At 37.3% G+C, this 72,089-nt stretch overlaps 2 protein-coding genes across 3 annotated transcripts; one reads left to right on the forward strand and one right to left on the reverse strand.

Annotated features, from left to right (window-relative positions):
- Positions 1-27,435: 27,435 nt before the first annotated feature.
- Positions 27,436-33,863, reverse strand: LOC139193165 (uncharacterized). Its single transcript, XM_070816146.1, has 8 exons — positions 33,859-33,863; positions 33,211-33,777; positions 33,048-33,111; positions 31,581-32,421; positions 29,112-29,321; positions 28,550-28,925; positions 28,000-28,427; positions 27,436-27,896 (listed from the first exon to the last, which is right to left on the reverse strand). Exons 1-8 carry the CDS (start codon positions 33,861-33,863, stop codon positions 27,436-27,438), a joined length of 2,952 nt encoding a protein of 983 aa, XP_070672247.1.
- Positions 33,864-59,941: 26,078 nt separating this feature from the next.
- On the forward strand, positions 59,942-62,638 carry LOC103444501 (protein RGF1 INDUCIBLE TRANSCRIPTION FACTOR 1). Of its 2 annotated transcripts, none has more exons than XM_008383429.3 (5): positions 59,942-60,481; positions 60,679-60,817; positions 60,971-61,189; positions 61,343-61,558; positions 61,812-62,638. In XM_008383429.3, exons 2-5 carry the CDS (start codon positions 60,815-60,817, stop codon positions 62,130-62,132), a joined length of 759 nt encoding a protein of 252 aa, XP_008381651.1. In that variant the 5' UTR covers positions 59,942-60,481; positions 60,679-60,814; the 3' UTR covers positions 62,133-62,638. The 2 variants fall into 2 exon arrangements, with proteins under 2 accessions (XP_008381651.1, XP_008381650.1); XM_008383428.3 differs by having other exon boundaries at positions 59,978-60,481; positions 60,654-60,817.
- The last annotated feature ends 9,451 nt before the right edge of the window (positions 62,639-72,089 follow it).

Raw genomic sequence — 72,089 nt, forward strand, 5'->3', positions numbered from 1 at the left:
TTCATCCATCCCTTATAGTGATGGAATTAAGTTCCTTAAAATTGGAATGTAAAGACAATCTTTGGTTTTTCCAATTTCTTTGGTAGTTCATATGGGGAAGTAAGTACCATCTGCTTTCGCAGAGATCTACATTTGATTCACGTTCCGAATGTGAAGTACTTTCTCTTCTCTCATTAATCTTCTACTTTTTATTAGCCACACTTTTACAACGATTGTAAAACATAGTTACTAATACGGAATCAAGCATTCAAGTAGAAGAACCAACTGTTTTGAACTTTTCAAGAACAATTTACAACACCTTCGAAAGGTGTGTTCTTGACACTTGCAAGACATTTCTTGCAAATACCCTTTCCAATGTCCATCCTTTCATAAAGAAAGTTTGTTCCCTTGGAGTTTATTTTGCTTTCTTCATTTGACTTCTCCTTTTGACTACAATAGTCATGGTCCCTAAACTCCCACTATCTCTCTTGAAACTTATTTCAATTGTGTTATACACATCAAACGATTTGGAGAGTGTGTGGTTATTGTTCACTATATAGTTTACAATAAACTTAGTGAACCATTTGGATAGGGACACAAAAGTGAAGTCCTTGCCTAGTTTCCGTTTCTAGAAGTGGTTTAACCCTTCAACACTCAATGATTCAAAATCATCATAAGTCCATGTTGATGGACTATTTTTGTCAACCAACCATTATGTTCTAAACATAATTACAAACTTTCAAGAGTTGTTCAAGGCAACTCTCATTTCTTCATACAACAATTTGTAAGTGAAGAATCATGGCACATAAAGTGTCCATGCCCTTGTGCTTTCTTCTCAAGTTCTTTGTTCATTTAACAAAGAAACAAGCACTAGTGTTTGCATTAGCTAAGGGTTGTTCAAAGCAACTCTTATTTCTTCATACAACGATTTGTAAGTGAAGAACTATGACATTAAAAGTGTTGTCCTCTTTATGATAGACTTATCTAACATGTTCTTCCAATGATACATTATCAATAGGAAGATTGTGAGGATTAGACTACTTAGGTACATATACAATCCATTTAAGACAATCTTTGGGATTGTGGTACCAAGTCCGGAAACTAAAGCATTTGGCTTTTCTTTGTCACGTTTTGGATAGCGTTTGCAAATATATTGGTAAACAAATACATAACGAATATAAATTGATTGATTTTAAGCCATTTGATTCGGGTCTTTAAATCAAATAGCACCACCCACTATTTTTGGCAAATTCCATATCCCTCATCGGAATTCGAGAGTTTTGGAGGAAACTCTTAGTAGGGTATGGTAGGCTCACTATTACCAAGCCCACCTCACAATGATATGATGTTGGCTAGCATTAATAATAATGAGAGAGTACAATTACTCATTTGCATCTCTTGCAAGTACCCATCTTATTTGGCCTCTCGAGAATGAAGCCTCACAATGATATGATGTTGGCTCCATTGCACTTAGTTAAGTCATTCCCACCATGCATGTTCGGGTAGGGGTTCAAGAACAACCTCACAATGATATGATGTTGATCATTCTCGTTGCCTACCTTCACAACATCATGTATGCGTATAGGATTCATCCTGAGTGTAAGCACGCACTTTGTACTCCCCCATGATAGGGTGAAGTCGGTGTACGAGTCACAAACGATCGGAGCCTACCACGGTGGAAGGCCACGAAAGAGTGTTCAAAGCACTCTCACGCTTATCAACTTAAAAATGGTTTGGTTGAGGGTTTTAGGTCTCATCACATATAAATATACATTTTAATCTTATTAAAACAATTTTGGTCCTATTACAACTATTGGTCCATTTGATTGTTTTTAGTTGTATATAATACTCCCACTATGCTTATAAAACGGTTTTTAAAGCAAGAGTATATGATACTACTAACATAAGGTTTGCATTCATTGATGGACTATATAGTTGCCTTAGGGCCTTAGGATGACTATGAACCTTTGATTAGATCCAACACGAGCCTAGTGTTGAATCTTGGTCTAGGGATGGTGATTGATTTTAGTTACGCGTTTAATCACATTAAGGCGTGTTGTCTTATTGGGCGTTGGACCCGCTACTCCATTTTCATGCATATCAAATAAAACAAGAAAGGAGTACTTCAAAGTAAAGATGAGCTTATGCTCTTTACAACATTTGAATAGTACAAATTACTTTAAAGTAAAGAAGAGCTTATGCTCTTTTACAACATTTGATCAAATCAAATTACAACCAAAATCTAATCTACACATTCCCATGGTTCAAACAAATTTGAAACGGCCTTTCACATAGCTCAATTATCGTAGGGAACTTTAACGAAAAGCACCCGGTACTGTTCATTTTAACGAAAAACCACATTTTTACACTAAAAAGTCAATCCTGGTACTATTCACTTTACCCTTTATTTTGTCCTTATCATTAAAACTCAAAGTTTTCAAGCCCTTTTCATTAGTTTTCCTATTATCGTAGGCTTAGGTTCATAATCACCCTTTAATTAATTAACGCTTTAACTAATTAAACTTTGAATGCAACATTGTCATTTGGTTTTTGTATCCATATAATTGATTTAAATGGAGCTAAATGAAATGAAAATCCAATTCTCATTTAAAGAGACAAAACCATTTTGTTCTCAATCTAATTTGGGCCAAAATGCAATAACCTTAACTTTTTGGGCTATGTTGCAAAACTTAAACTTTTGAGCTCATTTTGTAAAAACACAAAAGTCCACTACTTCATGTAATTACAACTAGAACCCAAAAATTTCAACAAATTTAAAAACTTCATTAAAGGAACAAAACAATTTGTCCATTAATGATTTTGGGCCTTTACGTAAATACATAAACTTTTGGGTCAAACTACAAAATACACAAAAGTATCAAAACTTTATGTAATTGCATAAAAGCCCCAAAAACACCCCACTTGTAGGGTGGCCGGTTTTGGAGAGTGAAACCATCAAAATTTTTGAAAATATTTCAACAAAGTCATAAAGCCATGCAAGTGGAAATAGGTTGGTGTGAATAAAGCCATGCAAGTGGTGTGTGTGTAAGAGAAGTACTTCTTACACACCCATCACCATTTCTATCACCTTTCAAAATTTCAATAAATGTTTTTGTTGATAGATAAGTCACACCAACCAACACAAAACAAAGACTTTATGAAATTAACCAACACTTTGAATCAAAACATCAAACTTTTTGTTCTTGGTAAGAACCTCAAGAACAATGAAGAATATCCATGAAAACCCATAAGAGTTCCATGAACATTTTCACTCAATAAAACTCAAATTTTCACTTCTCAAATGGGGTTAACATCCTAGGGTACTTAGGGGTTCCAAAAGTCACCTTAAAACACTTTTAACAAGTCAAACAGGAACCCAAAAATCCACCCTTCGGATTTGGCAGAAAATCCCCAAAAACATGGCACCAAATTTTAGCTCCAAAATTCATGCTCATATGAACTACATCTACAACATTTGAGATGGCAAATTTTCTAGCAAAATTTACATTCAAAGAAGCAAGAATAAAGTTTGTAACAATTACAACATTCAAATCATAAACTATGAAAATACAAAACCCAAAAGGATTCACCAACTACTAGACCTAGGCTCTGATACCACTTGAAGGAAATTTTGTGAAAAACATGTTCATTTGAGCAACATCCATAGCATGCAATTAACAATTAAAGACGGAATCATGCTTGCATGCACTCAAAACAAAACATTACCCATTAAATTCAAAGCCTAGTAGTTAGGTGAACCAATACTTAACTCAAAACAAAGTGAGTTGAGAAATTTATACCTTTGTTGATTCCTCTTTGCATAAGCAAAGGATAATCGCCCAAGAGATAGGGCCTTCATTCCATGCTTCTTAGATCCATGGATTTGGATGGAAGAATAGGTTTCTCCAAGTTCCCAAAATTGAGAACCTCTAAGTCTCCACACCAAGGTAAGATGTGAAGAAGAGATGAGTGACCTTGGAGGAGAAAGATTACTAGCTAATCCCTCCAAGGGTGGCCGGCCTCTTTAGAGAGAAAAGAGAGTTTGTGTTCTCTCCTATTTCCTCAAAAAACCCTAAAAGAATTTTGGCTATAAAGTCATATTTATACCTTTATTCATTGGAGTGGCAAACTTGTAATTAAAGCAAGTTCACTACCCTTCCTCTAAATGGCCGGCCTTAGGGTATTATTGGGCTATTTGGGCCTTTGTGAATCATGATTCATTAAGTTGTCATACAACTTAAGTCAATGGACTTGACGTTCAAAGCCCATTGGGCCTTAAGGTCCAATACTATCCCGAGGTCTTTAACGAACTTATTCGTTTGATTAATTAACATATTAATTAATCCTTGCCATAAATAATTTAAACATTTAATTATTCTTACTCATCTCCGTTGTTTCTTCAATCTCTACCTTACACGGTGTACGATCCATTAGGTTCCTTTTAGCGAGGCAGTGGGCGATTAAAACTCTTTCAAATCGATTGTGAATTGAAACTTACTTTCAATTCTCCCTTTAGTGTTTATACACATTTAGGGCTTCCACAAACCATGAGTGACACCTAGCAGCATATCATGGTTACCCAAGCTAATCAGAAGAGGTGGAGAACCTATTCAGTTTAGGATTACAATGCAATACGGTATTTCTCTAATACAATACTCTTGACCACATTGTTTGGTTTGATAGTTTATTCATGTCTACTATCCAATGTGATTCATTTACTTATATGATTATCTTGAATGTGATTTGGAACGACTTCCTAAATCTCATTCATACTCTGGCCAGAGATTCTTAATCATATCATAGAGTATTCTCCCTCAAACGGTTTGAAGGTTAGAGATCCCTTGTTGCGCATTGACTTGCCTCCATGGCTAAGTGGCTTAACCCCAACTATGCCGTGGACACCCGCGAATGGAGTGACTTTGACATAATCAAAGATCAAGGACCTAACCACATTACAACTATGATGCCTTAGGTCAAAGGACTACTTTGCATTATCCCAACCATGAGTTCTCATGTGACATGAGTATGAGAACTCTTCGTTGATCGTGTTCAGTGGACTCATTCGCTATTGAGCACCTACATGCTTGTCTTGGTGTCAATCACACCAATGACTCGAGACCAGTCACTCTCCATGAGAGAAGACACAGCACGTACTGATCTTAACGGACTGTCAATGCCCAATTGGCAATCCTATGATCAGGAACGTTTAGGATATGTATACGAAAGAGAATGGTCTCATAAATCTAACTTGTTTAAATTACATTCTTCTAATTACATATTCCTTGGACTTATCGTTTAAGCATATAACATTTATATGAGACGGCTTAAAACAATAATCTATGCCCTTGATATTAAACTAGATTAGTTTAACATATTAAATGTCCGTAAAGTATCATCATATGATTGGTTTTAGGGCACATTTCCAACAACTGTCTAGAAATAGTGTCATTGTCTACAAATGGTAACCATTGCTTCTAAAAATAGCGACACATTTTTTAGAAATAGGGGCAACATTTCCAGAAATAGTGGCCACTATTTCTAGAAGTTTATTATCTTTAAGAGACAATATTTCTTACTAATAAAATTTTATTACGTGTCTTTTGTTAAGCATTTGTTAATAATATTTTGTTGAATTTTGACATGTGATAAATAATTCATATTCTAATGTCTTGAAAAATGTGAATAATTTATAAATTTTATACATACTAAGAAAATAGAAAATAAAAAGAAGGGGAAGAAGGAGTGACATTAGAGAGAGAGCGAGAGAAGAAATAGATGATAGTGATGTGAAAGAGGAGAAAGAGATGAGAAAGATTATGGTAATGATTAAAGAGAGAGAAATGATGGTGATGGGTGAAGGGAGAGAGGCAAAGCGTAAAGCGTAAAGCGATAATTAATGTTTTTGCATACAAAACAATCCAAAGTTGTTTTAAACATTACTACCGCAAACATATTGTGAGGCAAAGCGTAAAGCGATAATTAATTTCGTTGCATATCTTGTCTCTAAACGTGGACAATTCTTCTTGCCCCTAGTGCGTCTCCAATATTGATTTCGCTTTTCATTTTTGTACTTATTTTTTACTCCCCTTTTCTTTTCCCTTGAATTGGATCTTTAAGCACCTCCGCTTGAGAATTTCTACCTCCCTCTTCACTCTTTTTTCTTTTTCGACCACAGTTACCATCATCCAAAGAGTTCAACTTCGTATCTAAGGTTGAGTATTGTTTCTTGTGGTTGATAGTTGTAATTTCACCCAGAATGAATATTACGTCTTAGGGGTTGCATGGTTTTTCAAAGGCTTTTCACAAAGCGTAATGAGTCATGCATGTTTATATTTGATCTGAATACTACAGATGGATTGCATGTTTGATATACGTCATAGGTCATAAAATCAACCTCTTCCAAATTTTGTTTTCAAATAACTAATTAAGATTTGATTTTAACATAAATTATTCATTCAATCCATGCGGAAAACAACATTTTTTGAGCCATTTATACTACTACAACTACCTTGTTCTCTTGCAAGTATTTTTAAGTGTTTTTATCCCTACTTTTGCAGGTGGTAAAAATACCTATCAAGAAATTGGCGCCGTCACCGGGGATTGTTTTAAATAATTTGTGTTTATCATATTCTTAGTTAATTATTTTTGTATATATCTTTTTATTTACTTGATTTTTTTTTTTTAGGTTACAATTTGTGCAACAATGGAATTTGTTCCTCCTCCTGGATTCAATATACATACGAGGACCGCCCTTATGGGCCAACTCTGCAGAATGAGGTTTTTATGGATTTAAACCTACAATTTGTGCACTTTGCTGTTTGAAGACCCATGATATTTTGCAATGTCTGATAGGACACAAATGTCCTATTGATTTTCCTTATTAACACTAAGATTTGTCAATTGTAGAATATGAAAATAGGGGTCATTCCCGCAGAAGATTATTTTATCTAACTACTTAAAATGTCATAAAAACTGGGTTGCTGTCCCAACTGACCAGCCACCGAAAAATAATTATTAGACCAACTTACACTTATCTGAAGTATACGAAATTTTATATAAAGACACTAGACACACAGAGCTACAATCAAAAAAGAATTTGGGATTTTTGGAGTTGATTTGCTATTTAAATTAAATCAAACAAAAACAGGACAGAACCAGATTTTAAGTAGTTCACAAATTAAGAAAAACGAGTTAGGGGAATTTGACACACCCCGACCGATGTCAAGGCATGCTGGCCATCACGTGAGAGTGACGTAGCCATGTGCACAGTGCAGAAGCGATAAAGATAGCAAATACACGAATGATTGAAAACCAAATTACTAGAGTGCACTACTAAACGAATGTGATAGGAGTTAGTTACAATAGTGAACACTCCTAATCAGAGCATAATAAGTCTAGGTGCAGTCCAGTAGGACAAGTACTAGTTACACAGTACCAGGAATGTCCTATTATTATTCAAATAAGTCAGAACTGCCGACGATCCCGAGCCACCAACAGAAACTTACTTAGAACCTGGAAGGGCGCAAAACAGAAAACGTGAGTGGGCAAAAACAAATGTTTTACAAAAAAAAACATTTCCTTTATCAATATACTAACTCCTCGCTGTAAAACATGTAAGATTTTCCCATAATTAAGATATAAGCACACACACACACCCACACACACACACACACACACACAGATATATATATATATATATATATCGAATCATATCAATTCAATTCATGCTTCACACAATCATATTCATATGTATGCTATGCCAAAATATAACAAAGTAAACAATCCAGGTAAGAATAATTTCATAGAAATGTGATACGCTAGCCAGAACTCTTGAGGTAGTTTGTACGGCTGAATTCATAGCTCAAACTCAATCTAGCCGGAGTCACTACTATGACCTATTCGGCAATATACTGCACATAAGTCGGAACCACTGAAAAGGGTTTGTATGACAAGATTGGGTGAAATATAATTATGCTCAACTCTATTCTCTCATAATAGTCGGGCGATAGTTCGCTAGTCACCTACGAGTCGGAACCATGAATAAGGTTTGTACGACAAGACTGTGCACTTAAGTTGGATCCAATATGAGCATATAGTGCGGGAGGTGACGTAAATAAAAAGGCATGTACTTCATATTTCAGGCTAATTCACAATCACTCTAGGTGCAGCTTTATGAGCTCAACATTACTTAATCACATATCACATATCACATATCACATCACCGATGATTCACACAACCAAACATAACTTACCTGAAATCACATGTGCCTCCACAGTACCACATTTATAAATGTATGCAATCATGCAAGGCATATTCAAAATATAGAAGCATTTGGCATATTATTTCAAAGCATACTTTCTTTAAAATGCATTTCTGGGAAATATATCAAGTATATAAATATATACTGAAAACAAAAGCCCACTTACTGATAAGTCGAAGGGTCATAGCCCCCGAGTCACCCATGGATATGCTCGTCCTCGGGATAAGTCTCACCTATATGCGAATTAACTATAAAAATGTTATTTTTAAGTACATATACAAAACTAGCCAATAACTTCTCATACATTGCTCAAAATGGGTATATGAATATACCACAGTGATCTACACAACCTCATGATCATCCCCATATTTTTAGAAAAAAATTTGGAAGCCTCACGCGCCGGCAATGGCACTGCCAGACGCGCCCCCCACGTGAGGCCATGTGCCAGGCACACTAACGGTGTCAATTGACGTCGTCAGGTATATTCCAAGAATATACTGTTAACTTCGAACTGATACCGTTAAATCTAACAAACTGTTTTGGAATATTCCATCAAACTTGATGGAATATTCCGTCACCTTCAACCTTGGGACTCCGGCAACCGTCGCCGTCGCCGGAAAACTGAGGATTTTTAAAACCTTGATTTCTCACTCGTTTCTCAACCATTTTTCGTGCAATTGGTACCAAAATGAAGCTAAGGACATCTACAATCACGTTATACCATTTTAAAGCTCTAAAAGTCACGGGATCTCACCGGAGAATTCCAAGAAAAATCGACCAAGCTTCGTCCACATGATCCCGACGTCCAAAACCTTCAAACGAAGCACTCTGAGCTTCCTTGAGACCTCACTAAGCTTCCTACAAGCTTGAAATTTCCAAAAACACGAGATTTAACGTTTGCATGAATTGTACCCCAAATCGGAGTTATGGTTTCGACATGAAAACGAAGCTATCCTTACCTGAAAATGGTCTAGATGTGTTCCTGAGCTTGCAAGGAACACAATGGTAACTTCAATGTCCTCGATCTGTCATGATTCAATGGGTTTTAGGTTTGAGTTCATACAGAAGAGAAGAGAGAGAGATAGAGAGAGTCCGAGGGACAGAGAGACCACGGGAGGGAAGAGAGAGAAAGGAGAAGTGATATGAGTGGTCCAAACTAGTCAACACCCAATCAAAACCAAAGTTTCTTAGTTCCTAAGTGGTTCCAAAAACTTAGGAAAATTCAAATAATTCCATTTCAAAACAAATAACACACCATACTTCTTAATGTCCAAGGGAAATCTAGTATTTTCACATTAGCAATAAATATTTCTCGGGACGGGCTGTGACATAATTGCTATCCACCACCAAATAATCATGCAAACATGTCATGTTTCATTCAAATTCCTTTTATTTCAAGATGAAGATGTTGAAGGAAATTTTGTGAAAAACATGTTCATTTAAGCAACATCTATAGCATGCAATTAACAATTAAAAGGCGGAATCATGCTTGTATGCACTTAAAAACAAAACATTAACCATGAAATTCAAAGCCTAGTAGATTGGTGAATCTTGACTCAACTTAAAACAACATTTGTTAGTTGAGAAATTATACCTTTGTAGATTCCTCTTTGCATAAGCAAAGGCTAATCACCAAAAGAGAGGGCCTTCATTCCTTGCATATTAGATCTATGGATTTGGATGGATGAAATGGTTCTCCAAGTTCCCAAAATTAAGAACCTCTAAGTCTCTTCACCAAGGTTAGATTGGAGAAGAAATGAGTGACCTTGGAGTAGTAGGATTGCTAGCTAAACCCTCCAAAGAGGCCGGCCACTTTAGAGAGAAAAGAGAGAGATATGTTCTCTCCAATTCTCTAAAAGAAACCCTAAATGAATTTTGGCTATAAAGTCATATTTATACCTTTATTCATTGGAGTGGCAAACTTGTAATTAAAGCAAGTTCACTACCCTTCCTCTAAATGGCCGGCCATAGGGTTTCATTGGGCTTTTAAGGCCTTTGTGAATTATTTGTCATTAAGTTGTCATACAACTTAAGTCAATGGGCTTGACGTTCGAAGCCCATTGGGCCTTGAGGCCCAAAACTAACCCGTGGTCTTTTAACGAACTTTATTCGTTTGATTAATTAGCATATTAATTAATCCTTGCCATAAATAATTAAACCATTTAATTATTTTTACTCATCTCCATTGTTTCTTCAATCTCTGCCTTACACGGTGTATGATCCATTAGGTTCCTTTTAGCGAGGCAGTGGGCGATTAGAACTCTTTCAAATCGATTGTGAATTGAAACTTACTTTCAATTCTCCCTTTAGTGTTTATACACGTTTAGGGCTTCCACAAACCATGAGTGACACCTAGCAGTATGTCATGGTTACCCAAACTAATCAGAAGAGGTGGAGAACCTATTCAGTTTAGGATTACAATGCAATACGGTCTTTCTCTAATACAATACTCTTGACCACATTGTTTGGTTTGATAGTTTAATCATGTCTGCTATCCAATGTGATTCATTTACTTATATGATTACCTTGAATGTGATTTGGAACGACTTCCTAAATCTCATTCATACCCTGGCCAGAGATTCTTAATCATATCATAGACTATTCTCGCCCAAACGGTTTGGAGGTTAGAGATCCCTTGTTGCGCATTCACCTGCCTCCATGGCTAAGTGGCTTAACCCCGACGATGCTGTGGACACCCGCGGATGGGGTGACTTTGACATAATCAAAGATCAAGGACCTAACCACAAGACAACTAGGATGCCTCAGGTCAAAGGACTACTTTGCATTATCCCAACCATGAGTTCTCATGTGACATGAGTATGAGAACTCTTCGTTGATCGTGTTCAGTGAACTCATTCTCTATTAAGCACCTACGTACTTGTCTTGATGTCACACACACCAATGACTTAAGACTAGTCACTCTTCCTGAGAGAAGACACAGCACGTACTGATCTTAACGGACTGTCAATGCCCAATTGGCAATCCTATGATCAGGAACGTTTAGGATGTGTCTACGAAAGAATGGTCTCATGAATCTAACTTCTTTAGATCGCATTCTCCCAATCACATATTCCTTGGACTTATCGTTTAAGCGTATAACATTTATATGAGACAGCTCGAACAATAATCTTTGCCCTTGATATTAAACTAGATTAGTTTAACATGTGAAATGTCCGTAAAGTATCATCATATGATTGGTTTTAGGGCACATTTCCAACAGATGTTCAAGTTGGCTCAATGTTAGAACTCAACCTATTACTCTTTCTTATGTAGTATGTTAAGAGAATGGTGTTTTCAACTTCACTTAGTCCCTAGCATGCAATCTAGAATGGCGTGTTGATAGATTTAAGAAGTAGAAATCATTAAGAACGAAAAGAGTTTGAGTCATCACAAGGCATCGTAAGTACTAGCGTTGTCTTACTTATCCTAGAAATTAGTTCACATGTTAATCGCAATTAACAAGTACTACTCTAGAACATATGTAGGTCCTTATTCAACAAGGGCAGGAACACACATATTCATAGCATTCGAATCCTAGATATGCTTACTAAGTATGCATCCTTAGAAAACACAAAAAGAATTCATCAATGAGACAAGTAGTGAACCAATTTTCATCCATTCATAAAAGTAATTCAAACGAAATGTCATAACAAACTTGCAATCATATTCAGGGCTTCAAAACAGCCCCTACTAAAATTTAGTTACACACAATCCTTAAATAAAATCAAAAGATAGACATGAGTTTGAGAAGATAGAACCGAAAGAAATCGACTGAGGCCTCATCTTCTTTCCTTCCTTCCCCAACGCTGCTTTTAAACCAATTCTTACTGCATCATTTTCTTCTCCTTAACTCACGCACTAATAGCCATTTAGTGATCACAATAAGTGAGAGGAAATGGTAAAATAATTGTAACTATTTGGGTAGCCTTTATGCCAATTACTCCCTCTTAATCCTCATATTTAATTCCATTCCCTTTTATATTTGAATAAGTGTCAACTGACTTGTTCTTGGCTGCATCAATTTTGGCTGCTAGATTTATTGGGTTGCTTTCATTGCAGTTACAAACTGCTCAGCCTCTTGGTAACCTTTTAGTGTTAAAACAGCCATAACTTGTTCTAGAAAAATGATATTAGCAATCCGCAAAATGCTCCATAAAATAGACATTCGTAGCTTTCCAAATATACAAGGCTCATTCTCTAATTCCTTCTGAGCTATTCAGAACTTGCTTCCAAAATGAGCTGATCTACACAGGCAGTTTTGACGAATTTGTTACTTATAATCCCACTTGTGCTATTTTTCTTTTCTTTGCTTGACAAATCCTACAAAACACAAAAAAAAGTGAATAGCTCAAAAATATAAGGAACTAACTAAGAAAGGACAAATGAATTTGATGTAAAATATATATAAATATGAGCTTATCAAATACCCCCACACTTAGCTTTTGCTAGTCCTCGAGCAAAACAAAGAAAACATGAAAAACATTAGCTTCCCCCTATGTGACTGTCACGCCCCGATCCCAACATACGTCTAGGATCAACACGTGACGACACCAATACCCATATATCTAACATACCCCGCCTCCAGGATATGTACAAAGCACAACTCGAGAATCGAATCGCATAGTAGTTTTTCGTATACTTTATGGCTGCATCTAACCTCCTCGTTAGACTGCCTACGTACCCTAATTAGGGATCAAGCCATTCGTAGTTCGTCATTTCACTACACTCGAATATTCATCAATGAAATCGCTATGTCTCAACAATATGTCACAATGCATAACATGCAACATTACAAGGGACAAACGACGAAGCATAATCATATTCACTAGTCATAAAGTTCAACGAGTCTAATCATAATTACCATAACCAACATCATTCCATAATCACATCTATCAATAATGCCAACCATCACATCATCAATAACACATACAACACATCAAAATGCGGGCTAGAGCGCCACAGCTCGGCCGAAGACTACATCTCTAAAAAAGGAAATTTTGGACCACTCAACGGAACCAAGGCACCAAAGGGAATTCCGGACCATCACTCAACGGAATCCAATCAAGATATGATTCCAGACCATCACTCAACGGAATTGTGGAGTATAAGGGATTTCGGACCATCACTCAACGGAATCCAATCAGGATACAATTCCGGACCATCACTCAACGGAATCACGAAGTATAAGGGATTTCGGACCATCACTCAACTTACCTCCTACCTCCACACTTATAATTTACAACATTAGCACATACACCATCCATTTCTGTATTTCCCATCTAGGTTCCAAAGCATTGTTTCGAATTATTACTACAAGCATCCATCACCTCGATCAACTCTTATTCTCAAGTATATGCAATTACTAAATGCATCACTTCCGACTTTAGTCTTAATTAGATTACTTGGAATTACTAATTCACACTATGAGATCCAAGTACTATTTTGGTTAACTTGAATTAACATGATCAAAATAAATGTAACATTTGAATGAAAACACTTAGAGAAAATAAGTGAAGATGCTACTTACAAATATAGATGTACCTGTATACAAAATCCTTGGCAGTTGGTGCATATATATATATATATCCAGGGATATAAGTAAGTTCCTTTGAATATGCATACATAGATATATGTATACGGTAAATAAGGAAACAAATTCATCCCTTCATTAATTTATACATACATATAAGGATTTGTTCAACTTTAGACATAAGCAGAAAGGTCTGATAATGCTAAACCAATGAGATGGAATCAATATGCTCATTAAAAATGGCTATTCACTGTCATCAAAAGGATAAAATCTGGACCACGTCCAACTAAATGTATAATAACAACTCTAGCAAAATTGTACCAAATATGAAGAGAAACAATTTCACATTATGAGACAAAATAATTGTCGATTCCCTATCATCAACATTACATTAATGCATTCACTAACTTTAAAGCAAAAAAATGCAACATGATAAATGGGTAATTTTCAAATAAGACTATACATACATAATGTTAACCATCAGCATTTCATAAATCGGATGTCACACACCGGGAAATTCGACTTTTTCCAAAAATTCTTAAATTTTACAGGAATAAAGATCTCAACAAGTAGAGTAAACTTTATACCTATGGCCAAGTCCAATTTGGCTGCGAAGGCCCTCAGATTGGCTCGCACCCGTCGAAACCCTAAGGTGGGTGTTCTTCAATTTGGCTTCCTTGGTGTTCCAATGCCCCTACAACTGATTGTTGGAAATGTGCCCTAAAACCAATCATATGATGATACTTTACGGACATTTCACATGTTAAACTAATCTAGTTTAATATCAAGGGCAAAGATTATTGTTTGAGCCGTCTCATATAAATGTTATACGCTTAAATGATAAGTCCAAGGAATATGTGATTGGGAGAATGCGATCTAAAGAAGTTAGATTCATGAGACCATTCTTTCGTAGGCACATCCTAAATGTTCCTAATCATAGGATTGCCAATTGGGCATTGACAGTCCGTTAAGATCAGTACGTGCTGTGTCTTCTCTCAGGGAGAGTGACTAGTCTCGAGTCATTGGTGTGTGTGACATCAAGACAAGTACATAGGTGCTCAATAGAGAATGAGTTCACTGAACACGAACAACAAAGAGTTCTGATATTTATGTCACACGAGAACTCATGGTTGGGATAACGCAAAGTAGTCATTTGACCTGAGGCATCATTGTTGTCTTGTGGTTAGGTACTTGATCGTTGATTATGTCAAAGTCATCCCATCCGCGGGTGTCCACGGCATCGTCGGGGTTAAGCCACTTAGCCATGGAGGCAAGTGAATGCGCAACAAGGGATCTCTAACCTTCAAACCGTTTGGGGGAGAATACTTTATGATATGATTAAGAATCTCTGGCCAGAGTATGAATGAGATTTAGGAAGTCGTTCCAAATCACATCAAGGTAATCATATAAGCACACGAATCACATTGGATAGTAGACATGAATAAACTATCAAACCAAACAATGTGGTCAAGAGTATTGTATTAGAGAAAGACCGTATTGCATTTGTAATCCTAAACTGAATAGGTTCTCCACCTCTTCTGATTAGCTTGGGTAACCATGATATGCTGCTAGGTGTCACTCACGGTTTGTGGAAGCCCTAAACGTGTATAATCACTAAAGGGAGAATTGAAAGTAAGTTTCAATTCACAATCGATTTGAAATGGTTTTAATCGCCCACTGCCTCGCTAAAAGGAACCTAATGGATCGTACACCGTGTAAGGTGGAGATTGAAGAAACAATGGAGATGAGTAAGAATAATTAAATGGTTTAATTATTTATGGCAAGGATTAATTAATATGTTAATTAATCAAACGAATAAGTTCGTTAAAGACCTCGGGATAGTTTTGGATCTTAAGGCCCAATGGGCTTCGAACGTCAAGCCCAGTGACTTAAGTTGTATGACAACTTAATGAATAATGATTCACAAAGGCCCAATTAGCCCAATAATACCCTAAGGCCGGCCATTTAGAGATGGAGTGAGTTTTGGACTTATTTACAAGTTTGCCACTCCAATGAATTAAGGTATAAATATGACTTTATAGCCAAAATTCATTAAGGGTTTTCTTTTGGGGAAAGGATGAGAACATAAGCTCTCCTTTCTCTCTAAAGTGGCCGGCCTCCTTGGAGTGTTTAGCTAGCAATCCTACTACTCCAAGGTCACTCATTTCTTCTCCAATCTAACCTTGGTGAAGAGACTTAGAGGTTCTCAATTTTGGGAACTTGGAGAACCATTTCATCCATCCAAATCCATAGATCTAAGATGCAAGGAATGAAGGCCCTCTCTTTGGGTGATTAGCCTTTGCTTATGCAAAGAGGAATCTACAAAGGTATAATTTCTCAACTAACAAATGTTGTTTTAAGTTGAGTCAAGGTTCACCAATCTACTAGGCTTTGAATTTAATGGGTAATGTTTTGTTTTTAAGTGCATACAAGCATGATTCCGCCTTTAAATTGTTAATTGCATGCTATAGATGTTGCTTAAATGAACATGTTTTTCACAAAATTTCCTTCAAGTGGTATCAGAGCCTAGGTCTAGTAGTTGGTGAATCCTTTTGGGTTTTGTAGTTCATAGTTTTGATTTAAATGTTGTAATATGTTACAAGCTTTATTCTTGTTTCTTTGAATGTAAATTTTGTTGGAAAATTTGCCATCTCAAATGTTGTAGATGTAGTTCATATGAGCATGAATATTGGAGCTAAAATTTGGTGCCATGTTTTTGGGAAAATTCGGCCAAATCCAAAGGGTGGTTTTTTGGGTTCATGTTTGACTTGTTAAAAGTGTTTTCAAGTGACTTTTGGAACCCCTATGTACCCTAGTTTGGTTATATGTTATTTCCCTTAAGTTTGAGTGGTTTTGGGATGTTTTTGGGTGAAAAATGTTCATGGAAATTTTTTGAGTTTTTCATGAGTGTTCTTCGTTGTTCTTGACATTTTTGCCAAGAACAAAAAGTTTGGTGTTTTGATTCAAAGTTTTGATTTATTTCTTAAAGTTTATGTTTTATGTTTTTCATATGTTTAAATGTGTTAGATATTTATTTAGAAAGGTGTAAGAAATATTGGTGGGTGTGTAAGGATTAATTCCCTTTCACACACACCACTTGCATGACATTTATGTCATGCACCACTTGCATGCTTTATGTCTAAAACTTCAAATCAACACACACATCACTCCCTTCTATCTAAAACCGGCCACCCTATTAAAATAGGGTACTTTTGGGGCTTTTATGCAATTACATAAAGTTTTGATACTTTTGTGTATTTGCACTTTGGCCCAAAAGTTTACGTTTTTACGTTTAGGTCCAAAAACGCTAAAGGACAAATTGTTTTGTTCCTTTAATGATGTTTTTCAATTTGTTGAAATTTTTGGGTTCTAGTTGTGATTACATGAAGTAGTGGACTTTTGTGTTTTTATAAAGTGACCCCAAAAGTTTATGTTTTTGCAATATAGCCCAAAAGTTGTGGTAATTGCATTTTGGCCCAAATTAGGTTGAGAACAAAATTGTTTTGTCTCTTTAAATGAGAATTGGATTTTCATTTCATTTAGCTCCATTTAAATCAATTTTATGGATACAAAAACCAAATGAAAATGTTGCATTCAATTTAATTAGTTAAAGTGTTAATTAATTAAAGGGTGATTATGAACCTAAGCCTACGATAATTGAGCTATGTGAAAGGCCGTTTCAAATTTGTTTGAACCATGGGAATGTGTAGATTAGATTTTGGTTGTAATTTGATTTGATCAAATGTTGTAAAAGAGCATAAGCTCTTCTTTACTTTAAAGTAATTTGTTTTATTCAAATGTTGTAAAGAGCATAAGCTCATCTTTACTTTGAAGTACTCCTTTCTTGTTTTATTTGATATGCATGAAAATGGAGTAGCGGGTCCAACGCCCCTAAGACAACACGCCTTAATGTGATTAAACGTGTAACTAAAATCAATCACCATCCCTAGACCGAGATTCAACACTAGGCTCGTGTTGAATCTAAACAAAGGTTCATAGTCATCCTAAGGCCCTAAGGCAACTATATAGTCCATCAAATGAATGCAAAGTTTATGTTAGTAGTATCATATACTCTTGCTTTAAAAACCGTTTTATAAGCATAGTGGGAGTATTATATACAACTAAATTCAATCAAATGGACCAATAGTTGTAATAGGACCAAAATTGTTTTAATAAAGATTAAATGAATATTTATATGTGATGAGACCTAAAAACCCTCAACCAAACCATTATTAAGTTGAGAAGCGTGAGAGTGCTTTGAACACTCTTTCATGGCCTTCCACCGTGGTAGGCTCCGATCGTTTGTGACTCGTACACCGACTTCACCCTATCATGGGGGAGTACAAAGTGCGTGCTTACACTCAGGAGGAGTCTATATGCATACTTGATGTTGTGAAAGGTAGGCAACGAGAATAGCCAACATCATATCATTGTGAGGTTGTTCTCGAACCCCTACCCGAACTTGCATGGTGGGAATGACTTAACTAAGTGCAATGGAGCCAACATCATATCATTGTGAGGCTACATTCTCTAGAGGCCAAATAAGATGGGTACTTGCAAGAGATGCAAATGAGTAAGCGTACTCTCTCATTATTATTAATCCTAGCCAACATCATATCATTGTGAGGTGGGCTTGGTAATAGTGAGTCTCCCATACCCTACTAAGAGTTACCTCCAAAACTCTCGAATTCCAATGAGGGATATGGAATTTGCCAAAAATAGTGGGTGGTGCTATTTGATTTAAAGACCCAAATCAAATGGCTTAAAATCAATCAATTTATATTCGTTATGTATTTGTTTACCAATATATTTGCAAACGCTATCCAAAACTTGACAAAGAAAAGACGAATGCTTTAGTTTCCGAACTTGGTACAACAATCCCAAAGATTGTCTTAAATGGATTGTATATGTACCTAAGTAGTCTCATCCTCACAATCTTCCTATTGATAATGTACCATTGGAAGAACATGTTAGATAAGTCTATCATAAAGAGGACAACACTTTTAAAGTCATAATTCTTCAATTACAAATCGTTGGATGAAGAAATAAGAGTTGCTTTGAACAACCCTTAACCAAAGCAAACATTAGTGCTTGTTTCTTTGTTACATGAACAAGGAACTTAAGAAGAAAGCACAAAGGCATGGACACTTTATGTGCCATAATTCTTCACTTACAAATTGTTGTATGAAGAAATGAGAGTTGCCTTGAACAACTCTTGAAAGTTTGTAATTATGTTTAGAACATAATGGTTGGTTGACAAAAATAGTCCATCAACATGGACTTATGATGATTTCGAATCATTGAGTGTTGAAGTGTTACACCACTTCTAGAGACGGAAACTAGGCTAGGACTTCACCTTTATGTCCCTATCCTAATGGTTCACTAAGTTTATTGTAAACTATGTAGTGAACAATAACCACACACTCTCCAAATCGTTTGATGTGTATAACACAATTGAAATAAGTTTCAAGAGAGATAGTGGGAGTTTAGGGACCATGACTATTGTAGTCAAAGGAGAAGTCAAATGAAGAAAGGGAAATAACTCCAAGGGAACAAACTTTCTTTATGAAAGGATGGACATTGGAAGGGGTATTTGCAAGAAATGTCTTGCAAGTATCAAGAACACACCTTTTGAAGGTGTTGTAAATTGTTCTTGAAAAGTTCAAAACAGTTGGTTCTTCTACTTGAATGCTTGATTCCGTATTAGTAATTATGTTTTACAATCGTTGTAAAAGTGTGACTAATAAGAAGTAGAAGATATAAGAGAGAAGAAAAAGGTGCTTCACATTCGGAACGTGAATAAAATAAAGATCTCTGCGAAAGCATACAGTACTTACTTCCTCATATGAACTACCAAAGAAATTGGAAAAACCAAAGATTGTCTTTACATTCCAATTTTAAGGAACTTAATTCTGTCACTATAGTAGAGATGGATGAATGTTTTGTTTGACAAAACATTGTTCTTTATTTGTCAATGATTGGATTATAGTAATCTAATTGATTGTCTCTATAGTAGAGATGATATGGTAGTGTTAACTGTTTAGAATATAACGATGCTTAAAACCCAAAAGGTTGCAAGGCAGTGACTAATCCCAACTAAAGTTGTGATACCTCTAAAACATAAATTACGAGTTGGTCATAGATGGATGCTTTAGATCGTTAGATCCGGATCCAATACCTTCTTATTAAAATTGTATGGAGGCGAAATGTTCGAATCTTTATTCTTTTGGAAAGAAGAAAGAATCACAAAGTTGTTGAGATTAATTCACTTAGATGTTAGTGGCACTTGTCCACAACATAATACTACTCATGTTGTATGACATTCACCGAAGATCACTCTCGGTTGGACTATAGTTTATTTTGAATAAACACAAGTCCAAATACTTTGGAAAAGGTTTCAAAGAATTCAAGAAATGTAAGTTGATGAGTAAGACGTCTAAAGTATTTGCCTCCTTAGATTTGATCCAAGGAAAGATAACACTTTAGAACAGTTTCCTTGAAAAATATCAAGGAAAGAAGCATCAAAAGATAATGGATTTCTCCATTAGGACAAGAACGAACTTGAATAAGATTTAGTTCGTTGGATGTTATCAATTACCCATATATAAGATATATGCTTCTAAGACAATATGATTGTCAATTAGAAGATCTTCCAAAATTTTCATGACTCCATAAGATGTAGTTGGAAAGAAAGACAAATGTTAATCATGTTAAGATTTGGGGTTGTGTGCTAATAAACAATATTTGTTTGAGAATTATCTTGTGGATATCCTTAAATTAACATTTGGATATCACTTCTATAAACCAACTAACAAATGTTGTTTGTTGGGTAGTTCATTGTAATCCTACACTAGGATTTTCCTAACATAGAGCAAATGAACGAGAGATAGAACTCAAAGAATGGGTTCTTTGAGAGACAAGATGATAACCAACAAATATAACAACCTAGTTCCTATACCACAAGCTCTAAGGTAGTCGAGAAGGATTTATAAATTGTCTCAGTTGAATGGTTTGAACTTTATGACTATGTCATAGAGTTGCACCTCTTAATTCGAAAGAAATAAGAATGAAAATCCTTATGACTACATTGAGTGTATATACGACATATACTCAAGGAAATGGTAAAGTACCATTTGACCCGAAATAATGAAACCTTTATAGCTAATTGGTAGCTTAAGGTGACTACAATCAAAGAGAATGGTTGACTTTGAAGAAACCATCTTTGACGTAGTCTTAGTTTCAATTAATTCGAAGATTGCTAGCTACAACTAAATGGTGATTCAATGTTTGGACATTATATGGGTTTTCGAAACCATTATTAAGATAGTCTTGATAATATATATGTCTAAAACTATGAATCACAAGACATGTAAGTTGTAGAGATCCATCCATCATGGATCTTAGCAAGCTAGTGGGAGCTATAAGCGTCTTATGAGAGAAAGATCAAATTGTTTGATTTCTCATAAAGATGTGAATGAATCTTTTGTTTACTGGGTTTACAAAAGATTAGTGGGAGTTAATTATATTCCTAAATTTAAATATATATATATATATATATATATACACATATATGATATATCAATTTTGGAAATGAAAAGAATACTTCTTCGTTAAAGTTATGACTTTAAACATTCTATAACGATAGAATGGATATGGGAGACATAGTCTATATACATGGGATAGAAATCTATAATGATATATTTCAAGATATAATTCGATTATATCAATCCCTAATAATAGACAAGAAATGCTAGGAAGTTTCTCATATGATGATAAACTTCAATTAGAAGGACGGTTTTAGTGAGACTAGCAAGTTGCCCTTCTCAAAGGGAACGTACCCTTTGACTCCCAAAGAAATAATGCGTAAATAGAATCCTTTATGCATACGCACAAAGGTGATTTATGTATTTCATATTGCATGAAAAACATTGACATGAGTTGTACCTAGAAAGGTACAAGACGATATCAGTGCAAGCCCAGGATCAGAACCATGGCAACTATCAAGTGAATCCTTAAGTATTTAAGAAATACTAAAGGATAGATTCCTCAAAGAATGAGGAAGAATTAGAGTAACGTAAAGGAAGCGTAAATGTATTAGATTATGAATCTAATCCATCATTGGATGCTTCTTCATTATGAATGAAGAGATAATCAAATATCTCTTTATTATGACTAAAAGAGATATTTGGATGGAAACATTAAAAGTAATGACTTTAGTGTGTTCCATTGTGAATGCAAAATATATTGCCATATAGAAGCTTACAACAATGTTGTTTGAATGGGAAAGTTCATTTATGAACTCTCTATTCAGTTCCAACCAGAAAGTGTCTCTAGTGTACTGACACTACGACACTAATGGGGCGATAGCTCAAGCCAGGGAATCAAGGTCTCATCACGATCCAAACTCAAATGAGAGACTGAACCACATGATTGAGAATCATGTATAATGGTGACTTCGTTATTCTCAAGGCTGCTTCTATGGATAACATATAGATATCCATTGTCTAGGCCTACTACTCAGCCATTTATGAAATGACTACAGAAGAGGTATCATCACTGATGACCAAGCTGATTGGCTCTAGTGCAAGTGGGAGATTGTTGGAAATGTGCCCTAAAACCAATCATATGATGATACTTTACGGATATTTCACATGTTAAACTAATCTAGTTTAATATCAAGGGAAAAGATTATTGTTTAAGCCATCTCATATAAATGTTATACGCTTAAACGATAAGTCCAAGGAATATGTGATTGGGAGAATGCGATCTAAAGAAGTTAGATTCATGAGACCATTCTTTCGTAGACACATCCTAAACGTTCCTGATCATAGGATTGCCAATTGGGCATTGACAGTCCATTAAGATCAGTACGTGCTGTGTCTTCTCTCAGGGAGAGTGACTAGTCTCGAGTCATTGGTCTGTGTGACATCAAGACAAGGACGTAGGTGCTCAATAGAGAATCAGTTCACTGAATGTGATATAGTAGGAGAAGCCTCCTCTCGACGTAGTAGACATAGGTCCACATACGTCAGTGTGGATTAACCCTAGAATTTCAGTGGCACGCTCTCCTTTCCCAGTGAATGGAGATTTGGTCATCTTCCCTTTTAAGCAACATTCACAAGTACCCATTTGGTCATTACCTAATGGGCGGAAATATCCGTCTTTCGACATCTTGCGAATCTTATCAAGGTTCACATGTCCAAGTTTAAGATGCCACATCTTTTCTTTGTTAACTTCTTCTCTAGCCCTTTTGGGTTTTGAGGTATTCCTGTTTTCAATACAGTGTATCCCACTAGGTGAAAAAGTCCCTCTATCATATTACCATGAGAGATAATAGGACCGTTCTGTTGGAAATGTGCCCTAAAACCAATCATATGATGATACTTTACGGACATTTCACATGTTAAACTAATCTAGTTTAATATCAAGGGCAAAGATTATTGTTTGAGCCGTCTCATATAAATGTTATACGCTTAAACGATAAGTCCAAGGAATATGTGATTGGGAGAATGCGATCTAAAGAAGTTAGATTCATGAGACCATTCTTTCGTAGACACATCCTAAACGTTCCTGATCATAGGATTGTCTATTGGGCATTGATAGTCCATTAAGATCAGTACGTGTTGTGTCTTCTCTCAGGGAGAGTGACTAGTCTCGAGTCATTGGTGTGTATGACATCAAGACAAGCATGTAGGTGCTCAATAATGAATGAGTCCACTGAACACGATCAACGAGGAGTTCTCATACTCATGTCACATGAGAACTCATGGTTGGGATAATGCAAAGTAGTCCTTTGACCTGAGGCATCATAGTTGTCTTGTGGTTAGGTACTTGATCTTTGATTATGTCAAAGTCACCCCATCCGCGGGTGTCCACGGCATCGTCGGGGTTAAGCCACTTAGTCATGGAGGCAAGTGAATGCGCAACAAGGGATCTCTAACCTTCAAACCGTTTGGGGGAGAATACTCTATGATATGATTAAGAATCTCTGGCCAGAGTATGAATGAGATTTAGGAAGTCATTCCAAATCACATTCAAGGTAATCATATAAACACACGAATCACATTGGATAGTAGACATGAATAAACTATCAAACCAAACAATGTGGTCAAGAGTATTGTATTAGAGAAAGACCGTATTGCATTTGTAATCCTAAACTGAATAGGTTCTCCACCTCTTCTGATTAGCTTGGGTAACCATGATATGCTGCTAGGTGTCACTCATGGTTTGTGGAAGCCCTAAACGTGTATAATCACTAAAGGGAGAATTGAAAGTAAGTTTCAATTCACAATCGATTTGAAATGGTTTTAATCGCCCACTGCCTCGCTAAAAAGAACATGATCGTACACCGTGTAAGGTGGAGATTGAAGAAACAATGGAGATGAGTAAGAATAATTAAATGGTTTAACTATTTATGGCAAGGATTAATTAATATGTTAATTAATCAAACGAATAAGTTCGTTAAAGACCTCGGGATAGTTTTGGACCTTAAGGCCCAATGGGCTTCGAACGTCAAGCCCATTGACTTAAGTTGTAAGACAACTTAATGAATAATGATTCACAAAGGCCCAATTAGCCCAATAATACCCTAAGGCTGGCCATTTAGAGATGGAGTGAGTTTTGGACTTATTTACAAGTTTGCCACTCCAATGAATTAAGGTATAAATATGACTTTATAGCCAAAATTCATTAAGGGTTTTCTTTTGGGGAAAGGATGAGAACATAAGCTCTCCTTTCTCTCTAAAGTGGCCGGCCTCCTTGGAGTGTTTAGCTAGCAATCCTACTACTCCAAGGTCACTCATTTCTTCTCCAATCTAACCTTGGTGAAGAGACTTAGAGGTTCTCAATTTTGGGAACTTGGAGAACCATTTCATCCATCCAAATCCATAGATCTAAGATGCAAGGAATGAAGGCCCTCTCTTTGGGTGATTAGCCTTTGCTTATGCAAAGAGGAATCTACAAAGGTATAATTTCTCAACTAACAAATGTTGTTTTAAGTTGAGTCAAGGTTCACCAATCTACTAGGCTTTGAATTTAATGGGTAATGTTTTGTTTTTAAGTGCATACAAGCATGATTCCGCCTTTTAATTGTTAATTGCATGCTATAGATGTTGCTTAAATGAACATGTTTTTCACAAAATTTCCTTCACTGATTGGGTTTTGTTCTTGGGTCCAAGAGAAGTTGATTAAGGGTGGTGGTGGGTGGTGAGACGTGCCGGAACGGCGGAATCGCTATCAAAACTCCATGGGTAACCCGCACGGTTTTTGGACCTAAAAACCCTCAATTTTGGGTGGAAATGGAAGATGGGAGATGGTAGAAGAGGTTGCAGGTTAGAGATAGTTGAACTTCACCTGTAAAAATGGTGGAAGTGGCCGGAAACCACTCCAGGTTAGCGCGGGTAAAGGTCCACGGTTGGACCTTCCTTTTTTCCTTTTCTCTCGCCACTCTGTGGCTTTCTTTTTCCCTTTTTTTCTTTCAGCCTCCGTGGCTTTCTTTTTCTCTTTTTTTTGTTTTTTTTTTTTTTTTTTTTTTTTTTTTTTTTTTTTTTTTTTGTTGTAACAACTTCAAACGTCCGTAACTATACCGTTATAACTCAGACTCGCAAACAGCTTTCGCCTATGCGTTTATGGGTTCAAGATCTATTTAAAAACACTAGTTAAAACTTTGAAAAGTCAACAAAAGATAAAGATTGATTTCAAAAATTCAAACCTGATAACTATTCGATTTAATTCCCAAAATTTACGGAATTAAAATTAAGTAATAAAAATAACGTAAACATGAAATACGAACTTAAATTACGAGATACATAATGAATAGTGAAATTCCGGGGACGGGATTTCACAGTGACCCTCATAGAATTTCATTCAAGAAAGCAAATCATCAAGAACCTTAGCTAGCACCAAACAAGCTAATCCAAGCTCATCTTCCTTATTCAAATGTTAGCAGTAACCTTTTAATCATCCTTGAAATGTAGTGTGCGTAATAGCCATGCTAATGCAATTTCAAGCTTTTTTTTTTAAAACACCACATGTAAAGTAGTGATCTTCTCACGGGGACATACACTCAATCACACATATGTTTAGTTTAACGTGTTTCGCTCAAAGAATCAAATGTGAAAGATCTACCATAAGCTTACAAAAAGATCTCATCTCCACAATCATAATTGCAAAACTTAAATCAAGAGGACTTTTATTGGATGTAATGAGGCTTAGGGAGAGGGTTATAGAAATGAAGGGATAGGTAAACACAAGTTCCAAGCTACATTGCAAGCAATTCTCTTGTTGAGATCTATCAGAACTCAAGCTCTCCAGCCACTCTACTAATACCTCCAACCACACCCCTAAACTGAAACTTAAAAAATAAAAAATAAATTATTTGCTTTGTATACAATTTTTCTTTTTCTTTTCTTTTTTTTTTCTTTCTTTTTTGTTTTTTGTTTTTTTTGTTTTTTTTTAAGTAGTTTTGCACATAACTAAATACAAACATGAAATACCCCCACACTTAATCTTCTTCCAAACTCCTTCAAAGTACTTCACAAATATTTCTCATAAGACAATCTCACATTGCTCACTAGCTAGCTTGGAAAGGGTAAGGAAAAATGTTTAAGGTATAAGGGTAGACATATATGGTGATAAGAAGTAAAAGGCTCAACATATACGGTTCAAATTGGCAATCTAATGATATCATTTTTTTCTTTAGGAAACATGCTTATTTGGGCCATGGTGATAAACCTAATGCCTCTATCCTTTTCAAGTTCTTGCAATCAATGACAAACATTTCGAAAGATCGTTCAGCAAGTTCTAGAGATGTAAGTCACATAAGTTCATCACACATGAAAGAATATACGTGTATGAAAAGTGCACACACTTTCAATAGGCTCAAAAACTCACATAGGTTGTTTATCATCACTATGTTCACATATGAAGCTTTAAGTCATGCTTTAGTTTCACATCAACAAGGCTATGTGCATTTGGTTTTTCAAAGATGATTAAACATGTACAAGGCTAACAAGAGAATAAGGAACACATGCTTACTAAGTTCTTGATCACCATGGTTCAAATTCAATCCAATTATATCATTGGGTCGGGAAACTAACAAAAATCTAATTCAAAACAATAAATAAAACAAGACCAATATTTTTGAATTTTCAAAATTTCTGAATGTTTTTGTGGTTTTTTTTTTTTTTTTTTTTTGAGAGTAAACAAAACTAATTAAGAAAACAAAAAGAAACAACAAGAAAACAAATCAAACCAGTTCTTAGTCAAAGGGACAAAAATTTTCAATTTGGTCATTTTTTTCAATCCTTACCCCCAAACCTAAACTGGACATTGTCCCCAATGTCAGAAAACACAATAATGCATAAAATAAAAATAAAATAAAATATTAAGAAACAAAATAAAGCATTTGGACTAAAAACTTCCCCAATTTGCAGTAAAATCAAGTGTTGACCCCCAAACTTCAATTTTGCAATAAACTCCAAGGGTGGACATGATCAAATTTTCCTACAATGAAAAGAAATAATTCAGTTTAGCATGCAAGAAAATTCAGAAAACAAAAACAAACGGAAAATTGAAAATGACATAAAAAGACAATGAATAGAATATTGGGTTGCCTCCCAATAAGTGCTTGCATTTATGTCCACAGCTGGACGGTACCAAGAGTAATCATCCAAGGGGAGATGGTTCTTGGAGGGGTACAACCTCCACATCATGCACCACAAAAGACTCGTAATATGGCTTGAGTCTATTTCCATTCACTTTGAACCCGTTTCCGGTCTTTGCACTTTGGATTTCTACTGCACCATGAGGAAAAATATTAGTTATAACAAATGGACCAGGCCCTCGAGAACAAAGCTTTCCTAGAAATAACCGAAGGCGAGAACTAAATAAAAGAACTTTTTGTCCAATGGCAAAGCTCTTCCTTGATATCATCTTGTCATGAAATGCCTTTGATTTCTCCTTGTATATTCGACTAGACTCGTATGCATCATTCCAGATTTCATCTAACTCATTCAATTGAAGCTTTCTATGCTGTCCGGCAACACTCATGTCCATGTTGTAGGCTTTGATCGCCCAATAAGCTTTGTGTTCTAACTCTACTGGAAGACGACAAGATTTCTCATAAACTAACCGAAATAGGGACATTCCAATAGAAGTCTTATAGGTAGTCCTATAAGCCCACAATGCATCGTTCAAGCGCATGCTCCAATCCTTCCTACTAGGACTCACAGTTTAATACTTGTGCTTGACCACTAGTTTGCGGATGATAAGGAGTAGACACCTTATGTGTGACATTGTACTTCCTAAGCAACGCTTCAAATGTTCTATTGCAAAAGTAACTCCCTCCATCGCTAATGATTGCTCTAGGTATTCTAAATCTTGCAAAGAGGTTAGTCTTAATAAAATCTGAAACAACTTTTGAATCATTAGTTTTGGTGGCTTTTGCTTCCACCCATTTTGAAACATAATCCACAGCCAATAAAATATAAAGAAAACCATTAGAAGATGGAAAAGGTCCCATGAAATCAATGCCCCACACATCAAAGATCTCAACAATCAAAATAGGGGTTTGTGGCATTTGATTTCTTGGGCCCAAGTTACCTGTTCGTTGACAACGATCACATGTTGCACAAAACTCGTACGCATCCTTAAACAAACTAGGCCATTAAAAACCACTCTCCAACACCTTAAGAGCTATCCTCTTTGCTCCAATATGGCCACCACATGCATAAGAATGAGAAAAGTTATAATAGATTTAAACTCAGATTCGGGGACACACCTTCTAATCAATTGATAAAGGCAATATTTCCACAAATAAGGATCATCCCACTCGTAGTATTTGGCAATTTTGACAAGCTTATCTTTCTGAGCATGTGTAAAATCATTCGGAATCTTTTTGGTGACCTTGTAATTGATAATATCTGCATACCAAGGGTCAATAGCCTTTAATGAAAACAATTGCTCATTCGGAAAACTCTCACGTAAAGGGATGAGATCTTCCTCTGTGTTTGAATGCACAAGTCTGCTAAGATGATCTGCTACAACATTCTCACTCCCTCTCTTATCCTTGTTCTCCAAGTCAAATTCTTGAAGCAGAAGTATCCATCGAATGAGTCTCGGTTTTGCATCTTTTTTTATAAGTAGATACTTTAACGCTGCATGGTCAGAAAACACAATAACTTTAGTCCTAATCAGATAAGATCTAAATTTTTCTAAAGCAAATACAACAGCTAAAAGCTTATTCTTTGTTGTTGAATAATTCAATTGTGCATCATTGAGTGTTCGAGTTGCATAATAGATGACATGTGGCATTTTTTTTACACGCTACCCTAGAACTGCACCGATGACATACTCTAAAGCATCACACATCAACTCAAAAGGTAAACTCCAATCTGGTGGCATGATCACAGGAGCCGTGGATAACAACTCCTTAAGCTTGTTGAATGCTACCACACACTCTTCATTCATATCAAATGTTACATCTTTTTGAAGCAAACGGCACAAGGGTCTAGAAATCATTGAGAAGTCCTTCATAAACCTACGGTAGAAACCTGCATGTCCAAGAAAAGAACAAACCTCCCTGACAGTAGTAGGGAGGGTTAAAGAACTAACAAGTTCTACTTTAGATTTATCAACTTCAATTCCATTTTCAAATATGATATGACCAGATTAATTTCTTGGCAACGTTTTAAAACTAGGGACAGATTATGTAGACATGTATCAAAAGAATCACCATAAACTGAAAAATCAACCATGAACACTTCAATTATTTTCTCAATCATATCAGAAAAGATACTTACCATACACCTTTGAAATGTGGTGGGGGTGATAGGCGCATATTTATGCGACTTAGTTAGCTTGTTTCTTGGCATTTATGTTGTTAATTCGTAGTTATTTTAGTATTTTAAGCTATTTTCGTTTGTTTGTAGGTCCAAAGGGTTAATGTGGCAAAGAAGTGCATTTTGGAGCATTTTTGGGCATGGAATGGATAACATATGCTTGGAGCAAAAGGAATGAACGAAATTTGAAGTTTGTGCATCATCCTCTCCCTATAAATAACCATTTTAGCACACTCATTTCACCCAACACATCCACTCATTACAACCACCCAACACATTCACCTACCACTACATCCACTCATTTCACCCAACACATCCATTCACCTACCACTACATCCACTCATTTCACCCAACACATCCACTCATTACAACCACCCAACACATTCACCTACCACTACATCCACTTATTTCACCCAACACATCCATTCACCTACCACTACATCCACTCATTTCACCCAACACATCCACTCATTTCAACCACCCAACACATTCACTACCACTACATCCACTCATTACCACCACCCACTACATCCCCTCCCTAGCCTATAAATATATCCATCCAAAGACACATTCAGGGGGACAGTTTAGGTAGAAGGGAGGAAGACACATTATGCCGCAAGGCAGAGTCTTTTCTTCTTAACCATTCTACACATTCCCACAACAAAAACACAATTCCATGCACCTTCATTTCCCTTTCCTTGCCGTGACCTTCATCCAACCTAAACACATTCAGCCATTCCCTTCCATATATCCATATGCATCCATCAAACCACACCTTGTGCCGCAACAAAGAGAAGAAGGAGGACCCTTGGACGTGCTTGTCATTCAAGTTGGATTGTTGGAGCGTTTTTAGGTGTTTTCAATGTCTAAATTTGTTTATCTTTGCTTTGTGAGTATGAGAAACTAAACCCCCCTTAGCTAGGGGGAATTCAAAGCCATGAACATACTTGCAATACGAATTGATTACCTTCAGTTGTGATTTCATAAGTTGTGAATTCAATTTGTTTAACTGCTTGATTAATAACTTATTCGTGTATGTTTATTAAGAGTGCACACTTAGTTTGCATGCATGACTATGATGCTAGAGTATAAGGGAGTTTCACCTAATAGTTACAAACTTATATTCACAAGTAGTGGAGGTCGCTTATAAACGATCGCGTTAAATGAATTCTTGGCAAGAGTTTCATGCTCATCATAGTAACGAATGCCTCGTCAATACTTATAGTTTTCATAATGCTTAATGATCTTTGATTGTATCTTTATTGTGCTGTTCACGAAAAGGACTTTTAAAGAATGCTTGAATTGTTGTATGCGCTTTCCCATCCAATTCAATAACTTAAGGAGAACTTGAAGGTTAATTTAAGCGGACTTAATTAACTTGGGGTGTTGAGTTTCATGATTTATCGAAAGAACAATTGAAAATTGGTTTATGTGCAAGTGTGTCATGTGTGGAGAAGAACCCTCTAGCTAGCCCATCATCCATAGTTTACCCAAATTCGTCCAAAATATGTTTTAGTTTATAATCTGTTTGTTTTGTTTTCAAATTCATCAAAATCAAATCCCCCTTTACTTTAAAGTGTTTTATTAGTCAAAATCTGTTTTGATTTGTGTTTTTAAGTGTCTTGAGTCAAGTTAGAACCTAATTTCGTCCAAAACCATCCCCGAAGTCAGTTTAGAGTCTAATTCATTGTTTTAAGCTGTTTTGAGTCTTTTAAACTAGTTTTGAGTCTTTTTAGTTTGTATTGCATCTTTTGAGTCTAGTTTGGTGTTTTAAACTTAATTTTATGTTTTTAAGTCAGTTTAGAGGTTATTAGCAAACCCTCCTAATTCCCGGTCCAGAACGATCTCTACTTACATTCTTTACTACAATTGATACAAGAGGGTTTAATTTGTGTGTTAAGTAAAATTCGCACCAGAGGGCGTTGCAAAGTCTAAACGGCATCCTCCGGTATGCAAACGTGCCAAATGTACATGTGAAAGTCGTATTTTCTTGATCCTCCGGAGCAACTGCAATCTGATTATATCCAGAATAGCCATTAAGAAAGCAATAATGAGGATGACCAGCTAACCTTTCTAACATTTGATCAATGAATGGGACTGGAAAGTGATCCTTGCATGTGGTGCTATTTATCTTCTGATAGTCTGTACAAACTCTCCAACTATTTTGAACACGTGTAGGCACTAGCTCATTAGCTTCATTCTTAATAACTGTGACTCCGGACCGCTTCGGAACTACTTGAACAGGGCTCACCCACTTGCTGTCCGAGATAGGATATATGGTGTCAACATCAAGAAGTTTGATAACCTCTTTCTTAACGATCTCCATCATGAGTGGGTTCAAACGACGTTGAGCTTCCCTTGTTGGTTTTGCACCTTCCTTCAACATAATCCTATGCATACATGTAGCTGGATTTATACCTTTGATATCTGCAATACTCCAAGCTATGGCAGTTTTGTGATCCTTCAATACCCGAATCAGTTTCTCCCTCTCTTCTGCTGTGAGTTGTGATGATATGATAACCGGTAATGTTTCATCTTCTCCCAAAAATGCATACTTCAAATGTTCAGGAATCTGTTTAAGCTCCAATTTGGGTGCCTGAATCATAGAACGAAGAGTTTTTTCGTTAGAAATAGGAAAAGAAATAAAATAGGAAGAAGACTTACCACGAATTGGTGAAAGAAGCTCAAGAGCGGCCAATGTTTGGATTAATTCTTCTTCAATGTGCTCGGAATAATTAAGATTTCCATGTGTAATGCTATGCACTAATGCTTTCTCTAAATTATCTTGTCCCACACCTTCATTAAACCAATCCTACACAAAATAGTCAAACATATCAATAGAAAAACAAGATTCAAATTCACTAGGGTACCTCATAGCATTGAAGATTCTGAACTTGACGCTTTCCCCATCAATTTCCATGGTTAAGGTACCATCATAAACATCAATCTTCGTACGTGTTATTCTAAGGAATGGTCTTCCCAATATAAGAGGAAGTGCAGTAGGCATAGGGTCATGTTCCATCTTACGAACAAAAAAAATCAGCGGGGAAAAATAAGCTTATTCATTTGCACCAGTACATCCTCCTATAGGCCTTTGGGATATCTATTTGAATGATCTGCCAACTGGATTACTACCTTTGTTTCCTTCAAGTCTCCAAGGTTCAATGATTCATAAATTGAATAAGGCATCAGATTGATGGATGCCCCCAAATCACACAATGCTCTCCCAAACTCTTTCCCTCTAATTACACATGGAATGGTAAAGCTACCGGCATTTTTCAACTTCGGTGGCAGCTTCCTTTGCAAAACAGCTGACACTTCCTCGCTTAATGCCACAGTTTCTTAATCATTGAACCTCCTCTTGTTTGTACAAAGCTCTTTAAGGAACTTTGCATACTTGGGCACTTGTTTTATGGCATCTAAAAGAGGTAAATTCACTTGGACTTTCCAGAAAGTATCCAAGATTTCCTTATCAGTTTGCTCTTTCTTAGACTTCATAAACCTACGAGGAAAAGGAATAGGGACACATGAGTTAAATGAATTTTGTTCTTTAGTTACCTTATCAGAATATTTTTTGTTCAATTATGTAGCTTTAAGAGACCTTTCATTTTCTGTTAAAGCCTCATCTTGCTCAAGATTTTTGGTTTGTAGCTCCTCATGCTCATTTGTATCTTTTCTAGTCCTCTTTTGCATACTTTGCTGCTCAAAAACTTCTTTTCCACTCCTTAAATTCACAACATTCATTTGCTCCGCATTTGGATTCACCACGGTCTGGCTAGGCAACCTTCTTGGTTGGTGTTGTTGCCCCATCAAACTTGCTAACTGACTCATTTGGCGCTCAAGGTTTTCAATTGCTTTGTCTGTTTTCTGTTGATGAGATTGAGTAGAGTTAGCTAAAGAAGCAATTAAATCCTCAAGAGACTTACTTGGAGCTTGTTGTTGAGGTTGAAATGGTGCATGCGGTCTTGCTTGAAAGAAGCCCGGTGGACGGTTATAGTTGTTGGGAACAGATTGTTGTCCGTTGTCTTGACTGTTCCACTTTAAGTGTGGATGATCGCGCCACCCCTCATTATAGTTGTTTGAGTATGGATCACACTTTTGCCTTTGTTGCCCCTGAAACCCTCCTAACGCATTAGCTTGCTCAAGACCACCTTGATACACCACACACCTGTTTTAGAGCCACCATAACCTGTTGCACAAGATTAGTCAAGTTAGCTAATTGTAATTCAATAGTAGAATTAGCACTTACCTCATTAACTTTCTTAAGAGGTAGCTCATCTCTCCCTCCAAATTATCATGTGTTGCCAGCAATGTTCTTTAGCAATGCCTTAGCATTTGTTGGTGTCTTGTCCATGAATGCTCCTCCACTTACTGCATCAAGCATTACACGATCAATACCACACAATCCTTCATAAAAATATTGTATTAAAAGATGCTCTGAAATCTGATGATTAGGACAATATCCAACCAAATGTGTGAATCGCTCATAGTAATCTCCAAAGGGCTCTCCATGTTGTTGTTGGATTGCACATATGTCTTTCCTTATGCTTGCATCTTTTGTGGCCGAAAAATATTGCTCTAAGAATGCTTGCTTCACCTGGTTCCATGTGTTCATTGATCCCGGAGGTAAATTGTAAAGCCACTTCTTGGCCTTAACTTCTAATGTAAATAGGAATGTCCTCAACTTGACTTGCTCCTCATCAACATTTGCTGGTCTCATTCCCAAACATACCACGTGAAACTCCATGAGATGCTTGTTGGCATCCCTGTTGAGAAGCCATGGAACTTAGGCAAGTAGTGAATCATGCCAAACTTGAGCTCAAATCCTCTTTCTGCATTTGGATATGTGATGCACAATGGTTGTTGATTCGTATTTGGCGTTGCCAATTCCCTCAAAGTACGGTTATCAATCATGCCTTTTTGTGGTTCTTCCTCCTCTTCTGAACTCAAATGTGGTGGAGAAGATGGTGATAAAGGCACCGCTTCTGCTTGATTTTTCTCTAAAGCTTTCGAAGTGTTCGTTCAAGCTCACGATCGTAGGAAGCAAGATCAATGTTCTTGGACCTTCAAGTACGCATATACTACGAAGAGTACCTGAAATAAAAACAAAAACAAAAACACTAATTAGGTAAGAAAAGCAAACAATAGAAAAATAAGTAATTACAAATAACAATCCCGGGCGACACGGCGCCAAAAAATTGATAGGATTAAAAGCACACAACAAAGTAGCACACAAATGTCCTATTGATTTTCCTTATTAACACGAAGATTTGTCAATTGTAGCATATGAAAATAAGGGTCTTTCCCGTAGAAGATTATTTTATCTAACTACTTAAAATGTCACAAAAACTGAGTTGCTGTTCCTACTGACCAGCCACAGAAAATAATTATTAAACCAACTTACACTAATCTAAAGTCTATGAAATTTTATATAAAGACACTAGACCACAGAGCTACACTCACACAAATGTTTGAGATTTTTGGAGTTCATTTGCTATTTAAATTAAATCGAACAAAAGCATGACAGAACCAGATTTTAAGTAGTTCACAAATTAAGAAAAACGAGTTAGGGAATTGTTATCCACCACCAAATAATCATGCAAACATGTTATGTTTCATTCAAATTCCTTTATTTCCGGATGAAGATGCTCAAGTTGGCTCAATGTTAGAACTCAACCTATTACTCTTTCTTATGTAGTATGTTAAGAGAATGGAGTTTTCAACTTAACTTAGTCCCTAGCATGCAATCTAGAATGGCGTGTTCACAGATTTAACAAGTAGAAATCATTAAGAACAAAAAGAGTTTGAGTCATCACAAGGCATCGTAAGTACTAGCGTTGTCTTACTTATCCTACAAATTAGTTCACATGTTAATCGCAATTAACAAGTACTACTCTAGAATAAATGTAGGTCCTCATTCAACAAGGGCAAGAACACACATATTCATAGCATTCGAATCCTAGATATGCTTACTAAGTATGCATCCTTAGAAAACACATAAAGAATTCATCAATGAGACAAGTAGTAAACCAATTTTCATCCATTCATAAAGTAATTCAAACGAAATGTCATAACAAACTTGCAATCGTATTTGGGGCTTCAAAACAACCCCTAACTACTAAAAATTTAGTTACACACAATCCTTAAATAAAAACAAAAGATAGACATGAGTTTGAGAAGATGAACCAAAAGAAATCGACTGAGGCCTCATCTTCTTTCCTTTCTTCCCCAACTCTGCTTTTAAACCAATTCTTGCTGCATCATTTTCTTCTCCTTAACTCACCCACTAATAGCCATTTAGTGATGACAATAAGTGAGAGAAAATGGTAAAAAATTGTAACTCTTTGGGTAGCCTTTATGCCAATTACTCCCTCTTAATCCTCATATTTAATTCCATTCCCTTTTATATTTGAATAAGTGTCAGCTGACTTGTTCTTGGCTGCAACAGTTTTGGCTGCTAGATTTATTGGGTTTATTGCTTTCATTACAGTTACAAACTGCTCAGCCTCTTGGTAATCTTTCAGTGTTAAAACGGCCATAACTTGTTCTAGAAAAATGATAATAGCAATTCGCGAAATGATCCAGAAAATAGACATCCGTAGCTTTCCAAGTATACAAGGTTCATTCTCTAATTCCTTCTGAGCTGTTCGCAACTTGCTTCCAAAATCAGCTAATCTGTATAGGCAGTTTTGATGAATTTGTTACTTATAATTCCACTTGTGCTATTCTTTTTTCTTTGCTTGACAAATCCTACAAAACACAAAAACAAAGTAAATAGCTCAAAAATATAAGGAACTAACTAAGAAAGGACAAGTGAATTTGATGTGAAATCTATATAAATATGAACTTATCAATGTCCTGAGAAGGAATATTTTCCAGGGTTTGTCCAAGAGCATATCAACATGAGAAACAACTCAAAAAGAAATTGGAACAATCCATATTCAGAGTCCTACACCCCAAGCTTGCAAAGGCATCTTGAGCACTATTTTGAGCAGTTTAATGTGCCACAAGAGCTTCCGGTAAAGGACAAGTTCTCTAAATTGTTGGAATCAACTGAGTTGTACATTGAAATAACCAAGCAAGGATTTTTAATCCAAGCATTAAACTGTGGGAAGAGCTTTACTGATCAAGAGGAGATTGGTACAAGTACCGAGGAGCAATCTGCCAGTTACTCGTGCCCAATGGAGGAAAAAGCACATGCTGATCCTGAAATCCCATAGAACCATTTGCTACCCATGCTTATATGCCACACGAACTTTTCCCACAATGTTTTCTTTTGCCGAATCAAGAGGTTGCAAAAAAACCAACCAAGCTGCCAAAATTCATCATAACTGATGTGTTGCAAAGGACAGTTCACAACAAATCAGAATCTGGAAAATCACATGGTCGACACTTGGAGACTGTAACCTTGGATACACGAGAAGCAGCTACTGATGAAAATGTGTTAGCTGATTTCACAAACACTGCACCGGCACCTACACAACCCATTAAACCTAAGGAAATTCATGAAAAATCCTACACAGGAATATAGAAGAAGCTTAATGTTAACCAAATTTTTCGTCATGAAATTCGTCCAGTGCAGAAATTCTGGGTATTAAATACCAGATTTAAGTCAATTCAAGGGAGACACAAGCCTCCCTAGAAGGGAACTTATTTGATTTCAAAGACACATTCTCACAAAAGGGTGGACAAGATAAATTCAACTAATGAATTCAAATGCACAGTTCAAGTCAGTCCTTACCTACTAACATTCTATGATACTGCTAAGGATTGGTTGACTCTACAAGAACAAGTGACGTGATCACCATCCTCTTTCAAATTCATCTAGCTATAGACGTTAACTAAAGCGCTAATTGGGAGGCAACCCAATTTTTCTAATTCTTTTTATTTCGTTTATTTTTTTCCTGTTTTTTATTCTTAATTACAAAAATCACAAAAAAAAATATTAATTCTTGTTATTTTTCTTTACTTATCTAATTAGGTTTTTGATTTGTGATTGCAGGCTGCATTCGAAACTGATTCGGTCTAATCTCAACTATGTGTGGAATCATACATTAATCGTTCATTCACCAATATACATGACCATATGAAAACCTATAATACATTCATGATTCTACAATAGGGGATCCAAGTGTGCAGAAGGGTACATATATCGCAGATCAAGTTTTGCACAGATTTTCCTTAGCATTCATAATCAGGAGACATGCAAAATAAATTCAATTATACATGATACATGGACACAGAGACAAATTCCAAAGGGCAATATACTAATGCATCACATTGTACACAGATCCAGTGACTACCTTTCACAGATTCAGATCAAGAAACAATGGAATAAGTTTGGGGGTTATCGGCCATTTACCTTCCTTTTGGATCTGAAAATCTTGGACTGGACCCTACCAAAACTTTTCTTCCTCAAATCGAGGTTTGAGTTTTCTTTGTCACTCGAGTTTTCCTGGGCACAGATTTGGACATGCATGAGTTAGAATTTCAGATATTGTCAAGTGGAGACCATGGCTGGGTTCGACTTTTGACAGAGATGGAAATTAATAGAGATACATCTATGGAGGCACGACTGGGTATCTGTGTTTGGGTTCAACAAAATTCAGGACCATTGGAAGATTTGGAATGACTAGAGAGCTAGGTAGGAATTGTTTGAATCTTTGGTTAGAGAGAGGGCTGCGAGAAATGAGAGAAAGGCCTCTACTATTCTTGGGAGATATCTCTCATCTTTTAGATAGAAGGGTTTCTAAAAAAAAAAACAATTAAAATTGAGAGAAAAATGAGAGGGCCAAGATAAATGAGAGAGATAGAGAGTCGTTTGGGCTTTGGGCTCAAGGCAAGAGAGAGAGTGTCGCAGATGCTAGGGGTTTTTAAATAGGAAAACTAATGAAAAAGGGCATGAAAACTTTGAGTTTTAACGATAAGGACAGAATAAAGGGTAAAGTGAATAGTACCATGATTGACTTTTTAGTGTAAAAATGTGATTTTTCATTAAAGTGAACAGTACCAAGAGCTTTTCGTTAAAAATTCCCTTTTTAAATAGAAACATGAAGCTGCTAAATCAACTTATATGTTAGCTGTTGCTCAAGATTGACGCAAGTGTGGACTCGTACGTGTTGGTCCGCAAGTCTTTACAAAGTCCCTGGTCATGAGTTCAATCCTAGTGCCTAGCAGTTTTGGGTCTCATTTTTCTGTTTTGTTTCCAGCGCCTTTCCCCAGCTTCAGGTTCTATCTTCGAATCCCAGGTGTTTCAGTTTCTTTGTCTTTTGTCTTTTATTGTTTTCGTTATTTTATTTTCTATTTATATTTTCCTCATTTATTTTCTTTGTTAGCTATTTTAGGGTGCGTTTGTTGCATCGGACTATCTCGGACTAGACTAGTTTCAGCGACTAAGCTAGACTGGCTTATAAGAGACTAAGTTGGACTAACTTAGCAAAGCGTTTGATGCAATGTCAAACTAAGAAATAGGATAATAAAAATTAGTGAAATTGCAAATTAACAATTGAATCATCAAACTCAACTGCACAATACCCACAATTAACTCAAATGATAAAATTACAGCAACAAATACCCATCTAGAATTTTTTTTTCATAATTCACTAAAACATAGTATAAAGAACAAAACCCAGATTTTGCAATCCTAAGAAATGACTTGGGGAAGAAAATTGAAGGCTTTTTTGGGGGAAATTGGAAAAAAATCCAAATGAAAATTCATAGTTGAGAAACAGAAAAGGTTATTATCTCATACTTTTTATGGGTTTTTCTATTCACCTTATACTCCACACCACGAGCTCCATGAATGCCTTTATCTTTTTTTCCCTTTTTCTATCAACCTTTTGTCTCAATTTATTTCCATAGTTGAATTGGAGAATTTAAATTGAAAGTAATGACCTGACTGTTTAAATTTAATCAGCAACTCAAACGTCCCAAAATTGTTAAAAATTCAAACCACATCACCCCACAAATTTAGAGGCAGCAGGTTTCGATTCCTTCTTCACAGCCTCACCAATTTCTGAAATTGGGGCTTCGCCATAAATGACTTTGAGCATGGAAAGCTGAACCAAGGGAAATCACAAAATACCCAGAAGGAGAAATTATTGAAGAACAAGAAATTTTCACAGCATAAAACGCACCCAAATTTCATAACAACCCAGAAGGGGAAATCGAAAAGGAGATTGAAGGGGAAACATGCGATTAGGACAAGCAAAAGGGGAAATCAAAGTAGTTAAGCAGGACGTGGCGAGCGAGTAGGACGATGATATCGAGCAGGAAGAAGCGAGCGAGCATGAAGAGGACAACGGTCTTAGCTATAGTAGGAACCTTGTTCTAACCTTCAACGCATGACACACATAAGTCAGTTGTATTATTATTCACAATATACTTTTCTTCACATAACCTGCCTTGCACACTTAGTCTGCTATATATATCCATTTCAGACTTGCAAGCTAAGTTTCCATCACAATAACCACCCAACTAATCATCTAATCTAATGACAAATGTCCAACATCTAATAAAGGTTCCCTGAACTAACAGATCATACACACACCACACTTAATTTGGCTATCCCTTCTTAGTATCCTAACATTACCCTGCCCATAGAAAGAAACCTTGTCCTCAAGGTTGAAAACAGGGAAACCGACGTTTGAATTCTTCATATTCTTCCCAGGTTGCATCCTCCTTGCAATGATTTTTCCAGTGCACCAGAACTTCAGGAACCTGAAAGCTGTTCTTAGTGACCACACGATGCTGAAGAATGGTTAATGGAGTAGCCTGTAACTAACCATCATCGGTGACATCGGGAAGCATAGTAGTAGGAGCCACACCCACCCCCAACTATTTTTTTAAACACGACATATGAGAAACAGGATATAATTTGGAGTGAGCAGGAAGTTTGATTTTGTAAGCCACTGTCCCAATCCTTTCCATCACTTCAAAAGGCGCATAAAACTTGGGTTAGAGCTTGTGAAATGGATGAGAAGCCAATGACTAATGGTGGTAATGAACAAGTCTAAGATAGACCATGTCACCAACTACAAAATTGCATTCAGTACGATGTTTATCCGCTTGTTGCTTCATTCGCACTTGAGCAGCTTCCAAATTGGTTTTGAGTTGTGATAAAATCTGTGATCGAGTTTGAAAAACACCTATCGACCATATCCAGCTTAGTGGTACCAGATTCATATGTCGGAACTGCATGAAGGAGTTGGCCATACATAATTTCGTATGGTGTTAGCTTTGAAGAAGAGTGATAAGAGATATTGTAACTCCATTCAGCCCACGATAACCACTAGAGCCACTTCTTTGGTTGAAGGTTGCAAAAACAACGTAGGTATGTTTCCAGACATCGGTTGACTACCTCAGTTTGCCCATCAGATTAAAGATGGTATCCAGAGCTTAGGCACAATTTAGACCCTTGTAAGGCAAAGAATTCCTTCCAAAATGCACTGAGAAACACCAGGTCCCGATCACTAACGATCGTGGCAGGCATACCATGTAGCTTGAAAATGTGATCCACAAAAATCTGAGCAACGGAATGGGCTGTATAAGGGTGAGACAGTGCCACAAAATGTGCATATTTAGAGAAATGATCAACAACCACAAAAATAATAGTCTTCCCTTTGCAAGGTGGCAACCCAACAATAAAATCCATGGAAATATCTGTCCAAACAGTTTGAGGGATTGGCAGTGGATTCAACAAACCTGGGGAAGCCAAGGTTTCATATTTGTTTTGCTGACACACTTGACATTCGGCAACCATTTGCCTAATTTCCTCTTTCACGCCTTGCTAGTAAAAAGAGCGAGAGATCCTTTTGTAAGTCTTCAGAAAACCTGAGTGCCCCGCCATCAAGGTACTATGATGTTCATGAAATATCTTATCCTTCCAATTAGTAGTAGGACTTAACACAATCCGACCCTTATGCTTGAGAAAACCATTATCATAGTGGTAGTTAGAGGAAGATGTATCAACAGCCCCTTGAGCAACAGAGGGATCTTTGAGTTTAGAAATAACCCAAGGCTCCTGCTCCAAATGTCTGCGCAAGTCATCCAACCATCCCATGTAAGGGTAGGAAATAGCACATAATTGAGCCTCCGAATGCAGCCGAGACAATGCATCAGCAACCTGATTTTCAGTACCTTGTTTGTACTGGATTTCGTAATCAAATCCCAACAGTTTAGAAATCCATTTCTATTGAAATGGGGTATGGGCCCTATTCTGCAAAAAAATACTTCAGACTATGATGGTCCGTTCATATAACAAAATGGTTACCATGAAGGTAAGTCTGCCATTTTTTAATAGCATGAACAATTGCAAGCATTTCCCTTTCATATGCTAACATGGCTTGAGATCGAGGACCCAAAGCTTTGCTGGTAAAGGCTATAGGTCTGCGTTCTTGCTGTAGGACATCACCAATGCCTATGTTAGATGCATCTGTCTCAATAACAAAGGTCTTTGAAAAATCTGGGAGGGTGAGAACTGTCGGAGATAGCATCACTTCCTTAAGCTTATGGAAAGCCGTTGTAGCCTCAGAATTCCAATGAAAGGTATCCATTTTAGTCAAGGAAGTTAATGGGCCACAAATTTTGCCATATCCAAGTATAAACTTTCAGTAATACCCCGTCAAACCCAAGAATCCCCGCAAAGCTTTTATTGAAGTAGGTAAGGGCCAATCTTGAATGACTCGGAGTTTGGAAGGGTCCGCTGCCACTCCATTTCGAGATACTACATGCCCCAAGTTCTTGATATGTGATTTGCCAAAATCACATTTTGACCTCTTGACAAAAAACTGATGTTGTTGCAGGACTTGAAAAACTGTAGTGAGATGGAGCAGATGATCCTGCCAAGTAGAACTGTAAATCAAAATGTCATCAAAGAATACGAGAACAAATTGACACATAAAGGGTCGAAAGAGCTCATTCATTAAACTCTGAAAGGTTGCTGGAGCATTTGTTAGACCAAACGGCATCATAAGGAACTCATAATGTCCATTATGAGTTCAAATGCGGTCTTTTCTATATCGGCAGGGTGGACACGAATCTGATGATAACCGGCCCTTAAATCCAGCTTGGAAAAAAATTGGGCACCCCACAGTTCATCCAACAATTCATCGATTAAAGGAATGGGATATTTATCCTTAATAGTTAATAAATTCAAAGCTCAATAATCCATACACATCCTCCAGCTATTATCCTTTTTCCGAACCAACAAAATAGGTGAAGAGAAAGGGCTATTACTGGCATGAATGAAACCAGCATCTAACAACTCCTGGACACATTTCTCAATCTCTGACTTTTGCATTGGATTGTACCGATAAGGTCTTGCACTCGGTGGTTTACTACCATCTAGAAGTGGAATCTTATGGTCATGAGATCGTGATGGAGGCAAAGTGGTGGGTGATTGGAAAACTGATTCAAACTGAGACAACAACTCATTTAATTCAAATTGTTGAATGCCATTAAATCGCCCAATATCATCACATCCTTATACGGAGTGATAAGAAACAAGACTACTCCAAAAGACCCTTGATTCAATAGCCTTTCTACTTGACAAGCTGTTATTGACCTTGGTGCAGAGGGAGGAGAACTATATAAGCAATAATGATGTTGGCCCAGGGTAAATTCCATCTTTAACTTCTCAAAATCCCAGAGAATGGGTCCCAAAGTATGCAACCATTGAGCTCCCAAAACAACGTCACAACCCCCTAACTGCAACACATATAAATCTGCAATGTATTCATAGTCTTGAATATTAATTTTAACCTGAGAACAACGCCCCATACTAGCAATTGTACCCCTATTGGAAACATCACATCAAATTGCTTGAGTGGATCTATTCTCCAACCCATCTTCTTGGCCAAAGCAAGGTTAATAAGATTGTGAGAGCTGCCAGAGTAAAAAAGAATCACTACGGAACAATTTTTAATGGATCCTACGACTTTCATAGTTGGAATGTTATCAGAAGCAGAGACCCCCATACACCGCACAAGCCGTAATGCGAGCATTCAACAATTCATCATCCTCTTCTACCACCGTATTAACATCAAGACTCTCTTCTGATCTATCAGACAAATCAAGTAATAAAAGTTGCTGGTTTTGGCAAACATGTCCTTTAAACCATTTCACAGGACAGTAATCACAAAGACCCTTTTTCCGGCGTTCTCTAATCTCCTCAAATGTCATCTTCTTAACATTGTTCTGCTTAGGAAAATTAACAGAAGAATTGGGGTTACCTGGGTCCGTAAAACCTGGTGTAGCTTTACTGCCCCCTGCATTATGCCAAGAGAAATTTGGGGTCTTCGAGAAGGATCGGGACTTAGAATTAGCAAGTTTGGCATCGAGTTGTAAAGCAATAGCCTACGCCTCATAAACATCCAATGAGCGCAGAAGCTTGACATCGTGCCGGAGCTCCAGTTTCAATCCCCAATGAAACAACTTTTAAGCATCGACGGAGCAATCTCGTGGGTTCGATTAACCAAACGCCTGAACTCTGCGATGTAATCCCTAACCAACCCAGTCTGCCGTAATTGAATCAAAGCTTCAAAAAGGTCCTCAAACTCCGAAGGCCCGAACTCGCGACAGAAAATCTTAACAAAATCCGACCAGCGGGGAAAGTTCTTGAGACAATTCTGCCATTGAAACCATTGAAGGGTTTCTCAATCAAAATGAAAAGATGCCAATTGAACCTTTCGATCGTTTATGACCGAGAAATAGTCGAAAAAATGTTCCGCCTTATACACCCAAGCCAAGGGATCATCACCTTCAACAAATCTTGGAAAGTCAAGCTTAATCGATGGTTGACGACACTGAATTTGATAATCTTGATTACGGAATCGAGGATCTTGACGCTGGAATTGCAAATTAGGATCAAGATTCTGATCGCTAAGGGTTTCTTCCGAATCTATGCGATTGCCCCCCAATTCCGATGGACCCCCACGATTAGCACGATCGTGGCATTTCTCATCCATGGAAACAGAACGTGATTCAACCAACGAAAGACGGGTATCGATTGACGCCATGAATTTGGTCATTTAGGCTGCAAGGTTCTGAACGGATTCTTCGATCCTGGAGTTCGAAGCTTCAAGGGCGGTGACACGAGCATCCATCTTTGTGGCGCGAGTGGTTGCTATCGGCATACGCAAGGGAAAAGGAACCTTGTTCTAACCTTCAACGCATGACACACATAAGTCGGTTGTATTATTATTCACAATATACTTTTCTTCACATAACCTACCTTGCATACTTAGTCTGCTATATATATCCATTTCAGACTTGCAAGCTAAGTTTCCATCACAATAACCACCCAACTAATCATCTAATCTAATGGCAATGTCCAACATCTAATAAGGGTTCCCTGAACTAATAGATCATACACATACCACACTTAATTTGGCTATCCCTTCTTCGTATCCTAACAAGCTAGTCCTCTCGTATTTGGGGGGCCTCACTAAAACCTTCTAACAAAGGAATTAGTTGACACGAGTCCCACTTAATACCATTAAACTTAGTCCTTGCTGCAAACAAACACGAGATTGCATTAGAAACTAGTCTAGTCCAATTTAATGAAGGGTAGTGAAGCCAAACAAACGCACCCTTAAGTTTTTAAGGTTTTCATATGTTTATACCATATTTAGGGCCTCATATTTAGATCTCGTACAAATACTCGGGGGACTTAAATGTAATTATGTGATAAAGGCAGGGGCAATTATGTAATAAGTGAGGAGTCCTTATTCTATAAAAGGACCCTTCACCCTCACAATTGACAGAGGCTCATTCTCACCCTCAGAGGCCATTCCTAAGCCTTCTCACCCCTCTCACATCCCCTCTCATATTACAGAAGCTCTCTCCCTCACTTCTTAGAGAAATACAATACAATCAGTGTGGACGTAGCCCAAACCTAAGGGTGAACCACGATACATCTTGTGTCATTTATATTTCATGCAGATTCACGGTCGGATTTACGTTTTACCAAGACCTCCGGTTTTGTGCATCAACATTTGGCGCCTTCTGTGGGAAATCGACACAGAAAATCATGTCGGTTTTCTTTCATTTTTTTTCCAACCACCGTGGATCTGTAGAAACCCAAACCCAGAGCGCAAACATCTCAACGCTTTTAACAAGATACCTCATCCTAGCCAATCAAATGACTCCCCTCTTTCCTCTATGTCACGGGAAACCTCCCTAAATGCGTGACAGAAGAGAGAGAGAGAAAGAGAAAGAGAGAGAGAAAGAGAGAGAGAAAGAGAGAAAGAGAGAGAGAGAGAGAGGTCGGGCGAAAAAGAGTGGTGACTTTGGCCCAGATGCAGGTTCCGAATCTCTATACAATCTCCCAAGTCTCAATTCAGTTGATGACTTTCTGCATAAAGTGGCTACAGTTAGGGGTAAACTAAGTTGATGATCAGCGGCCTATTGAGGCTGCTGTTGCTGCCCTCATTCCAGTCGTGCAGTATGATTCTTATGGCAGTGCCAAAATTATTCAGCAACTAGCTCACAACAGCCAGAACCCGAATTCCACCTTAGGATCCGACCCGAAAACAGGCTGAACCTCAACCTTCTCTGAATTCTCCTTCGCCAGCAGATCGAACCGCGACTTGAGCTCACTGACTCGGTCGTTTAGGCTCTGCAGGAACGGCTCACCCCCGAGCCTCTTCTCCTTCGCTGAATCATCCCGTACGAAGACGTTGGACTCAACACCTCCAGCCATCTCAGAGTGAGAACCCGACAGACCAGAGATAGCAGAGCTATGGAAGCGTTGACGAAGAAAGAGCTGATAATGGTGGTAGGGTTTGTTATCTTCACAGTCGTGATTTCTGGCTTCAGAGCATGAACACAACACGGACATGGTGATCAGGATGATTCATGATGTTCCGGCAGGGAGGTAGATCTGCCTGAGCTATTTCCCGGTGAATCAAAGTCATTCGAACCGGTAGAGGACTCTAGCGGAGGACTATGGTTTTGCTTGTCAATATGATTGTTGCAAGGTGGAAGCTAGTTGGTCTGACAATGAAGAGGGTGAGGAAGAAGCAGAGGGTATGGATGAGGACTAAGACAAGGAAATGGAGGCATCCTCGGAATCAGAACCCAAACCCGAGATTGATATTGAAGAAGCCAAAGCCGAAGCCCAAGGGGAAGCCGATTTCCCACATGCCTATTTCTTTGTCAGGTTCATGTGCAACAGAACCAATTGCTGGGGCACCCTGGCCCCATTGCCCCCGAAAGATGACGGAAGTCCTTCGAATGTCATGGAGTGCAATGTCTGTGGCAGCCTTAAGAAGGACGAGCATAGCTAACTGCTTCCCTTGCTTGCTGGCCTTGTGTCTACGACATCATGGACGGCATCGTCCCTAGCAATGGCATGTGGGTCTTTTCTCATTTCCAAAGTTCCATCAAGCATTTAAGTTCTTTTTTCTCCAGTAACAGGTGATGAGACAGAGAGAGGCGCAGTGGGAAACAGAAATCAAAGCAAAAGGAAAGCAAAAAGGAAAATAGATTTCTTTAGTTAAAAGCTGAAGCAAGTTGGTGCTTTCTTTATTTTTGTCGACCACCAAACAAGATGCCACACTTTCATCATATGCAGGTTCCCATTCTTTGAGAAAGCCAGAGAAAAAAGTGGGTTGTGTCAAAGCTGTCAGGCAGTTGTCACGTTTTACAGGAGAACATGCAGGAAATACAAAAGAGATCAAGAAAAGCAGAAAAACAGTGGGGAACAAAGCAGAAAAGAGAAAGCAAAAAAAACAAAAACAAAAGAGAAAGTAAGAGGGAGGAATAAACATCCTACCAGAATGATGTGATTTACTTTTCTGGTTTTTTGTATGATGTAATTTTCCTTATCTTTCGAAAACATCTGTATAAACCCCATTAGAGGGTAATATGTATAAAACCCCATCAAAGGGTAAAAAAATAAAAAATAAAAAATAAAAAAAAATACAAACGGCAAAGCCCAAAATAAATGGGTTGGAATGTTGTGTGGAAGGCGAAGGCCCATAAGCCCAAAATAACACCAACCAGGTGACCAAAAGTACACCCAGTACTACAAAAAATTATTCGGCACCCCGCCTCTATTATCATCAACCAGGTGACCAAAAGCACGCCTAGTACTCTAAAATTATTCAGCAACCTGCCGCTATTACCACCAACCAGGTGATCAAAAGTACGTCTAGTACTCCAAAATTATTCGGCAACCTGCCGCTATTACCACCAACCAGGTGATCAAAAGTACCCCCAATACTTCAAAATTATACATGAGCACTACTCATGTCATTCATACATAAACATTCATGAGCATCACTCATGACAAATCATACATAAACATTCATGACCATCATTCATGTCAATATTCATAAGCATCACTCATGTTAACATTCATGAGCATCACTCATGACAACATCCATGAGCATCACTCATGTCAATCAACATAAACATTCATGAGCATCACTCATGTCAATCAGCTTCAAAAACTTCATTTACATAGCTCTAGCTTCAAAAGCTTCATTTACAGAGCTCCAGCTTCAAAGCTTCATTTGCAAAGCTTCACCTACAAAGCTTCAGTGCAAGGTGTACAAATACCGCCTCCGAACAACCGCCACTGCGGCCCACATATGAATTCAATTTGAAGTCTCCAACCAAAAGACTCTATTGACCGAAGACTTGGGGGACTACATTATGTACCATATATTGGGCCTCAACTGGGCCTCATGAAAAATACTTGGGGGACTCTAGCCTATTATTCATGTACTGAGGAGCGAGCCCTTATTTAATAAAAGGGACTCCCTCACCTTCATTAAAGAGAAACGTTGCCAGCTGAGCAACCGGCTCGCCGCAAGCATCACTCCTAGCCCATAACTTATGTATTAAGGAGCAAGCCCTTATTCTATAAAAATGACTCCCTCACCTTCATTAGAGCGCAACACTGCCAGCTGAGCAACCGCCTCGCCGCGAGCATCAACTTTAGCCCATCATTCATGTATTCAGGAGCGAGCCCTTATTTTATAAAAGGGACTCCCTCACCTTCAAACGCCGCAAGCCGAGCCAACCAAGGCAACATAAGCCACGAGCCGAGCAGCCTCGCAGCGTGTGTTACTTCTAGTTAAGCATCATTTCAGATTGAGCACCGCCTCATATCGAGCATCAGTTCAAGACAACATCTAGTTACTTCGGCCCACACATGGACTGAATTTCAAGTCTCCAGCCAAAAGACTCTCTTGACTAAAGACTTGGGGGACTACAGTTTATACCATATTTAGGGCCTCGTATTTAGATCTCGTACAGATACTTGGGGGACTTAAATGTAATTATGTGATAAATGTAGGGGCAAATATGTAATAAGTGATGAGTCCTTCCTCACAATTGACAGAGGCTCATTCTCACCCTCAAAGGCCATTCCTAAGCCTTCTCGCCCCTCTCACATCCCCTCTCATATTACAGAGGCTCTCTCCCTCACTTCTTAGAGAAATACAAGACAATCAGTGTGGACGTAGCCCAAACCTTGGGGTGAACCACAATACATCTTGTGTCATTTACATTTCATGCAGATTCACGATCGGATTTACGTTGTACCAAGACCTCCGGTTTTGTGCATCAACATAATATTTTTGTTTTCTTTCGTTATTTTTCACACCTTGAGGACAATGTGTGATTTAAGTTTGGGGGTGGGAAATAGAATTTTAGATTTTTAATTTTTGAGTCAAATAAAATTTTCATTCTAAGTTAATATCCATAGATTAATTTAAACGTTAGAACAAATGGACATGGTGAAGATTAATCCCACATTAGAGTCTTTTCCATTTATCGTTGCTTAGACACTAATTCATGAGTTATACTTTGAACCTTCGCACATTCCCATCAATATGGTATGTGGGGAGTGAGATTGAAACACTTACTTTTAGTCTAAGTTTATTTTTAATTTTTGTTCTTAGTAAAGTAAAGTTTAGTATGTGTTACAAATAAAGTAATAATTGTTCCACCCGAGGCTTTGCCTAGTAACCGGGCCAATCCTGCCTGATCAACAGTGATTCTTGCGTCAAACGATAGAGTCTTGGCATGGGGCATAGTGGTTAGTTGGTTTTGTAGCCTTTTCAACTCAAGTTAGTAAGCCCTCAGGGGTGTTCTACACCTAGTGCCCTAAAACCTTTGTGGTTTGGGAGTCATTGACCTAAAGCTCACTACATGGGTTGGATCGAAAGCTTAAGTGAACTAACATTGCACGACCACTACTGTTACTTAAAAAAATTTAAAAAAAAAAAAAAAGACAGAAAAAGACAGAAAAGAAGGAAAAAAAATATGATAGTTATGTTTCAAGTTAAGTTGTGTGAAGTGATTAAATAAAAGGATGAGAGGTAAGGGTTTTAGTCAAGTCTCCTTAGCCATGTTGGTTCACTTTACACCAAAGGAAGTTCATGAATTCTTATCTAATTGATTCTAAATGGCTTAGACACTGTAGTGGGATTAGTTGAAACTTTTGAAAAGATGTTCTGATTTTTAACGTTTTCTATGGATTGCAACTTGAATATGAGATTTTTGTCATTTAGTTTTAGTTAAGTTTCTAGTTTGTTAGTTTTTCAGAGTTAAGAGAGAAAGAGAAAGTGATGGAAGAGGGAGAGAGAGTGTGTTATAATAAGAAAAAGAAATCCCAAAAGCAAAGGGGAAATCCGGATAGGGTGAAAGGGTAAGGGGACAAGATTTCCATGTGGGTCCCCCTTGGTTCACAATTTAAGAATGTAATATACAAAACACAAAATATCCGAAAACGTTTGACGTTCGAACGTAGAATCTTTGTTATAAATCCGAATACAAATCTGTTTGCGCTGATGCGTGAATTACTTAACACACAAATTAAACCCTCTTTTTGACAATTGTAGTATGGATGTAAGTAGGGTATCGTTCTAGGCCGGGGATTAGGAGGGATTGCTAATCTATTCTAAATTAATTTAAAAATATTAAATAAGACTCAAGGACACAAAACTAGGCTAAAAACTCTAATAACTCGAAACACACTTAGGATAACTCAAAATAATGAAAACAATCAAATTAAACACTAGGAACTGAAATGGACGGAAATTAAATTAAAAGACTAACAATAAAGAAAACTAACTAAAAAATATAATTTAATAATGGATGGGTGTTTGGTTTTGATGAAAAGTAAATTAAACTTAATTAAATTACAGAATTGACAAAAACATGAAATTAAGGTGAAATGATAAATGACGGACTAGCTAGAGGGTTCTTCTCCACACATGACACATATGCAACCTAAATTGATTTTCAGTTGTTCTTTCAATAAATTGTGAATCTCAATACTCCAGATTAACCGTGAACAGCACTTTTTTAATCTTCAAGTTTTCCTTAAGTTATTGAATTGGACGGAAAAACGCATACAACAATTCAAAACATTCTTCAAAAGTTCCCTACGTGAAAAGCACAATAGCGATACAATCAAAGATCATTAAACTTTGTGAAAACTATAAGCATTGACGAGGCATTCGTAACTATGAAAAGCATGATACTCTTGCCAAGAATTTACTTAACGTGATTGTGACTAGCAACCTTTACTACTTGTGAAAATAAGTTCATAACGATTAGGTGAAATTCACTTATATTCTAGCATCAAATTCATGCATGTAAATTAAGCGTGCACTCTCAACCAACATACACAAATCAGTTTTTATACGAACGGATAAGTAAATTGAAATCACAACTTATGAAATCACAACCGAAGGTAATCAATTCATATTACAAATATAAATCATGGCTTTGAATTAACCTCTAGCCAAAATAAAATTAATTACACATTATTAAAACAGAAATAAAATAAAAGTTTAGTGAGATAAAACCAAGAAGAATGGAGTGAAGCCTCTGCTTTGTGCTCTGCCCCTCACGTCACCCCCCTGCGTTCCGTGGACTTGGCTTCTTCTCTCTAAGCTCGCTGCCAAAGGGCAGCGTTTTTCCCTAGCTGCCAAAGGCCGCTCTCCTCCTGATTCTTTTCTATCCTGTCTCTCTGCGAGCTGCCCAAAGGGCAGCTCCCTTCCACCAATTCCCCCTTAACATGTCTCCCTTTCCCTCTTTTTATTTTTCCATTTCCTGTCATCCACGCCAGCTGCCAAAGGCAGCTTTTCCAATCTGTCCCCGCGTGCTTCTTGCTTTCCCCTCTATTTCTTTCACTCTCTCACACGCTGCCTTGGATTCTTTTCACTGTTTTTTTTTTTATTTTTTTAATTTCCTTTTTCTTAGCTGCCCCAGCAGCTCCCAATCCTTTTCCCTATTTTATTCTTATTCCCCTTCTTCTATCACCCCCGTGTCTCACGCTACCATGTCTCTCCGTTCCACCTTCCCATATTTTATTTTCTTTCTCTGGCAGCCTCTTTTGATTCTTCTTTATTTTTTTCTTTTTTTTTTTTTTTAACCTGATAGGTTAAACTTTGACGAATGAAGATGTGCAAGTGAGAATATAGTTAATAAGGTATAAACTGCATGAGTCACTCAAATCAATATGAAAAGGGAACAAAACCTAATATGCCAGCGAATGGATAGTCCCACAAAGAGAATATACTTATTTAACAGGTCAGGACTTGAAAGACTTATTCGCCACATCACCATAAAATTTCACTTGTTCTATTTTTATTTTCTTTGCATAACAAATCCTATAAACACAAAAATAATGTAAATAGCTCAAAAATATAAGGAACTAACTAAGAAAAGACGAGTGAATTCGAAGTAAAAATATATATAAATATGATCCGATCAAATACCCCCACACTTAACTTTTGCTAGTCCTCGAGCAAAACAAAGAAATTATGAAAAAGTAATAACATGAAAAACATTAGCTTCCCTCTATGTGACCCTCATAGAATTTTCATTCAAGAAAACAAATCATCAAGAACCATAGCTAGCATCAAGGAACTAATCCAAGTTCATCTTTCTTATTCAAATATTAGCAGTAATCTTTGAATCATCCTTGAAGTGTAGTGTGTGAGATAGCCATGCTAATGCAATTTCAAGTTTTTATTTTTAAAATCATCATATGCAAACTAGCGACCTTCTCACTGGATATGCACTCAATCACACATGTGTTTAGTTTTAATGTGTTTCGCTCAAAGAAACAAATGTGAAATTTCTACCATAAGCTTGCATAAAGATCTCATCTCCACAATCATAATTGCAAAACTTAAATCAAGAGGACTTTTATTGGATGTAATGAGGCTTAGGGATAGGGTTATTGAAACGAAAGAATAGGAAAACACAAGTTCCAAGCTACATTGCAAGCAATTCTTTTGTTTAGATTTATAAGAACTCAATCTTTCCAACGATTCTTCTGAAACCTCCAATCACACCCTTAAACTGAAACTTTAAAAACATTATTTTTTTTTTCTTTTCTTCGTATACAATCTTTCTTTTTCTTTCTTTTTTTTTTTTTTTTTTTTTTTTTTTTTTTTTTTTTTTTTTTAATACAAACATGAAATACCCCCACACTTATTTTTTTTTGCCAAACACCTTCAAAGTACTTTACAAACATTTCTCATAAGACAATCTCACATTGCTCGCTTGGAAAGGGTAAGGAAAAATGTTTCAGGTATAAGGGTAGACATATCTGGTGATAAGAAATAAAAGGCTCAACATACACGGCTCAAATTGGCAATCTAATGATATCAATTTTCTTTGGGAAACATGGTTATTTGGGCCATGGTGGTAAACCTAATGCCTCTATCATTTCCAAGTTCATGCAATCAATGACAAACATTTCGAAAGATCGTTACGCAAGTTCTAGAGATGTATCTCACATAAGTTCATCACACATGAAAGAATAGGAGTGTATGAAAAATGCACACACTTTCAATCGGCTCAAAAACTCACATATGATGTATATGGTCACTAAATTCACATATGAAGCTTTAAGTCATACTTTAGTTTCACATTAACAAGGCTATGTGCATTTGGTTTTTCAAAGATGGTCAAACATGTACAAAACTAACAAGAGAATTAGGAATTTCACCAAACACATGTTAACTAAGTTCTTGATGATCATGGTTCAAATTTTTGATCCAATTATATCATTGGGTCGGGAAACTAACAAAAAATCTAATTCAAAACAATAAGGGAAACAAGACAATATTTTTGGATTTTTTAAATTTTCCGATTTTTTTTTTTTTATAGAGAAAACAAAACTAAAAAAAATAAAAAATAAAAAGCAACAACACAGAAACAAATGAAATTCTAGAGATTTCTACCCCCACACTTAAACTTGACATTGTCCCCAATGTCAGAAAACACTATAATGCAAAAATAAATAAAATAAACAAAATAATAAAAAAAAAAACAAAATAAAGCAATTGGACTGAAAACTTCCCTAATTTGCAGTAAAATCAAGCGATGACCCTCAAGCTAAAATTCTGCAATCAACTTCAAGGGTGGAAATAACCAAAAGTTCCTGCAAAGAAAAGGAAAAATTCAGTTAAGTACGCAAGAAAATTAATTAAAAAAAATATTGCAAACGAAAAATTGAAAATTACGATAAAAGATAATGAATAAAACTAATAAGTAATCATTGGTCGTGCTTGTTGACTTTCCACAGCTTTCCTCTTGAACAGGGTGACACTTAGCTTTTTACTTGCAAGTGATGATTTGATGATATTGTACGGCGAAGCTTTGCTCTTTGGTGATGTTGCAGTTCCTTATTTGTTCTCCAAGCAGATGTGGCAGCTTCTCTAGTTCCTCAGTTCGGACTCCTTCCGCTGGGATGATTGTGCAAGCTGCATTCTTCTCTGCTTGTTTCTTCTGCACAACGGGCAGGCACGAGGGAAAGGTGTTGGTCCTTATTTCTTTCTTCAATCTTTCCAAGTGCCCACCTCTTGCTTTCTTTCTCCTTGTCCCTAGCTGAATTGTCTCCACATGCTTCGAGGTATCATTTTCACTTCCCTTACTGTCCCCCAGGCAGATGTGGTAGACGAAGAGAAAGCATAAAATGAAGAAGATGAGTACTCGAGAGCAAGGCTAGGTAAGCAATCAGGAAAGGGTTCCAGGCAGTTGGCTCCAGATTGGAAGATTGATACCAAATGCTGGCTGATTGCTCTCTTTCTCCTTGTCGGAAAACAAAGACAAGGAGAAGGACATGGAGAAAGCATGATATGAGATACTCTTGCTTTCAACCTTTATGATATGAAATACTTTTGCTTTGAATAGGTTGTTCGCAGGAGTATCCCAAGGAATGAGGAACACAGAGTGACTCGAGAGGATTCTTTGGGAATGCATTTTCGGAGATGAAGAGGTGTTGAGAGGGTGTGCTGAGAGAGTGTGCTTTTGCTGTGGAAGGCGAAGGTAGAAACTTATAGGACTTGTCTTCACAACCGGAACTGTTCTCTCACTTAGTGTCGGCAGCCGGTGGATGGGTGAAGAATACAAATTACGCGCTTTCTGACAAAGCTTCCCGTAATTTCCGCAAAGCTGATTCCTCATTGATATCTGTAATCGGCGCTTCGAGCTCTGAGCATCGTCGATTGTAGAGGTAGCATGTGACACGTGCGGATAAATCTGGAAAAGAAGATTTTCCCGTGGGTTGAAGCCCAGCTTTTGAGAAAGCTAGCGTGTCTTTGACTGTTGAATTTCCCTCTTCGATTTCTGAATTGGTGCTTCGACAAATTGCCCGAGATTTCCGCAAAGCAATTTGCGTGTGACAAGTGACGACACGTCTGGACAAATTGATCCTTTGAAATCCGGGGTTCGGCTCGTGGTTTCTGAGCAAGCCCAGCCTTTAAGAAATGAAACGCCTCTTTTGAGAAAAGAATCCGGCTTTTGAGAAAGGAAACTCCTCTTTTGAGAAAAGAATCAGACGTTGAGAACGGAGCCCCGACTCTTCGATTTGCGAGAGGACGCTTCTCTGAGGAGCGCCTCTTTGATTTCTTCCTTTTTATAGAGACGTTAAGCTTGTTCCACAACACACTTGAGCTCCCTCCTGTAAACACTCCCTTCTTGCATTTGTTTAATCTTGATCAGTCCAACTCTCTTCATTCTTTACCACCTCTGAAAAATGTCTGGCCCTTCTGATCGTCGTTTTGACTTGAACATTGGTGAAGAGGCAGCTCCGCCTTCACCAGACAACATATGGCGGCCATCCTTCATATCCCCTACCGGTCCCCTTACCGTGGGGGATTCGGTGATAAAAAATGATATGACAGCTGCGGTGGTGGCCCGAAACCTTGTCACTCCCAGAGATAACAGACTGCTCGCAAGGCGGTCTGATGAATTGGCGGTCAAGGAGTCTCTGGCTCTCAGTGTGCAGTGTGCGGGTTCCGTATCCAACATGGCCCAACGCCTATATGCCCGAACCCGTCACGTTGAATCCTTGGTGGCTGAAATACAGAGTCTCAAGCAAGAGATTAAAGGGCTCAAGCATGAGAATAAGGAATTGCACAAGCTCGCACACAGCTATGCCACCAGCATGAAGAGGAAGATTGACCAGATGCAGGACACCGATGGTCAAATTTTACTTGATCATCGGAGGTTTGTGGGTTTGTTCCAACAACATCTGCCTTCGTCTTCTGGAGCGGCACCGCGTAGTGAAGCTCCAACTGATCAACCTCTGCTGCCTCCTCCTTCTGTGGCCCCGCCGACTGCTGAAGCCCCGCCTACTACTGAAGCACCATCCGACCAATGAATACTATTAGTTTACATCATTGTAAAATATTTGTACTTTTTTTTTTTTTTTTTTTAATTTTTTATTTTTTATTTTTATTTTTAAATTTTATCTTTTTTTTTTTTTTTTTTTTTTTTTTTTTTTTTTATGTAAATTAATGTAAAGAGACTTTGGTTAACCTTCCCCCACACTTAAACTAAGTAATACAAACTCACAGAAATCAACCAAATAACACAACTAACTAAACAAAACAAAATGAAAGCAGTAAAGATAAGGGTGTAAAAATGCAAATCTGATTGGGTTAGCGATTCCAAAGTCTCCCTTCGTTGAATGCTTGGGTTGCCTCCCAAGAAGCGCTTGATTTAACGTCTTTAGCCGGACGCATCTTTCCTTTAAATTTCCCTCAGCTCCATTTGTGCCTAAAATCAAAGAAAGAAAAATAAATCAAATATCAAAAGTAAAATACACAAACACCAATATAAACATAAACAAAAACAAAAATAAAAGGATTAGCAAAGTTACTAATCCCCGGCAACGGCGCCAAAATTTGATGCGTGAATTACTTAACACACAAATTAAACCCTCTTTTTGACAATTGTAGTATGGATGTAAGTAGGGTATCGTTCTAGGCCGGGGATTAGGAGGGATTGCTAATCTATTCTAAATTAATTTAAAAATATTAAATAAGACTCAAGGACACAAAACTAGGCTAAAAACTCTAATAACTCGAAACACACTTAGGATAACTCAAAATAATGAAAACAATCAAATTAAACACTAGGAACTGAAATGGACGGAAATTAAATTAAAAGACTAACAATAAAGAAAACTAACTAAAAAATATAATTTAATAATGGATGGGTGTTTGGTTTTGATGAAAAGTAAATTAAACTTAATTAAATTACAGAATTGACAAAAACATGAAATTAAGGTGAAATGATAAATGACGGACTAGCTAGAGGGTTCTTCTCCACACATGACACATATGCAACCTAAATTGATTTTCAGTTGTTCTTTCAATAAATTGTGAATCTCAATACTCCAGATTAACCGTGAACAGCACTTTTTTAATCTTCAAGTTTTCCTTAAGTTATTGAATTGGACGGAAAAACGCATACAACAATTCAAAACATTCTTCAAAAGTTCCCTACGTGAAAAGCACAATAGCGATACAATCAAAGATCATTAAACTTTGTGAAAACTATAAGCATTGACGAGGCATTCGTAACTATGAAAAGCATGATACTCTTGCCAAGAATTTACTTAACGTGATTGTGACTAGCAACCTTTACTACTTGTGAAAATAAGTTCATAACGATTAGGTGAAATTCACTTATATTCTAGCATCAAATTCATGCATGTAAATTAAGCGTGCACTCTCAACCAACATACACAAATCAGTTTTTATACGAACGGATAAGTAAATTGAAATCACAACTTATGAAATCACAACCGAAGGTAATCAATTCATATTACAAATATAAATCATGGCTTTGAATTAACCTCTAGCCAAAATAAAATTAATTACACATTATTAAAACAGAAATAAAATAAAAGTTTAGTGAGATAAAACCAAGAAGAATGGAGTGAAGCCTCTGCTTTGTGCTCTGCCCCTCACGTCACCCCCCTGCGTTCCGTGGACTTGGCTTCTTCTCTCTGAGCTCGCTGCCAAAGGGCAGCGTTTTTCCCTAGCTGCCAAAGGCCGCTCTCCTCCTGATTCTTTTCTATCCTGTCTCTCTGCGAGCTGCCCAAAGGGCAGCTCCCTTCCACCAATTCCCCCTTAACATGTCTCCCTTTCCCTCTTTTTATTTTTCCATTTCCTGTCATCCACGCCAGCTGCCAAAGGCAGCTTTTCCAATCTGTCCCCGCGTGCTTCTTGCTTTCCCCTCTATTTCTTTCACTCTCTCACACGCTGCCTTGGATTCTTTTCACTGTTTTTTTTTTTATTTTTTTAATTTCCTTTTTCTTAGCTGCCCCAGCAGCTCCCAATCCTTTTCCCTATTTTATTCTTATTCCCCTTCTTCTATCACCCCCGTGTCTCACGCTACCATGTCTCTCCGTTCCACCTTCCCATATTTTATTTTCTTTCTCTGGCAGCCTCTTTTGATTCTTCTTTATTTTTTTCTTTTTTTTTTTTTTTAACCTGATAGGTTAAACTTTGACGAATGAAGATGTGCAAGTGAGAATATAGTTAATAAGGTATAAACTGCATGAGTCACTCAAATCAATATGAAAAGGGAACAAAACCTAATATGCCAGCGAATGGATAGTCCCACAAAGAGAATATACTTATTTAACAGGTCAGGACTTGAAAGACTTATTCGCCACATCACCATAAAATTTCACTTGTTCTATTTTTATTTTCTTTGCATAACAAATCCTATAAACACAAAAATAATGTAAATAGCTCAAAAATATAAGGAACTAACTAAGAAAAGACGAGTGAATTCGAAGTAAAAATATATATAAATATGATCCGATCATGCGCCTACGCATTCGTGACGATAAATTCGATAAGAATAAATTAATTAAATTAAGACTACGTATTTCACAACAATCGCAACGCAACTTCAATCCACCTCAAATTGAATTCTCACCCCAGCTCCCTCTCTCTACATCTCTTTCGCTCTTGAACCCGCGAAGTAACCCTCAGCTCGCTTCCCCCTTTCTCTTTGACAAAAGATACTTAGTGAATAAAAAAAATTAAAATTTTTTAATTACACTAGGACTCAACAACCTTGCTTTACCATGAGCTCAACGAAATCACGACCATCTGATTCCCGTCTGCACGCAAGGTCCATTTCTAATGTCCGCACCTTATAAACGCCCAAGGTTTTCAAAGAAAGATTAATGGTTGACCATGTTTCACAATCACAAACAATGTCCCTAGACCCAGATGGTACTAAAGTGACGGGTATTTGACGGTTACCTCATTAGTCATTTCTTTTCTATGACTTTGGCTTACAACCATTCATTTGTATATTTACTTTGTAAAATAAAACAAAGCAAAAATGAGAATCCTAAATTCACGCTAGATTCCTTAGCGCAGAGGAGCATGCTGATAACGTGTTGTGGCCTATTTACTGACAAGGGAAGAAGGTGTGCGGTAAGGAGAGAGAGTGGAGAAACTGAGGGATTTCTCTGTGTATATGAGATGTTGTTATTCTCCCTACACAATGCCTTTATTTATAGTAGTAAAGAGGAAAGGGATTACTTGTCCACCAAGTAAATACAATTCTATAGGAAAAGAATAACTAGTTATCAAATCAATCTAGGATTTACAGGTTCACATTTTATTATAATATCGGTAACAAATCCTAAATTTTTTTAGTTTGGGCTCATGCTTGGAGTGTGTAGGAAACACAATTTGGTATTTTAGGAAACACAAATAACCCCTTATTGGGAGAGATTCTTTTATAAAACCCTAAAGATTCATCGGTGCTCTAAAATAGATTATGTCCATTACTTTTTCCTTCTCATATAGAACATTTCACTGGGGATGCTCTAATGACCATGTTTCCGATAAACTGAAAATTTCCTTTGTACTTTGACTACCACTGGAAAAGGTTTGGAGTTTGGACTGGATCAGATACGCACTCTAAGCTGAACATCATGCATTTGTGGCGGCGTTGAAATCAAACATCTGTAAATTACAAAAGAGGGCCCACTTTGCCAAACTTTAAACAAGTGGCCCACCCATAGCCTATCAATCGAACGGTCAAGGCACAAACAGGAGGAGTGATCGGACGGGTAGTAAAGGAGGAATAAGCTGCGAGAGATGTATGCATTCAAGTCCATGGAACGTCGATACATTCGTATGTAACTGGGCACGTTTCCTTTCCACTGTCCAGCTCCTCCTCCTCCTCCTCCACCTCTTATCAGTTTTAACTTTCCTTTTATTTATTTTTTTCATGTTGTTTATTTTAAGAATAAAAAGTTGATTTATAAAACCAGGATTTTAAACGACCGCCTTATTAATTTGATTAGCAATTAGACTAATTAATAGAGCACCTGGTTTGTTACCCATATTCCGGTGATTTCTATTTTAATTAGGCATATATATAAATGTAGATAATATATAGTCTAGTTTGGCGTACTTGTGTCAGAGCGGCGACCTCGTGTTTTACCCTAGAACAACTAGTTGTCCTGGAAGACTTGCAGTAGTACTGGTCCTCCTTTGCTCTCCCTCCTCTCTCTCTCCCCACTGCCGATTTCAGAACGCCTGCCTGCCTGCCTGCCTTCAAGTTCTAAGGTCTCATTTCGCTATCTTTATCTTATCTCTACATCTACATAGTCTCTCTTAATTGTTTTCTTTTTTTCCTTAATTTCACTTTTATATAGTTATAATAGTCGCAATACGATCTCAGAGCTTTTTTTTTTTTTTTTTTTTATCTGTGTGGTTTTATTTCTGTTTAATTTGTTAGGTTTTCTTTTCTTAATGTCTGGAAGTGGAAATGGAAGTGGAAGGTGAAGGGTTTAATTAGTTTTGGAAGAAGGAAAAGAAGCTGGACGGATTCGGAGTTGCTACCGACAATCAGCAAGAGAAGAAGAGGAAGAAGATAAAGAGCATAAACACAAGAGAGCCATGGTACTAATTCAATATCTAATCTCATTATTTATTTAATTAATTACAATTTTACCGCATTGCTCAATTTGCTCGATTCCTATTGGCTTGTTGGTTCGTATGAAATTGTATAATTGTCGATTATGATTTGTATGATACTAATTATGAGTGAATCAGGTGAGTTCAATTCTACCGATGGGGCGAATTGGGAGCGAAGAAGACGATGCAATTTGTCCGGCTTGGCTAAAACCAATGCTAAGAGCACACTACTTCGTCCATTGTGAGATTCACGGCGATTCCAACAAGAGCGAATGCAACATGTTCTGCTTGGATTGCATGGGGGATGCTATCTGCCCTTACTGTTTGATCCATCACAAAGATCATCGCGTTGTCCAGGTTCCTTCCTTCTTCATTGCCTTCAATTTCTTGTTAATTTCCCCTTTTTCGTTGTTGTTGATTACCGTTGAGTGTCAAGACTTGATTGGGATTTCATGTGTACAAGGACTAATGTGTGGTGTGGGTGGTTTTGGTTTTGTTTCATGTCCGTAGATAAGACGGTCCTCATACCATGATGTGGTCAGAGTGAATGAGATTCAGAAGTACATAGATATATCTTGCGTGCAGACGTACATCATCAACAGCGCAAAGATTGTGTTTCTGAATGAGAGGCCACAGCCAAGGCCCGGAAAGGGAGTCACCAACACTTGTGAGATTTGCTGCCGAAGCCTCCTCGACTCCTTTCGGTTCTGCTCTTTGGGTTGCAAGGTATCCCTTTCATTTCCTTTCATTTGTATAATTTCATTGTTCAACTTTGCCATTCTTCGTTGTATTGTGTGGTGGTTAATTACTTTGGAATCACATTGGATTGAGCACTAGTTTGCACCCCCTGCTTTCTTCCCTGTTATCTTTTCTCTCCATTGTGGTTATACTTGACTGTGCTACGCATTGGGGTTGAACAATTTCTATGATTTTTGTTTGATTTAAATCCCACTTAATTATTTTGGTTTGCTATTCGTAGCTTGGAGGAATAATGCGCGGTGACCGGGAGCTCACATTTGCAGTGATGAGAACAAAGCACAGCAGGGATGGTTTCTATGGCGGGTCAGAATCAGATGAATCAACAACTCCAAAGAAGATAACGAAGACAATGCATATGTTCAGCCGTCTGATGAATGAGAATGCACTTAATTACGAGCGTGGGACTCATGTGGGGGAGAGAACTACCTCAAGTTCGGGTGATGAGGAGGGCACTGCCAATCTTTCTCCATCCACTCCTCCCCTTTACAATCACCACAATGCCAGAAGACGTAAGGGTATACCTCATCGGGCACCCTTTTGATTAGATTCCCATTCCCACTACTAAGTTAAAGTAGATAAATATATAGATACATACACATATGTTTATATAGTGAATCATCGGCATCGACATACAGGTAGTTTTAATATGAAAGTTGGATCAAATAGAGGTGCACGTATGAAGAATCAAATATAGAAGTATTAGGTGATGGAGAAGTAGCATGGCTTTTAATTATTAGCTCCGGTGGAAGGAACGGAACAGGTCGATGGTCCCGTAATCCATCAGTGTTTCTGTCTGGGATTCTAGTTTGTAAATGAATCAGAAGAAACCGTAGGATATATATACAACAGCTTCTAGCTACTACCCTCTCTGGCCTGTACAGAAATATTGTGGGTTCCTTTCTAGTTGCTGGAAAAACAAAATAATGGTCGAGTTTGAGTGGCAATATATGTGTGCGAATGTATGTATGACATGTACAGTAACAGAAGACATTTTGTGCATATAGATGGTGTGTTTATGTGAAAGCAAAAGCATGTTATTCTGTTGAATGTTTGATTGTGTTTGGTGTGCTTGGTAAGAAATTAGAGAAAAATATTAACATCTGTCATGGCACCATGTTGAGATATTTAATTAAATTCATAGAGGATTAATGGTGAAACTGGAATTTGAGGGCAAGTGCGAATGTGTCGAAAAAGTACGGCACCTCAGATATATATATTCTTGTTATAAAACTGAATAGTTTTAGCTTGGAAAAAATAAAAAGTATTTCTAGGGTCATGTTTTAGCCAAACGAATTTGTCTTGCCTTTGGTGTCGATATTCTAAAGATTGTAGTATTTTGTAGATTCGAGATTCCGAGTCCGATTTTCGCCTCACTTGATTAACACATACATGGGGCGATTAGATGGTCACCAGATTAAGGTTAGATGATCACCAGATTAAGATGCTCTCCCTCAGGTGCCCACAGAGGAGATAGTGTCCTTTGAAAAATTAAAATTAAAGAGGTTTGATTAAAGTAATTAGCAATGTAGAATTTTAATGGTTGCTGATGGACACAAAAATGAGAAAGGCAATGCCTGGTAGGCTTTGCGGACGGAGTAATGATTTATGGTTTGATGTTGGACTCATGGAAGGAATTGATCTACCTAAAATGGGAATTAGGAGAGAATGATTGTCTAAATGGAAACGAATTAGGTTAATTGAGATGATAAAGACGGTGTTTTGGATATTTGGAAGACGAGAAGAGGGAAGTTGCTAATGCTACTGGTGTATCATGGAAAACAAACGAGAAGGAAAAGCTTGGTAGACACGGAAACCCCGCACCACCATAACCACCGGAAGAGGATCCTCTCCTGAGCTCTGGATGGGATCCTCCTGATCGGCTCATCTGGACCGTTCAAATTTAATCCAACGGCTTTAAACAATAAGCTTTCTAAAAGTTATAATAATTGCAACCGTTGGATTAAATTTAAACGGTCCAGATGAGTTGGTCAGGAGAATCCTCATCCTAAGCTTAGAAGAGGATCCTCTTCCACAACCACCATCACGACAAGGACAACAAGTTTGTCAGGTACACACACAAGTAACTCTTCTCTTCTCTTCTCTTCTCTTCAGATGCTCTCTCTCTCTCTCTCTCTCTCTCTCTCTCTCTCTCTCTCTCACTGATGGAATAATTAATGGGAAAATTAGGTTCACATCCTTCTTTTTGTTACTCCATTGATTAAAATCCTATTCATTTTCAATTTTTGATCAAGGTCCTTGGGTATTAATAACATCATTAATTATTTGAATAATAAAATATTTTTATTTTTAAATATATTCCTTTTGTGTTAAAAATATTACAATTAGTATATTTATATTTATGGCTAAATTTTTTATCATATATTTTTATTTTTAGTTTGTACCAATTTTTAATTTGCAAATATTTTTTAATTTGTACCAATTTTCTTTTCATTTTTAATTTGTACCCATATATTAGTTTCTTTTTATGCCCATATTTTTTAAAGTTTTATTTGTGTGTGTACACATGTGTATACCATCACGTGACATTGTATATTTAATCAATGATAGAAAAATTACATATGGTATATTTATGTTTTATGCCTAAACTTTGTATCATATATTTATATTTTTAGTTTGTACCCACTTTTAATTTGCAACATTTTTTTTTAAAAATTTGTAGTATTTTCTTTTTAGTTTTATTTTGTACCCATTTATTAATTTCTTTTAGCACCTATATTTTTAAAAATTCATTTGTACTCATAATTTTTAATCTTTTATTTGTACCCTAATTTATTTATAATGTACCCATTCTTCTTTATTAATGTACCACTTTGTTATATGTGAAATGTACCAATTTTTTTTGTAAAATGTACCAATTTTTTTAACACTATGGATACATTCTTTTGCCATTTATTATTTCTTATTTTTACATAGTTTTTATCCATTTATTCAATTAAAATGTTTGAATTTTTTTATTACAACTGTTTCTAATAGTATTATAATGAGGGATTTTAAATTTATAGGATTATAAATCTCATAAAATATCAAACAATTAATGTCAAAACTATAAGAATATAAATATTAATAGTAATTGTAGACATCGAAATTTCGGTAAATAAATGTTGACCGATAAATCAAAGTGTCAACGCTCATGTATTACATAAATTTTACACGTAGCGTGTGACTCAATGAAAATTGAAATGAGTTGGAAAAGTCATCAAATAGGACACATGTCAACACCTCGCAGAAACGACTTATTTCATCTGGAATATTATATTCAAAATTAGGCCTTGGAAAATTCTATAAATACAAGCCCATTTCATTCATTTGGGGGGGGGGGACCAATTCATATTACACCTTGAAGCTCTGAAGCTCTAAAAACTCCGAAGCTCTCAAGCATCCAGGTTCCCGAAGAATCAAGAAAGCCTTCTTCGTTCTTCGTTCATCGTTCTTCCAAGATCAAGCCCCGACGGCCCTTGAAGAAAGTGTTCTTCGTTCATCGTTCTTCCAAGATCAAGCCCCAACGGCCCTTTGGATCAACAATCATCCACCAATTCAAAGATCAAGCCCAAAAGCCCCTTTGAAGATCCGCTCAAATCCACCTTCAAGATCAAGTCCACGGCCCTTGAAGTGTTAACTACATTGTAATATTTGGGAATTGAAAGAAAATCAAGAAGAAAGATGAAGAGAAGAAAGATCAATACAGAGAGTTTGAGAGAGAAATAGGTTTTGTATTAACTAATCAAATGAAGATTACACATACTGTTTATATAGAAATCCTAACTACTTTAACCAAATACTAACTACCTAACTATATTACTAACTGTATTACATTTTTACCCTTAATACTCTCCCTCAATCTCAACTGGGATGACCCAGTTTGAGATTGGAAAAACAACTGCAATCACTGTTATGAAACCAGAAAACAGAACACAGAGGACAGAAAGTTCAAAATACTTCCAATGAGCAATAGCACATTGATTATATCTACTCGCTTTTTTTTTTTCTTGGTGGCCACATGCAATGCTGAATTGCCGAACTTGTCTGGAAGCATGACAATAGCTGGATCTGCATCGACAATCAACCTCACAACTTCACTACTAACACCTTTTACTGCCATATGCAAAGCAGTTTGTCCTTTCTTATCATTTCTTCTTGCTAGTTGTGGATCCCTTCCAAGCAAAGTTTTCACAATTTCTACATGCCCCTGCCGTGCAGTAAGATGCAATGCAGTCTTCCCATTGAATTAAACAGAACACAGAGGATAGTGCAATTTCATACTCATCATTCAACTTCCCAAAGAATTTCAGCCCCTCAAATTGATTTCTACACCGCTGTAGCTACTGTTTTTTTTTTTTTTTTTTTTTTTTTGCGATAAGGTTTCCAATATTTCACAGTCAATAAGCTTTACAATCACAGAAATCAAGAAACACAACCCCTCTTTGGCAATCGGCCTTCAATGAAGAAAGGGAAAAGAACTGCACTCCGGTAATCGGCCTTAATGGAGTTGCACACAATAACAACAAACAAAACTTTTCAAGAACGTTACTCCGGCTATCGGCCTTTAAGGAGTAACACACAATACTTGAAACAGAACTTTTCACTCCGGCTATCGGCCTTGTGGAGGAAACATAAAAAGGGAAATGGCTATCGACCTCTCTATCCCAACAAACAATTAAAGAATACCCAACAGTCAATCAAAAAACCAATCTTTCACTTAGAAGAAATGGCAATTGGCCTTCATATTCTTCAAAATCAGTAACTGACTACCAGCCTTAATACAAGAATTAACAAAGAATTCCTCACTGAGACAATCAAACAAACAGTTGGAGTGCATAAAGAAAGATGAAACCTGAATCTTCAGTTCTTCAGCAACCATTCAAGATAGCACAGCGAAAGTAGCAATGATCAATATTGAATCCAAATACCCCAAATATCAAACTGATAAGAACTTCAATCTTGACCTAAAGAACGCTGAGGAAGCAAACCAGAACCCATCGCAGGAGCTCGGTCTTCTCGAAGTCGACTGGGTTCATATCCAATCCAACCCACCAATGGCTTGCACCCAGCAAACCCAGCACTCTTCGAAGGACGATTTGAAGGAAAGTAGTTGATGGAAATTGCAAGATACCATCGTGTCCTGCCAAACAAGCAACTCGTGTGCATACCATAAATTGGTCAAATATATATCACTTTGCTGAAATTTTATTGACACATAAGGTCGAACACGTGCTAGGCAAGAACCCATTAGAGAGAAAGAATACACAAATTCCAGAATCTAGCAAACAAGAATCACAAGATTCTGGTGAAGCAACACCAAATACTGAGGAAAACCCAGATCCCAGCAAAGCAGCAGAACATTGTCACCCCACTTCCATATTCCAATTCGATCCCACACCCTGAGCGCACGACGCCGTTTCACCTATGAAGAATACAGAATCAGGATGGGGTCCAAGGCAATGGGAAGTGGAGTCTGCAACATCGGTTTCAACACCTGAGTTTGATGAGAAAACAAGCACAAGTAAACCCACTGAGAATCAACTTCAATGCGTCCGGTTCCGGTGAAGCGAGTGAAGCAGAAGCACCAAAGCTCACGAAACCCAAAAACCCAATGAACAAGAACAAGAAACCTAGAAAGTAATAGAAATATCGCGGAAGCACAAATTTATCGGAACATCTAATGAAAATTTGGAAAGAAACTAAGCTAGAAAGATGAAAAATAATGGGAAATGGAACCACCAGAATCCATGGCGCGAGCCTGTGGTTCTGATACCATGTTAACTACATTGTAATATTTGGGAATTGAAAGAAAATCAAGAAGAAAGATGAAGAGAAGAAAGATCAATACAGAGAGTTTGAGAGAGAAATAGGTTTTGTATTAACTAATCAAATGAAGATTACACATACTGTTTATATAGAAATCCTAACTACTTTAACCAAATACTAACTACCTAACTATATTACTAACTGTATTACATTTTTACCCTTAATATGAAGAACGTTCATCCTTAGATCAAGCCCAATGACCCTTTGGATCAATCACACATCCACAAATACACACCTTACGGAGATCGAATCAGAGGATCAAAATAGAGAGAGATTGTAACCCAAAATCATCAAATACGAATATTTGTTTGTGCACGTTGTTCTTGTCTCTTTCGTTTCAGGAATTTTCCGTGTTCACAGTAATATAATGAGGTGTACAAAGTCAAGGGACCTTGATCAAACTTTGAATACTATTAAGGTTTTAATCAAAGAATGTTAAGGATTAGGGATCGCAATCAAATTATCCCATAATTAATATTAGAATAATATATATGGAAAAATGAATAGGAAGAAGGTAGAAACAAGTGGATTAACGAGGGAGAGCCGTGAGGAATCTGACCTCTCTCTCATCCATTCGTTTCTTGGGCCTTCCGTTCCATCCCTGCCCTTTTTATCTCTTATAAATTCCACTAATTATTTATTCGCTTCTTAATTTAATTTTTGGTTATTATTAAAATTAGTAAAAGGAAGGACAAATATGTGTGAGATGGTGGGAGCTGAGGGGAAGAGATGGAGATGAGATGAGTGATGAGTGAAGGCTGCCGCGGCGGCTGCTCTTGTGTCGTCACTTGTCTTGGTGCTCAATAACTGCCACGTGTGATTCATCTCTGCTGCTGGGTGGACACGTAGCACTCTTTGGAGGGAAGGGCAAGATGTGGTCGGGCCTTTATCTCAGTGCGGATAATTCTTTACATTTTTTTAATATTCAAACTTTCTTCTGTTTTTATTTCTGGTCCGCAACTTTTCTTCAGTTATCTAAAACACTCAAAACTTAATTCGTGGCATTTGTCCTGTCAAACTCCATTTTCTTTCATCTTCCCTATCTTATATGTCAGGGTCATCGTATGCAAAGGTAGCCGTATGAACCCCTTAACTCACTAATTGGGCCCAACTAAAGATCCAAGTTTGGCCCAATTCTCTTTTTCTGTTACTCTACCCAGATTCCTTTGGCCCGTTATATCTCACCAACAATTCCAGCGGCCCAGCGTCGGCCCTGTTTTTTTTTTTTTTTAAATCAAATAATTCCCACCCATATTAAAAAAAATAGAAATTTTATTTGAAATCGTATCTCTCTACACATAACTTACTCTCTACACCCGTCTTATGTTTAATTAAACTACCAATATCTCATTAAACTCTCATTTACTACCTAAACTATACTCACAAACCCAATTCACTATGTAAATTTACCTTTACACCTATTTTAAACAATAAAACCTAAAAATCCTAATGTACTGAAGCTAGACTCCGGCAATTGGTGCCTACATGGTGGAATGGATTACCGACGATCCGTCCTTCTCCACACTCATTTCACAGCCACCATTTGACTTCACAAAATCGACATGTAATTGAAGCAGCAAGGGGTTAGATTTTAGATGTGATTAGGTTTGGTCATAAGGCATTGCTCAGTTATAGTGAGAGATCAAGTAGTTCAGGATAAAAGTCGGGGTTGCATTGTATCCAGCCATTATTTCAAATTAAAACTATAAAGAAAAAAAAATAAAAAATATGTTCTCTCCGGCATGGTTGTAAAATGTGCTAGGTGCTAGTTGGGCAATTGGGTGGGACCTAGGCGCCTAGACGAACTAGGCAGATTTAAGTAAATTTACTATTTATCATATAAATAAATGTCTTTTTACACCTAAAAAAAAACTTATATATATATATATATATTAAAAAAATATGAATATTGTTATAAACTTCTTGTTTAAGTGTGATGGTGTAAATCCTAGATTAGATTTGATTCTAGTTATTCTTTCCTATATTCCTTGGAGGAGAAGGATTTCTTCTCTCTCTTATTACTATAAATAAAGGCACTGCATAAGGGTGAATAACGCACATCCTCTACACAATTCTACAAACACTTCTCTCTATATTTTCTCTATGCGACGCCAGCCCCCCTTCCCCTATCAGTTAAATATAGGCCACAACATGTTATCAGCACGCTCATACTGCTTTGCTTAGGAATTTGATGTGGAAGCTTTCTGCATCAAACCAGTCCATCCATATCATCACCTAATCAGGTTCTTCCAAAACAACAGTTTTTATCTCGATATTTTTGCAGCCCTGATAGCATAAACATTCACCATAATGCATGACCCAACTTTACGATTTTCGAATTTAAAATTCTACATAAATTGAGTTTGCATTATATCCATAATTGTTGAATTATGTGAATTTGATATTTGCCATGAATTCCATCAAATATATGTTCATTCATTAAAATTATTTGTCAATATGCATTGAATTATAATATGAAAAAAATTGAAATTTTTTAGGGTTTGTCGAGCCTATTGAGTCATGATGCACCGGAGGCCAAACCCATGCTCCATCTGAGACGACGTCGTTTTGGCATCGAACCCATGACCCACCGCCGCCTGTAGTTGGCCACCGCCTCATTGTCATTTTTCTGGGACATCACGACCTGCGGTTGTGTTTTAGGACCAAACCATCGTCGACTAAGATGGATTTTCTTGAAAAAAACCTATCACCATCAATGAATTTTTCGAAGGATTCTTCGAATCTTCAAGGTTTCTCGGACCCCCCCCCACATCGAAACTTAGGTTTCCATCCAAAATTTGGGATCTAATCAACCCCCCCTCAGTACATCGTCGTGCCGTGACCAAACCAAGGGAAGTCGCCTGAAGCAACGCCAGAGAGTTTTCTAGTTTGAATCCAACACCCAATGTTGCTGGGGTGTCCTGGGTTTTCCAGACCCGAGTCCTAGTAGGCCTCAGACCCTCGGGCTTGCATTGCGCATCACCTTTTTAGGCTTGTTGTTTGCTTTTGCTACCATGGCCCATATCCAATTAGCCTATTGGGCTTATCTGGACTCCCGGCCCACGTAATACCAGCCCAAGTCGATTTTCTGGTGTTCCTCCATGTCCGTGTCACACCGGATCCCAACCTATGCACTGGTGTATCCGTGTACGTATCACACCAGATTAGAGCCCTTCACGAGCTTTTGTTTTTGGGCTTGCACTTGTAGCCCATTCATTTTGTGATGCTGGGCCTGCTTGCATGCTAGGGCCAAGCCCATTCCAGCCCATTTTTATTCCTGGACACACGATTTCAATTTGCTTAGCCCACTCGTGGGCTTTGGCCCATGATTTTGGGCCCCGAGCTTAATTGTTTATTTTTTTTAGACAATTTGGGTTTTATAATTTTTCACCCACACTTTAAATTTAGCCCGAAGTCGAAATAATTAATTTAATTATAATTATATACCTGAAGTTCTATTTGCATATTTTCTTGTTGAATATTTCTGTTTATATATTTGCGTTTGTCTGCAGGAGCATATGAACCTGAAGTTCATAATTATTTTGAAACCTGAAGATTCTAGAAATATACCTTGTTTGAAACCTGAAGTTGTCCTCAAAAACATAAACTATGAAACCCCGAAGTTTTTTCTTGCAAATTTAGACCAATACATGTCTATTAGAACCTGAATGCTCTACTCTTATGTGAATGGATTGATTATTCTCCATTACACTAACCACATCTTGTCCATTTATTTTGGAGGTCTCTGGAATGAACTACCTCAAGTGGGTCCAAGATGTGATGCTCCATTGCAAAGAATTTGCGTCCCGCCATTGAAAATAAGACGGACAACCCGGTTGGTGAAGTTGAGAAAGCCACTGCCATGATCTTCATTCGAAGACATATTCATGATGCACTGCAAAATAAGTACCTTGCTGAGGAGGATCCACGAGCACTATGGGTAGCTTTGGCTGATCGTTTTGATCACCAAAAGGACATCTTCTTGCCTAAAGCAAGACATGACTGGAAGCATTTGCACTTCCAAGACTTTAAGTTTGTGAATGAGTATAATTCTGAAGTTTGTCGAATCCTATCACTTCTTAAGTTCTGTAATGAGACCTTCAGACCTTAATAGAAGAGGATCTCTTGGAGAAGACCTATTCAATCTTCTCTGCCACTAATATTGTCCTGTAGCAACAATATAGGGCTCAGAAGTTCACTAAGTTTTTAGATTTGATCTTTGTTTTACTTCTTGCTGAAAAGAAAAATCAGTTGTTGATGAAAAATCACCAAGCTCGACCTACCAGGGCAACTGTTGTGCCTGAAGCACATTATAGCACAAACAAACACCCCAAATGCCAAAATAGGCATGGTAGGGGAGGCCAGAAGCCACCTCGTCAATGTCAACAGAGCCAAGACCCATCTAAGGGAGGAACAAGAGCCTAGAAGCACCTTAGCCTTGCTCTCAAGGCCCAAACTTCAAGAATAAGGGCAAAGCACCTGAAACCATGGATGCGGACATGTGCTATCGTTATGGTTCAAAGGACTATTGGTCCCGTGTTTATCGAGCTCCCCAGAAGGTTGTACCTAAATATCATTCTTGTCCTAAGAAGTTTGAATCAAACTTTATGCAAGTGGACGAACCGGATGAAGGAAATATTTGTAAAAACATGTTCATTTCAGCAACATCTAT

This window comes from Malus domestica, chromosome 16 (genome assembly GCF_042453785.1).
Source record: "Malus domestica chromosome 16, GDT2T_hap1".
Classification (NCBI taxonomy): Eukaryota; Viridiplantae; Streptophyta; class Magnoliopsida; order Rosales; family Rosaceae; genus Malus; species Malus domestica.

Coding starts and splice junctions, on each gene's coding strand:
- LOC139193165 (XM_070816146.1), bottom strand. Junction 32,422..33,047: donor ATACTTTCTGGAAAGTCCAA/GTGAATTTACCT, acceptor TATTTTGTGTAG/GATTGGTTTAATGAAGGTGT. Junction 29,322..31,580: donor AGAAAATACGACTTTCACAT/GTACATTTGGCA, acceptor TTGGACATGCAG/GTTTCTACCGTAGGTTTATG.
- LOC103444501 (XM_008383429.3), top strand. Junction 61,190..61,342: donor AAGATCATCGCGTTGTCCAG/GTTCCTTCCTTC, acceptor TCATGTCCGTAG/ATAAGACGGTCCTCATACCA. Junction 61,559..61,811: donor TCTGCTCTTTGGGTTGCAAG/GTATCCCTTTCA, acceptor TGCTATTCGTAG/CTTGGAGGAATAATGCGCGG.